At 35.1% G+C, this 72089-nt stretch overlaps 1 protein-coding gene and 1 long non-coding RNA gene across 3 annotated transcripts; both read right to left on the reverse strand.

The window, feature by feature from the left end:
* Positions 1-26954: 26954 nt before the first annotated feature.
* LOC127128398 (protein FLX-like 2) lies at positions 26955-36808 on the reverse strand. 2 transcript variants are annotated; one of them, XM_051057650.1, is made up of 5 exons: positions 36641-36808; positions 35953-36523; positions 28761-28903; positions 28563-28660; positions 26955-27710 (listed from the first exon to the last, which is right to left on the reverse strand). In XM_051057650.1, exons 2-5 carry the CDS (start codon positions 36519-36521, stop codon positions 27225-27227), a joined length of 1296 nt encoding a protein of 431 aa, XP_050913607.1. In that variant the 5' UTR covers positions 36522-36523; positions 36641-36808; the 3' UTR covers positions 26955-27224. The 2 variants fall into 2 exon arrangements, with proteins under 2 accessions (XP_050913607.1, XP_050913606.1); XM_051057649.1 differs by having other exon boundaries at positions 35953-36529.
* A 1301-nt stretch (positions 36809-38109) lies between these two features.
* Positions 38110-40583, reverse strand: LOC127128399 (uncharacterized). Its single transcript, XR_007805888.1, has 5 exons — positions 40187-40583; positions 39883-40016; positions 39729-39804; positions 39286-39319; positions 38110-38413 (listed from the first exon to the last, which is right to left on the reverse strand). It is a non-coding gene; the product is annotated as an uncharacterized LOC127128399 (long non-coding RNA).
* Between the last annotated feature and the right edge of the window lie 31506 nt (positions 40584-72089).

Below are 72089 nucleotides of genomic sequence, written 5' to 3' on the forward strand. Positions count from 1 at the left end.
ATGTAAAGGTTCTGCATTATGAGGTGGCTCTGGTTCAGGTAAAGGAACATGTGATTGTTCAGGTAAAGCAGACAGTTGTGTAGTAGTGGGTACAGCATGGGAAACAAGGGATTCTCCATTAGATAATGGTAAAGGTGTTAAAGAGGTTCTGATAGGGATAGTTTGAGTAGCAGACCTATGTGCACCCAACAAGGGACTAGAGTTGGACATTTGTGTAGAGTCATTCATGACAGGTTGTAAAGTGGGACTGATAACAGGTTGTAAAGTTGGACTGAAATGAGAAGGGTCATTAATGATCAACTGCTGAGGTGTACAAACAGCAGGATGAATAGGAGAACAAGGTGCAAGCCTGTCATGAGTTGTAGAAGAGGGAATAAGCCGAATAGGTGGATCATCATATGTGGGAAAGGACACGAGATTGGGGTTTTCCATTTCAGGTACAGATGTGTTATAAGCTTTAAATGGAAAGTAAGTTTCATAAAAAATTACATGCCTAGACATAAAGATATTATGATGTTGTAAGTCATAGAGAATATATCCCTTAGCCCCTTCCTTAAAACCAAGACAAATAGATTTTCGAGCTCTAGGTGCAAACTTAGTTTTGTGAGCTTGTAATGAGGTAGCATAACTCAAACATCCAAAGGTTTTTAAATGGATGAGAATAGGAGTATGTTGATGTAGCAATTCATAAGGACTTTTGAGTTTCGGTAGGGGAGTAAGGAGTCGACTTATGAGGTTTATGGCATGTTGGATACAGAAATTCCACATATTTAAAGGAATTGAGGAATGAAATAAAAGGGTTCTAGCTACATTCAATATATGTTGATGTTTCCTCTCTACTACCCCATTCTTTTAGGGTGTTTCAACGCAAGTCTTTTGGTGAATGATACCTTTAGATAAGAGAAAAACACTAAGGGCAACAAACTCACTTCCATTATCAGATCTAACGCATTTCAAAGAAGTTTTGAATTGAGTCTCAATGTATGCTACAAACTGTATTAAACTATTCTTTGTTTGATCTTGGGATTTGAGGAATATAGTCCATGTATACCTAGTATATGTTAGACGGTGTGGCTAGTGATCGAGAGGGGGGTGAATAGATCACCTCTTTGAAAATTAATGGATTTAAAATTTTATCAGAGTTATCGAAAGTTGGCGGAAAATTTCAGTCCCGAATCGACTTCCGTCTATTCTGAACCGTTGCTAGAAAGTCGGCCACGCGAGTTTATTGCTGGATTTGAATTAGAATGACAGAAATTATTAACACCAGAATCTTAGCTAATTGAATGCACTTATCATTAAAGTCCATTTCCAATGAATAAAACCTAGCTAACAATTTTGTCAAACAGTTGGTGTGTATGTGATTAACGATGAACAATGGTGGACTTTAGTTAGGAAGTTTTCTTGCCACTATTGTATCGCAAAAGGTACAACCACAACACACTAACTGATATTGCAAAACTGATGAAAACGTAAAGAGAAATAAGGAAAGAATACGATACGCAGAGATTTGGTAAGGAAGTTCCCCACGTCGTCCTCGCGTGTGGGTACGTCTCCCTCTCAATTTCAAATGAAATTGAGAACTGTAATTATCAATAATGCCGAATTCGTTGATACAAGGTTTTAATACACAGACAGAATTCTAACATCCAAGAACTTCTTCTTGTATGAAACCTCCACTTGATCTGAGCTCGATCAAGAATTTCCTGCAAGAAATTGCAAACAATTCACCGGTTCCACGACCTGTTTGCAATATCCCCCGATTTCCAGACGCAACGCTGCGGCTGAATCTGTTCTTCAAACGTGACTAACAAACCCGCAAGAACACTCCAGTTCTTGAAGGACAAACCAGTAGGTTTTTCCTCGAAACCCCCTTCAATCTTCAACTCAGCTAGATCCTTGATCGTTCCACTGAAAACCTCAGCTAGATCCTTGATCGTACCACTGAATGTTATCTCGTTGATCCTTTAATCCAAAGAACAAGAATGATTATGTGTTGATGTTCTTGAAGAAAAGTGATTGAGAAGATGAAGAAGATGAAGTCTCTTTCAGGTTTCTAACTGCTCAAAAACAATTACTGCTACACTCCTTTGATCTTGTGTTCAACTGTTTTTCTCTCTCAGAATTTGTTTTCTTTTCACTGCTGTTACAATACTTCTTATATATGGCAAAACATAAGCTGTTTGTAGATAAAACAGACTTATGTATTGATACATGAAGTTATGCATCGATACATACTATAAGGTTGGCGAATTTTTGAGGATTTATGTAAGCATGGATCGATACAAAATTCGCATGTATTGATACATATGACATTTCAACTAACATGGATCGATGCAAGGCTCGTATGGATCGATCCATAGAGCATTTTTCCTGTCCATGTATCGATACATGACTTGTATGGATCGATACATGCTGAACAAAAGAATTTTGTGGTTTACAACATGGTTTATGGATCGATGCATAGGATTATGTGTTGATACATACTGACACAAAACAGATTTTATGAGTTCTTTTAAGAGATGTATCAATGTGGGTCTTTATGTACAGTCATGCAACAATAGTATGGGATAAAAACACAAATGAATCATGTAAAATAATGCACAGCTAACATTTGGATGATGATCACACAATTTGCTATCATTCAAAATTTATTCAAGTAAAGAATTTGCTCACAAACTCCCCCTTTTTGATGATGGTAAATTTTTGTTGGCAAGATGTGTGATACTCCCTTTGAGTTTGTGCATATCTGTCAACATATCTGCATTTCTCCCCCTTTGTCAACATCAAAAAGAGGAAGAAACAGGTTTATCAAGACAACATGGTGTAGCAGGACATGGCAAAGAATTGATAAAGAAGCTAACAATCACACAGAAGGAAGCTTAAAAGTAAAGAATCACTCACAAAGAATGACAAATAAGGGCAATAACAACAGAAGTAAATAGAAAGTGATAAGCATTTAAGTAGTAGAACGAGTTTAAGAGTTACATAAGCTAAGCCATATATTGTGCAACAATTAAAAAAAACTTAAGCAGTATGAAATGAAATGCAGTGAAATGAAATGATGATGGGTTAATGTGGATTGTAGCCATCACAGGACTCCTCAAACTCTGTAGCAATTGCAGGATGAAGCAAGTCTAAGGCATTTGGAGGAATGTCTGGTGGCTGCTGAGAAGTACCAACTGGTTCCTTTCCTTTTCCTTTTCCCTTTGCTCTAGCTGGAATGGTTCGTGGAGGCATGGTGATGAAAGGTTGAGGGAAAGTGGAATGAATTTAGGGTTTCAGCGTGAGTGATGATGAGGAAGATTAGGGTTAGCCGCTGGTTTTGGGGGTTATGGATACTGTTGATATGAAGTCTTGAGATAGGATGTGATAAGAGTGGCTGATGTGTCGATGCATGAGAGAGAAAAAGATGCATTTAATTCAAATAGCAGTCAGTATGTGTCGATGCATATGGCCATGGATCGATCCATAGCATGCAATTTTGTTTTTAAAGGGTTTATGTATCGATACAAACGACGGATGGATCGATACATCCTGAACCATTTTTGACAAATTTAAAATGCAGAAGATATGAATCGATGCATACATGTTTGGATCGATACATACTGATGCCAAACCAGATTTTAATGAATTTTTGTGCAGTATGGATTTGCATTATGAAGTATGTCATGATAGTTATGCCCAAGTATGATTCACAAATCAGATTTTTAATGTTCAAACAATATAAGCAAAGACAAAAAAAAACTTTTGCTCTAACATACACAAACATATAATTCTACATGAGATATAGAAAGGAGTGATATTACCTCTGTTGGTGTAACCTTGTGAGGAATAAGTGAAATCTAGAACAAATCTCATCAACTAAGGTGAGGCATAATATTAATAAGAGCAAACATGCTTAAGACATCAATTGAGAGAGATCTAAGATTCCTAATTCACGACGAATGTTGAAGAACGGTTCTGTTGCCAAAGGTTTAGTGAATATATCAGCAAGCTGATTTTTTGAATCAACATGCTCAAATACAACGTCTTCTTTTTCAACATGGTCGCGAAGAAAGTGATGTCTAATCTCTATGTGTTTAGTGCGTGAGTGTAAGACAGGGTTTTTAGTAAGGTTTATGGCACTAGTGTTGTCACATTTTATTGGAATACGTTTGAGTTGAATGTTAAAGTCTTGTAGTTGCTGCTTTAGCCAAAAAATCTGAGCGCAACAACTACCGGCTGCAATGTATTTTGCTTCTGCAGTTGACAAAGCCACAGATACCTGCTTTTTGCTATGCCAACTTACCAAGGAGTTTGAAAACAGGTGACATGTACCACTTGTGCTTTTCCTATCTGATTTGCAGCCAGCAAAATCAGAATCGGAGTAACCTACTAAACTACAATCACTTCCTTTGGAATACCAAAGCCCATATTTATGTGTTCCATGAAGATATCTAAATATGCGCTTAACAGCTTTTAGTTGTGATTCCTTAGGATTTGATTGATATCGTGCACACATACAAACACTAAACATGATGTCAGGTCTAGAAGCAGAAAGATACAAAAGAGATCAAATCATACCTCTGAACTTTTTGACATCTACACACTTACCATGCTCATCCTTATCTAGATTTCCGTTGGTAGGCATAGGGGTGTCAATTGATTTTGAGTCATTCATTCCAAAGCGCTTGAGTAGTTCTCTGCAGTATTTTGTTTGACATACTGTTGTACCCTCATCAAGTTGCTTTATTTGCAGTCCTAGGAAGTAATTCAGATCCTCCATGAGACTCATCTCAAATTCACCCTACATAACCTTAGAAAATTCTTCGACCAAGTGTATGTTAGTTGAACCAAAAATTATATCGTCTACATAAACTTGAACTAAGAGGATGTGTTTTCCCTTGTGTTTAATAAAGAGAGTATTATCCACTTTACCTCTTGAATATCCATGATCAATTAGAAATTTGCTAAGCCTTTCATACCAAACCCGAGGGGCTTGTTTAAGACCATACAAAGCTCGTTTTAATTTGTAAACATAATCTGGATTTTCAGCATTCTCAAAACCAGGAGGTTGTGAGACATATACTTCTTCATTTATAACACCATTAAGAAAAGCACTCTTTACGTCCATTTGGTAAAGCTTAAAATCGTTAGAACACGCATAGGCAAGCAAGAGACGTATAGCTTCAAGGCGAGCAACTGGAGCATAAGTTTCCTCATAGTCTATGCCCTCCTCTTGGTTATACCCTTGTGCTACTAAACGTGCCTTGTTCCTAGTTATCACTCCATTTTCATCAAGCTTATTTCTAAAAACCCATTTAGTACCTATGATATGATGATCTCGCGGACGAGGGACAAGTTCCCAAACGTCATTTCTTTTTAATTGATTAAGCTCTTCTTGCATGGCCATTAGCCAAAATTCATCAATCAAGGCCTCTTTGGCATTTTTAGGTTCTACTTGTGAAACAAAAGCGAAGTGAGAACAAAAATTACTTATCTTAGAACGAGTCATTACTCCCTTTGAAATGTCTCCCAAGATGTTGTCAATAGGATGGTCTTTTGAGGATTTCCAAGCTGTTGGAAGATCATTCACTTCAGCTGTCTTTTCTTCCTCATTTTCTTCATGACTAGTATCTTCCTCCTTCTCATGGGCAGCTGTTTTGGACTGATCAGTTTCCTCAACAGCTTCCTTGAGTATGTCTTCTGTAGATACACCTGCGTCATCAAAAGAAATACCTTTTTCGATATTTTTCGGATAAGACTCATCAAAAGAAACATGAACAGATTCTTCAATAGTAAGTAAACGCTTATTATACACTCTATATGCTTTACTTGATAGAGAGTATCCAAGAAAGATACCTTCATCTGCTTTTGCATCAAACTTCCCAATATTTTCCTTACCATTATTCAAAACAAAACATTTACAACCGAACACGTGAAGATGTGACAAGTTTGGCTTTCTTCCTTTTAAAAGCTCATAAGGGGTTTTATTTAAAATAGGACGGATTAAGATCCTGTTTAAAACATAACAAGTTGTGCTAACTGCATCAGCCCAAAAGTATTTTGGTAATCCACCCTCATTTAGCATTGTTCTTGCCAACTCCTCTAAAACACGATTTTTACGCTCCACAACGCCATTTTATTGTGGAGTTCGAGGAGCTGAAAAGTTATGCTCAATACCATACTTGTCACAGTACTTATCAAAGTGATAGTTTTGAAACTCACCACCATGATCGCTACGAATTGTAACTATTTTGGAATTCATTTTGTTTTGGGACAGATTTGCGAAATTTTTAAAAGCAGAAAAAGTTTCATCTTTGCTATGAAGGAATATAGTCCAAGTAAATCTAGAATAGTCGTCAACAATTACAAAACCATAATAATTTCCACCTAAGCTCTTTGTCCTAGAAGGTCCAAAGAGATCCATATGGAGAAGCTCAAGGGGTCGTGAAGTTGAAATTATATTCTTAGATTTAAACGAGACCCTCGTTTGCTTTCCCATTTGGCACGCGTCACATAGGTGGTCTTTTGAAAATTTTATTTTTGGAAGACCGACTACTAGATCCTTAGATACAACCTTATTAAGCAAATCGAAATTAACATGCGCTAAACGTCTATGCCAAAGCCAAGAATCATCATTCAAGGTAACTAGACATTTAGTACTTGTTAAAGATACATCAAAAAGGTCAAGCATATAGATATTGTTTACTCTTACACCCTTAAACACAACGTTCTGTTCAGCATGTTCAATTATGCAACAAGTTTTTGTGAAAGAAACTTTATAGCCCTTGTCACACAATTGACTTATGCTTAACAAATTGTGTTTAAGTCCCTCTACTAGATGGACATTAGAAATAGTAGTGGTGGAGGGATTACCTACACTACCTTTGTCGAGTATAGCTCCTTTGTTATTGTCTCCATAAGTAACATATCCCTTCTTCTTTGCTTTGAAGTCTATGAAAAGTGATATGTCACCGGTCATGTGCCTTGAGCAACCGCTGTCAAGAAACCATCTTCTATCTACGGAAGCAAGGCACTCATCCTACAATATCAAAAGAGAGAGGTTGGTACCCAATTTTCATTGGGTCCAAGTGGGTAAGTGCTAACATGGTTGCCTTTTGGCTTCCATTGATAAATACCTTTAGGAACAAGAAATCTCCTAAACTTGCATTTCTCAATGGTATGGCCAGCATGACAACAATAATGACATAAACCATGATGATGTGTTTGTTTATTCTTGTTCATTAAATCCTTTGGAATAAAAGAGTATTTTGCATATGGTGGATTTAATGACTTCTTAAACAACCTAGAGTCAACGACATAAGTAACTTTAGGTTGTAAAGCTTTTTCCAATTTGACCTTGAGAGTGTTTACCTCTTTTTGCCAAATGTGACAAGCTTCACAATACCTAACTTTACTACATCCATCAATGTCAATAACTTTTGAATTTTTTGCAATACTAGCTTTTAACCTTTCTAAATCTGTTTCAGCTTTGTATACTTTTCCTTCCAAAAATGAAAAAATTTGTTTATCGGAAGATAATCTTTTAAAAGCATCTACAGCTTCGTTATGCAGTTTTTCAAAAGCTATTTTCAATTCAGAAAAAGACATAGAAGAGAAATTATTATAATAGGCTTGTTTTACCTTTTTGTCATTGATTTTCTTCTTGTGGTAGGACAGATTTTTTTTGTGAGCCATAAGGCACAGATTTGCGGTTTCATCACCATCACTTAAGCTTTGTGTGCTTGATGAATCACTATCATTTTCCCATGCAATGTAAGCTCTTCTTTGTTTGTTGTATCCTTTTGGTGAAGCTTTTCTTTGATCCTTATACTTCATAGGGCAGTCCGTTTTATAATGTCCAGATTTACCACAGTTAAAACAAGATCCTCTTCCTCTATTCTTCTTATTCTCTTCCTGTTTCAAATCTGTAGATTGTCTTCGAAACTTCATGAGGTTTTTGTCGGAATGCTTGACTCCATTCTTTCGAATGAATCTATTATATCTCCTTATAAACAGTTCCATTTCCTCATCATCCGAATCTTTGTCACTACTTGAATCATTGTCGCTTTGCTCTTTTCGTGAGGACTTAGAGCTAGAGGCCACAAGAGCTATTGGCTTCTTCTCTCCCTCTTTGTCTCTTTTCTTCTCCTTTTCCTTCTTACTTTTGTTCTCAAAAATTTCAAGACTTTCTAATGCTTGCTGATGTTCTTCCAGCTTTCCAAACAGAGTTGTAATTGTAAGTCTCGTTAGATCGTTGGTTTCCTTAATTGTTGTTACTTTAGGTTGCCACTCCCTGCTAAGACACCTCAGAATTTTATTAGTAGCAATTTCATTGGAAACAGGTTTTCCAAGAGCATTCAACCTATTAGTGAGATGAGTGAATCTCTTTTGCATGTTGGAGATAGATTCTCCTTGTTTCATGCGAAAGAGCTCAAACTCTTGATTGAGTGTGTTAATGCGGGACTGTTTTACTTCAGTAGTACCCTCATGGGAAACTTCTAAGGCATCCCACATTTCTTTAGATGTCGTGCAATGGGATACCCGATAATACTCATCAACACCAAGTGCTGAAATTAGCATGTTTCGAGCTCTCTAATCACACGACCACTTTTTCTCATCTTTCTCATTCCAATCAGCTTCTGGTTTAGGAACTATGGCGCCAACCGCATTTGTCATAGTAATTTGAAAAGGACCATTTTCAATGGCAGCCCATACTAACCTATCCACAGAATTTATATGAACTCGCATGCAGTCTTTCCAGTAGCCGTAATTTTCACCGTTGAAAATAGGCGCTCTATTATACGCCCTCTTTGGTTCAGAATCCATACTGTTACAGGCAGCCACAGAGCACCAGCGAACCGGCGCTCTAATACCACTTGTTAGACGGTGTGGCTAGTGATCGAGAGGGGGGTGAATAGATCACCTCTTTGAAAATTAATGGATTTAAAATTTTATCAGAGTTATCGAAAGTTGGCGGAAAATTTCAGTCCCGAATCGACTTCCGTCTATTCTGAACCGCTGTTAGAAAGCCGGACACGCGAGTTTATTGCTGGATTTGAATTAGAATGACAGAAATTATTAACACCAGAATCTTAGCTAATTGAATGCACTTATCATTAAAGTCCATTTCCAATGAATAAAACCTAGCTAACAATTTTGTCAAACAGTTGGTGTGTATGTGATTAATGATGAACAATGGTGGACTTTAGTTAGGAAGTTTTCTTGCCACTATTGTATCGCAAAAGGTACAGCCACAACACACTAACTGATATTGAAAAACTGATGAAAACGTAAAGAGAAATAAGGAAAGAATACGATACGCAGAGATTTGGTAAGGAAGTTCCCCACGTCGTCCTCGCGCGTGGGTACGTCTCCCTCTCAATTTCAAATGAAATTGAGAACTGTAATTATCAATAATGCCGAATCCGTTGATACAAGGTTTTAATACACAGACAGAATTCTAACATCCAAGAACTTCTTCTTGTATGAAACCTCCACTTGATCTGAGCTCGATCAAGAATTTCCTGTAAGAAATTGCAAACAATTCACCGGTTCCACGACCTGTTTGCGAAATCCCCCGATTTCCAAACGCAACACTGCGGCTGAATCTGTTCTACAAACGTGACTAACAAACCCGCAAGAACACTCCAGTTCTTGAAGGACAAACCAGTAGGTTTTTCCTCGAAACCCCCTTCAATCTTCAACTCAGCTAGATCCTTGATCGTTCCACTGAAAACCTCAGTTAGATCCTTGATCGTACCACTGAACGTTATCTCGTTGATCCTTTAATCCAAAGAACAAGAATGATTATGTATTGATGTTCTTGAAGAAAAGTGATTGAGAAGATGAAGAAGATGAAGTCTCTTTCAGGTTTCTAACTGCTCAAAAGCAATTGCTGCTACACTCCTTTGATCTTGTGTTCAACTGTTTTTCTCTCTCAGAATTCGTTTTCTTTTCACTGCTGTTACAATACTTCTTATATATGGCAAAACATAAGTTGTTAGTAGATAAAACAGACTTATGTATTGATACATGAAGTTATGCATCGATACATACTGTAAGGTTGGAGAATTTTTGAGGATTTATGTAAGCATGGATCGATACAAAATCCGCATGTATTGATACATAGGACATTTCAACTAACATGGATCGATGCAAGGCTCGTATGGATCGATCTATAGAGCATTTTGCATGTCCATGTATCGATACATGACTCGTATGGATCGATACATGTTGAACAAAAGAATTTTGTGGTTTACAACATGGTTTATGGATCGATGCATTGGATTATGTGTTGATACATACTGACACAAAACAGATTTTATGAGTTCTTTTAAGAGATGTATCAATGTGGGTCTTTATGTACAGTCATGCAACAATAGTATGGGATAAAAACACAAATGAATCATGTAAAATAATGCACAGCTAACATTTGGATGATGATCACATAATTTGCTATCATTCAAAATTTATTCAAGTAAAGAATTTGCTCACAGTATAATCATCTACCAAAGTCAAAAAGTATTTATGGCCCAATATAGAAGTGGTCGCAAACGGCCCCCACAAGTCAGCATGTGATATTTCAAAAGGAAAAGAGGAAACAGTAGTACTGTTAGGAAATGATAGTTTCTTTTGTTTTCCAAAATAACAAGAATCACAGGGAATATTATTGTGTACATAAGGAATAAATGTGAAAGCTTTGAAAATGTATTTCAAACCATCATTAGAGATGTTGTCTAATCTTATATGCCAAAGATTACAAGAGGAAGCAGAATTGGAATGAAGGGCTTGTGATTGAGGAGTGGAATCAAGAATATATAATCCTCTTTGTATGATAGCTATACCAATCACTGCCTTGGAATGGTTCTACAGAATGGTACAAGAATAAGTAGTGAAGTTAGCATGACAGTCATTGTTATTAACAAGTTTAGCAATATAGAGTAAGTTAACATGGAAAGTGGGAATGTATAGTACATTATGAAGAGTTAGGGTGGGAGATAAAACTATGCTTCCAGACATAGAAGCAACTATTTGAGAACCATCTGGTAAACTAACATGGACAGGAATTATGTCTTTATATGATTCAGGGGAGGCTAATTCATATGAAATATGATCTGTTGCACCAGTATCAAATATCCATATGTTAGGGTTCTTACCATGATCATTGTAAGCATGAGAATTTAGGCCAAAAGGGGATGAGGATATGGAATTGGCTTGAGGTGTGAGCTGGGACTATTGAATTAAGGCCAAAATGTTGTTGTATTGTTCTTGTGTAAAACCAAAACTTGGTTGAGATTCATCTGACCCTGCATGAACAGATGCAACAACAGTCTGATTTGAAGATTGAAAGATTGGGTTTTATCTTTACCTTTGAAGCCAGGTGGATAGCCATGCTTGAGGAAACAAGTCTCAACTGTATGATTAGTTCTCCCACAATGAGTGCATACATGGTTGTGTCCTTGAGCTCCACCTTGTGGCTTGCCTCTGAAAGTCTGACCATTCTTGCCATTAGCATGTCCTGAATAAGAACTGTGAAGCTGAAATGCAGTCACTTCTTCGTTGGCTGAAGCAGTAGGAATGACCATAGATGACCCTGCATAGTTCATCTCTCTTTCTTGTTGAATCACCAATGAAAATTCCTTGTCAATGGTGGGAAGGGGCTGCATCATCATTATTTGAGATTTGGAATGTGTAAACTTTTCATTCAACCCTTTAAGAAACCTAATAACATAGTCTTGCTCTCTGTATTTACGAATTGAACCAATGGCACCGCAAGAACACGGTATAGCGCAAGAGCAAGCAGGTATGGGTCGATAATTCTCGTGTTCATCCCAAATTACCTTTAGTTGAGTGAAATAGTTCGAAACATCAAGAGAGACTTGACGAAACTTGTATAAATCTTCTTGAATATCTGAAATGCCGAAAATATCATCTTGCGAGAAATGGAGCTGCAAATTCCTCCATACGCCAGTTGCGCTTTCGATCCATAACACAGACTTAGCAATAGATTCAGATATTGAATGATGAATCCATGCCAGAACCATTGTGTTATATCGAATCCATGTGGCGTATAAGGGATCAGAAACAGGAGGATTTGTGAGTGTACCGTCGACGAACTTGTCCTTGTTCTTAGAGATCAGCGCAATATGCGTCGATCTCGCCCAAGTATGGTAATTTTTATCATCAAGTAGAGGTGAAACGAGGATGATTGAAGGATTTTCATTTGGATGTAGGTAATACGGATTCGAAGAATTTGTGGAAAAATCGGTGAAGCTTTTGTTAGCCATGAAAACAGAAATGAAGAAATAGCAAGAATATGCAAATTGGAACAGTAACGCAATCGATTGGAGAGGGGAACGGAAGAACAATGGCTACCAGAGCTAGTGAAGCTCTGATACCATGTCAATGTTCAGATGAAGAAATGCAGTAAGAACAGAAGATGCAGCAATGACAGAAATATTGAAGATGGAATCAAGATCCATTAAAGAAGAAGAAGAAGCAATAACATAATATTGTTATGAAATTGTTATGAAAGAAGCAAAAAGATTGGTGTATTTTGTATTCACCTTTTCCACATATAAAAGGAAAAATGAATAATGTTATCAGTACGGTATACAGGCTATATATATATGTGTGCTAATAATTGATATCTTCTTCTTGAGTAAGACAAAAGACATATAATTTGTCATGGGGGTTGTGAATGATTCCTACTTTGCTTAATTGCATCCTAGTCGGTCATCTGTCCTGAACCAACCTCCAACCAAATAACTTCAGTTTAGATAGAACATTAGCATTCCATCACCTTCAGAGCCAGCTTTACTTCCGGGTTTATAACATCACCCTCATGAACCTACAAGAGTCTATCATAACATGAACTAACATAAAACATGTTATTACTTTCATAAGGTCGAAGCATTAAATATGGTTGATCAAAATAAGACCTGAAATCTTGTAGCACATTTAACATGTCTTCAGTTTCTAAACTAATCTCAGACCCCTCCACTACAGAGTTCCATTCTAATTTCCAGGACCAGACACCATCTACCCAATCCCCCATATTACACACACTTGCTTGTTTGTTTTCACAAGCCTTATAACATAGTGGGAATTGGACAATTAAACTAACATTACCCGACCACATACATGTCCAAAAAGGAATCTACATTCCATCACCAACTTGAAGGAAAAATATTGCCAAATCCCTATTGGTTCATCACATATCTTCATAAGGTCTCTCCTCTATAAAGTCTCTTTTGAATTATTGCCTAATGCTTCCTTGAACCATAATCTTCTTGATAATTCACCATACCTCTCTTTCAGAATACCTTCCCAAATTGTATCCTCTTCCTTTTGGAACCTCCATAACCATTTGCTAAGGAGATTTTTATTAAATGTAGCTACATATTTGATTCCCAACCCACCTTATCTTTAGGTTTGAAAATCGACTCCTAACTAATCCAAGTTATGCCCCTCTTCTCATCAGAGTCTTGCCACAGAAAATTTCTTTGAGTTCATCTAATTTCCTTAATTATCTTAACTAGTGCTTTGAAGAATGACAGATGATAGACAAGTAGATTAGAGATTATTGCATTAATCGTTGTAACTTTGCCCTCAATTGATTTCCCTTCCAAGATAATCGTTTGGCCTTCAAGCTTTTAATCACCGGGTTCCAAAACTTCAGCCTTTTAGGATTTCCACCAATTGTTAGTCCAATAAATTTTAAAGGTGTCGTACCTCGAAAAAAAGAAACGATCCTTCGTGAAACGCATTCGCACGCTCGTGAAATGACTAAAAGAGTCGCCGCCGAACTTTATTTATTCTCGAAAAGGGAAAGGGAAAATATATATAAAACTTATAAAAGAACGACTAAGATTATGGTCGTCGCAACAAAATTAGGGTTTGGGAGTCCATTACGCAAGGGGAAGGTATTAATACCCCTTACGTTTGTTGTACTCAATAGGAACCGTTTAGTTAGTTATGTGTAATAGTGTTATCTTTTGAAATGTTTGCTTATCGAGATATTAAAAGGGAAATAATAATAGAACCAAAAGGTTTATTTTTTTATTAGGGTTCCTGACGAGATTTTGAATCTCTCTCATGTGTATCTCCAGGTGAGATTGAGAACTCAAGGCTACGTAGTTCTGGGTAGAATTTTTTTATTTGTTGGTCGATTTTTAGCAAAAGGTACTTAGTCACATTCGAACAGAAAACAGTACTTGCTACCCAAAACATGGAGAAGTGAACATTGGCATCACATCAGAATGGATAACACATTCCAGATTCTCACAGATTTGTGTTCTCATCACATTCGATCGGAAAGCGTTCTAACTTCTTGCATATGGTAGGAATAAAATGTGTTTGCATCGTCTCGGAATGGACGAAGCATCTTTCGTTAATGAAAAGACTTTGGTCACGCAGTGGTGAGAAAAGAGTTTGAATGAGTTTGGTTGTTTTTAGGCGGATGACGAAAGATCAAGCAATATGTCGTGGGTCAATCATTCGATCATTTGAGGATAAGGCAAGTTAAACCATGCATTCCCTTTCCGTCCAAGTTATTCGAGAAAATTAATATTGAACTTATGTATTTTATTCGGATGACGAAAAGATCGAGCAATATGATGCGGGTCAGTCATTCGATCATTCGAGGACCAGGCAAGTGTAAACCACACATTCCCTTTTCAACTAATTTTTTATTAAGAAAAAAAGTTTCACACACTTCGGATAAGCAGAAAATAAAAGCTTGATGTTGATCGAGGGTTCGTCGTGTTGGTGAAAGAATGATTTGTGAGATGATTTGACTTTGTTTTGCAATTAGATAAAAATGGTTGATGGTTTGATTTGACAAAATGGTTCGACGTTGGATCGAGTTTTTATTATTTGTTCTTTTGAAAAGTGATTGATTTTAATCCTCAGTTAGTAAATAACTAAGATAACCAAACAATCAAAAGGAAAGTGATAAAGTTAAGCAATCAATACAACCCGAGGTGAGGGATACATTTTGTTGAATGGGGATAGCAATGAAGATAATCAATTAAAACAAGGTCAATACAAAGCAATACAAAAATGCAAGCAATAGGAGCGTACGCGGCATATTTACAGCACACATTCAATATAATTGAATTGAAAGAAGTAAAGCACAAAATGAAACGGGCACGGATCAAGATCATGATGTGAGGACGCAAATCAATGTCGCGTAACGTAGAGACGTGCAAAACCAAAAAATATAATTTAAGTTTGATTTAAGCGTAACGATGTTGGATTGTCATGTGATATCATGAATTGAATGAATTGCTAATGTGAAGCGTATCATCGAAAAGTGAATTGAAATGATAATGAACTCAAATCGCACAAAAATGAAATCATAATAAAGTGAGGTTTCACGTACTCAATGGTAAAGCAAAACAGTATCAAACTGAAATGATGTAAATCTCGCAATCGAAAATAAAGTAAGCGTATTACAATGATATGCACGTAAAACCAAACATAATATTCTCAAATTCGGATTGTGTGTATTGACAACAAAAGCAGAATGTTGTACGCATGCATTATAACCCAAAAAAATTATATCAATTTCTTTGAACCAGAATAATTTTATAAATTGACTTCATTTATTTAGTCCAAACGGTTTTGAATTATTAAATCTAATTTTTATGCTGACCGCACAAAATTCAATATTAATTTATGATTCAATTTGTCGAATAAGTCGATTGAATCCAATTTTTAAAACATTGGTTTTATCCTAGATTTATGGAAAGTAAATTTTAATAATCTGAAATTTTATCAAACAATAATTATTTTAGGTAAATTTTAAATTTGAGTTATTTTAGCCATTGTGTTTAACTAAAATTGATTCACTATTTAGAGACCGTTTGTTTTAGTTTTTCAAAATAAATTATTTTTATAGTATTATATATTTTTGTTTAAAAGAATTATATAAAAACATTTAAAAAATATATGGTTTGAATCGTTATTCTTAAAATTTTATTTTAAATATTTTATCATTTTATTATAATTTTTTAGATATTAAAATTTTAAAAAAATTGAAGTTATTTTAAATAGTTTTTCATAAAAATTATTTTTGAGATATAATTTTATGTTTTAATCTTTAATAATATATATTTATGTTATAAAATATTAAATTAATTTTTAAATTTATAATAAATAAATCTTTAAAAAAAATAATATCTTAACAAATACTTTTATAAAAAATAGTAAAACATACAGAGTCATATTCTCTCGGTTGAAATGAAACAAACAAAAATGTTTTTTTTTCAAACATAAAAATAATGTTTTTGTATTTATTAGTGAATGAGAAGTGTGACATATTATCTGCATGTATATAGACTTCTTAAATTTAATGGCCGAGAATTTTCTAAGTCTCATCAGTTTTGGTAGTGGTTAATGGGTTAGAGATAGAATTAATGATCTATCAAAGAAAAAATGCATGATAATCAATGTAGAATAGAATATCCTATAAGGATTGGTAGATGATTTTATTGCTTTCTTAGTCATTAATCTTTATTTTCATAATAAAGATATTAAAAATAAAAAATATATTAAACTAATTTATAAATTAGTAAACTAAAATCACCGGAGTTTCAATTAATTATTATTTTATATATTTTAAAAAATAAAATAATAAAATTCACACACAAAATATAGTAATTAAAATTATTACGAGTTTGAAATTGCATTCTTATCTTTAAAAATATCTACGATCAATTTATGTTAAGTCATGCTAGTTGTAGAGAAGTGTAAGAAATGTATTGTTATTACTTGATAATTACATATTTTGATTTTTTAATCATTATTTTTTACATAAAAAAAACTAATTTATTAAAAAAAACTAAATAGAAACTAACAATAATGTTTTTGCTTTCAGAATCTCGTGGAAACAGAATTCCACAATTTATTGATCCTTTCAGTTATCTCAGGATTCTTCTTGCAACCTTCATGTGTGACACTCTTGGTTCACACATGTATATGCTTACTAATCCGACTGAGAAACCTACATCAGGTCAACTGTTTCATACATACCTCAGAGATCCGACTATTTGTTTGAACAAAGTCGCTACGACTCTGTCTTCTTTTCGATATTTTTACAGTTTCAAGTTTGTTTCGACAGGCGAGGATGTAGGATTCGACTCATCCATCCTGAATCTCTTGAGTATTTCTTTGACATAATTTGTTTGATGCAACATCATCCCTTGCTTGGTATTTTGAAATCCCATGCCTAGGAAATATGACAAATTTCTCAGATCCGACATTTTAAATTCCCTCTTCATCGGCTCTTTGAACTTCGACAAGTTCTACATGTTATTTCCTGTTACAAACAAGTCATCGACATACAAAAAAATGATCGTTATATTTTATGCCTCGACCTGTACGTAGACATCATACTCTGACCTGCATTTAACAAATTCCACTTCGACTAAGTAATAGTCGATCTTCTTGTTCCATGCCCTAGGTGCCTGTTTAAGACCATATAGCACTTTGTACAGCTTGTATACTTTTATTGCTTCCTCCTGAATCACAAGCCCGGGAGGTTGTGTGACATATATAACCTCTTCTAAGGGACCATTCAAAAATGTTGATTTCACATCTAAGTGAAATATCGACCAACCTTGCTTGCATGACAAGGTTACCACCAATCTGACAGTTTCCAATCTTGCTACTAGGGCATATACTTCAGAATAGTCGAGTCCTTCTCTCTGAAGAAATCCTTGAGATATCAATCTTGTTTTATGTCTTGCTATCGACCCATCAACATTTTGCTTCAACTTGAACAACCACTTCACTTTGATAGCATGTTATCAATCCTTCAATTCATCAAAAATCATGTCCCTACTGATTACGATTATTTTGTTGATAGTGTTATAGAGTTTGTAGCCACTCGTAGAGTGATACCCAACAAGTATCATTTGTTATCCATTATCATCTAGCTTCTTTCTAAGCTGGTCTGGAACATTTTATGTGCAATCGAACTAAATACTTTCGAGTGACTCATATTTGGCTTGAATTCAGACTAAGATTCTTTGGGTGTAATATTTTCAAGATTCTTTGTAGGACACCTATTCAACAAATATACGGTTGTGGACACCGTTTCTCCCCATAATTATTTTGGCAAGTTCTTTCTTTTCAACATGCTTCTCACCATGTTCATGATCGATTCTTCCTCTTGGAAAATCCATTTCCTGAGGTGCATAGGGTGGCACTACCACATGTACAATGCCATTTTGATCACAAAACTTCTTAAAATCATTTGAGACATATTCGCCTTCACCATTAATTTTTAGAGTTTTGACTTTGTGATCACTTTGTCCTTTCCACCATGGATTTGAACTTCTTGAATACTTCTAACACCTCATATTTTCTTTTAATCAAGTAAGTCCACAACTTTCTACTAAAATCATCAATGAAATTGACAAATTATTATTACCTCCAATTGAGTCAACTTGCATCACGTCTGAATACACCACCTCAAGATGAAACTTGTTTATGCATCCTGCATCTTTGTTAAAGTTGCCTCGGTGTTGCTTGGCCTGCACACACTCTTCATATACTTTGGTTGGCATATCAATCAATGGTAGTCATTCAACCATGTTATTTTTCTGGGGTCCTTGAAATTGAAATGTCCAAACCTATTGTGGCACATTCATTCTTCTCTACTAGAAGTCGTTGTAAGACATCTATCCCTCCACTACAAGGAAAATATTAATTTGGGATGGAATTTTATGTGAAAATGTACAAATTTCTATCACAAATGAAATCTATGAAGGAATTTGTGACAAATTTTTTTTGTCGCAATTCACTCGTCGCAAATAAATTGGGACGAAATATTATTTTTATCGTATTTTTGAGACGGATTTAGGGATAGAATGTATATTTATTTGAAAACAAAAATTTATCTCCTCAATATTGTGACCGATTTGTTACATTCGGTCTCATTCCGTCCAAATTTAAGAACGGATTTGACACTTTTTTGATAAAATTTCTTTTCATTCTATTTTTTAAAATATTTTATTAAAACAGACTATAAAACATTAGCGGGTATAAACTCATTTATTAGAATAGATTTATAAATAAACTTTTAACTTTTACCTACTTTGCAGGGGAAAATATAATAAAACAATGGAAAATATTTGCCATTCTATTATACATTCTAATAAATATGTATTTAAAATGCTAATATTAAAATTGATGCACAAGTATTAGACTATTCAATTTGTTGATCAAAGTATATTAGAAACAACTTATTTAATAAGCAATATACTATTACTATCTCTATGTAACGAAGATATATACATTATTTCATAAATAACATTCTACTTCTATTTCTTGTTGCAGTGGAGATGTATACATTATTTAATGAACAATATGCTTGCTTCTATTTCTATGTAGTATAGTCTTTGATTGACTGTATAGCTTTAATATTTGCAAAAGATCCCATAAATTTTATCTATTATGTTTCCCGTAAAAAAAAAAAGTTAATGCTGCAATTCAACTTTGAAAGTTCTCTTTTGAGTCATATGAATCTTTAGAATTAAAATCTCATTTGCATCCATGACTTTCAACATTTTGTTTTTCATTTTCTTTCCTTGCAAATTTTGATTTAGCTTCTTGTAGATCATTCTTATTGGCATGACATTCACGAGCAAAATATTCATGCTTTTGGAAGTTATAACATTGGACGTTACTCTTTTCATTTGTCCATCTTCATCCTCTTCCTCTATTGTTGTCATCTTTGTAATTACTTGATCCACCATCTTGTCGTTCCTTTTATCCTTGTAAAATATTGAATTGTTTGAATTGTGGGAGTCTCTCCTACCATTGTTATGGCAGTTTCCTCTACCTCTACTCATGGATCATTTTCCTTCATTTTCTTGTCCTTTCCAATGTAATGAGCTTGAAAAGTAACTTCAGCATTTGCTTTGTCAATATTCCTATCCTCTATTATCTGATCATGATCGACAACATGTCTATTATCAACCTGGCAAAGAATCCGATAGCACATGGAAGAAGTAAATACATAAAAATGAGATTCCATTATGTAAGAGAACAAGTAGCAAATGGAAGGTTGAGCCTAGAACATTGCAGATTAGATAATCAGATTGCAGACATAATGGTGAAGGTTGTGTAGGTTGAATGATTCAAAAAATTAAGAATAATGATGAATGTAGATTTAGACACAATAAATTAGGTTGTGTGTTAAATATGTAAATCTTTGTGTTAAGTAAGATTGTATTCGACAGCTTCGACGTCTATATGAAGTTGTCAAAAAAGTTTACTTTGACAGAGTCTAAAAAAGTGTATATTCAACAGAGTCGAATCAGCTAGAGTTCGACATAGTTGAACTTAGTGTTTTTCGTGTAACGGTTGAGTTAGTTAGTTTGAGATTACTTGGAGTGAAAGTTATCTCATTATAAATAGAAGGAGACTCAATGTAGTTAAAAAAACTCATCATCCTGAAAACACTTTTGTAGTACAATTTAGTGCAGTTGCGCAGTGCAATAAATTTGTCTTCTTCCTCCAAAATTATGTATTCTTTCAAACCTGAATTTACATTTTCTTCTCATTTCTTCAAATTTGTGTGTAAATAAGAATCATCTTGCAACCAAGGTGTGGTTAATTACTCAAGTAAAGGGTGAAGAACAAGTGGTGTGATCAATCAGAAATATTGATTCTTATTCATCAAGATTGATTTGGATTATCTCCAAGATTAGGGTTTAACTCCAACATCTGGTATCTAGAGCACTAGTTGCAATTCTTGGGAAGCATAGAACAATGACTTCTCATCCGAACGGGTATTTTCCAACAAATCTTCCCATATTTAATTATAAGAATTATAATAACTGGTGTAAGCAGATGAAGATTGTCTTTTTCTATCAAGACGTTTGGGATCTTATGAAGAATGGAGTAACACCAATTGGAGAGAATGTCACGGATGAACAAAAGGCTGCACATAAATATTAGAAGAAGAAAGACTATAAATATCTCTTTATAATTCATCAATGTGTTGATCCAGACATCTTTAAAATGGTTGGGGATGTAGACTCGTTAAAGGAAGCATGGGATATCCTAGAAAAGTATTTTAGGGGTACTGAGAAGGTGAAAGAGGTGGGGTTACAAACTCTCAAAAGAATGTATGAATTGCTTCAAATGGAAGAAAATAAAGTGTTATTGATTTCTTCACCAGAGTAACAAAACGGATGAATCAAATGAAGATGTATGGAGAAGTGTTGACATCAAGATCAATAGTTGCAAAGATATTAAGGTTATTGCTTCCATAATTCGATCATGTGGTAATAGCCATAGAATAATCAAAGGATTTGTCAAGCATGACAAAAGAAGAGATTCAAGGGACGCTTGAATCTCATGAGCAAAGAATGGCTGAAAGATCTGCAAGCAAGACAAAGAGTGATGTGTCTCTGCATGCATAATCAGCTAAATATAAGAGAGATGAAGGAAAATGGAATGGAAACAAAGGTAGATGAGGGTACAAGAATTCGACTGGTAGAGGAAACCAACAAGAAGATAGATCATCAAATCATAAACAATCTTCAAACCAAAGTAATCACAGAGGTGGTGCTGCAAGTAGATGGAGAGGTGATGGAAGAAAACCTGACAAAAGTCATATTTAGTGTTATAACTGTCAAAAGTATAGACATTATGCAAGTCAGTGTCGAGGAGGCAAGAAAGAAGATCAAGTAAGTGATACTAGACTTGAAAAACAAGAATAGGATAATGTTTTACTGATGGTTAAAACAAAAGAAGAAGAAAGATTCAAATATCGATGGTATATATACTCAAGGTGCCCATGACACATGACTGGAAGAAGAGATTGGTTTATTAACATTTGTCCCTCGATGAAGAATAATGTGAAATTTTCTAATGACAATACCCTAAGTGTAGAAGGTATTGGTCATATTCGGATCATGAGGAAGGATGGAAAACAATCGTTAATTTCCAATGTGTTGTACATGCTTAGCATGAAAAGTAATCTGCTAAGTATAGACCAGCTGATCGAGAAGAACTACAAGGTGGTGATCAAAGACAATATGATGGGAGTACTAGACTCGAGTGTCAAGTTAATCTTGAAGGCTCCCATGTCTTAGAATAGAACCTTTGGTATTGAACTTGATGTGCTTGAACACCGGTATTTGGAAATTACAGCTATGAGGGATGAATGGCTTGGAATTACAGACTTGGTCATCTAAATTTCAATGACATTAGCAACCTGAAGAGAAAGAACATGGTTTCAGGATTACCAAAAATCCATATTCCAAGTGAAGTGTGGGAAGAATGTGTTCAAGCAAAGCAACACAAGATTATATTTATCAAGGATGCAATAAGCAAGTCAAAATCCACTCTTGAATTAATTTACTCATATGTGTGTGGTCCTCTTTAGATAGATTCGATTGGAGGTAAAGAGTACTTTGTTACATGATTACAACAAAAAGTTGTGGACCTACTTGACCAATAAGAAAAGTAATATGATTGATGTCTTCACCAAGTTCAAAGACATGGTGGAAAGACAACGTGGTCACAAGATCAAGAATATGAGGACAGATGGTGGTGTAGAATACGTGTTGAAACATTTCAACAAACTATATGAAAAAGAAGAAATTATGCATGAGGTGGTGCCACCATACACTCCTCAACAAAATGGTACTGCTGAAAGGAAGAAAATAACCATTATGAATATGGTAATAAGTATGTTAAAGGGAAAAGAAATTACCAACTGAGTTATGGGGCGAGGTTGTGTCCACTGCAACTTACATACTGAATAAATGTCTAACAAAGAGGCTAGAAGGATTTACACCAGGAGAAAGTTTGTGTGGTGTCAAACCTAGCCTAAGCCACTTAAAGGTGTTTGGACTCATATCACATAGACATGTGTCTGATCAGTTGAGAAGAAAACTTGATGACAAGTCAAGTCAAATGATCCTAATAGGATATCACTCAACTGGTGGATACAAATTGTTTGATCCAATAAACAAGCAAGTTATGATTAGTAGGGATATGATCATATATGAGGTTAACGAATGGGACTATACTTAGAATATCAATAAGGATTCAATGAGAATCTTATATGACGAACCAGCTAGTGAAGATGACAGAGAATCTCGACAAGAAGAAATCAGAGGTCAAGCATGCACAAGCAGACTTCAAATAACAAGAAACGTGCCTGCAAGGATGCATGAATGTGTGATCACATCAAATGATATGGTGGATGATAAAGGTGAGCTAGTGAATTATGTCTTTTATGCAGATATTGAGCCACTCAATGTATTTGAGGCATTGAAAGACTCAAAGTGGATGCAAGCCATGATGGAGGAACTGAAATCCATAGAAGTAAAAAAACTGGTCATTAGTGGAAATGCCACAAGGTAAGAAGGAAATTGATGTGAAGTGGGTGTACAAGGTGAAGCTAGATCCAAGGGGAGAAGTAATTAGACACAAGGAAAGACTTGTAGCAAAATGATTTCTTCAGGGAGAAGGAATCGACTTTGATGAAGTTTTTGCACCAATTGCTAAGAGCAAAACAATCAAGTTGGTTGTTGGTTTAGCAAACATGAATAATTGGCCCTTGCATTAGATGTATGTGAAATGTGCATTCCTGAATGGACCTCTAGATGAAGAGGTTTATGTAGCACAACAAGTTGGTTTGTGAAGCAATGCCAAGAAGGAAAAGTATATAGGTTGCATAAAGCCTTGTATGGACTCAAGTAAGATCCAAGAGCTTGGAACAAGAAGATAGATAGCTTCCTAAAAGAGAAAGAGTTTACAAAGTTTATAACAGAGCATGGTGTGTATGTTAGAAGATGAAGGATTGAGTTTCCTATACTTTGTCTCTATGTAGATGGCCTGTTGATAACAAGCATTTACAAGAATGAGATTGAAGACTTCAAACACGAATTAAGCAAGGAGTGTGAAATATGTGACTTGGTAAATATCCCATACTTTCTTGGTATCGAATTCTATAAGAGTAGTATAGGCTTTATAACGCACCAAAAAAGATATACAGGTGAAATACTCAAGAGATTTGAGAAGGATGATTGCAATGCAACTTCGACACCAACTGAACCAAGATTGTAACTGATGAAAGATTTGACCGAAGATGACGTCGATCCAACACAGTACAAAATACTTATTTGATCATTAATATATATTTATCACACAAGGCCTGATTTAGCCTATAATATAGACATGGTGAATAGATTCATGCAGAAGCCAGAGACATCTCATCTTGCAGTCACCAAGAGGATACTAAGGTACCTCAAAGGAACACTAGATTGTGGCATTTTATTTCATGAAATATATGAAGGAAAAGAATGTAAACTTGTGGCATACAGTGACTCTAGTTAGTGTGGTGATGTTGAGGGTGGAAAATTCATAGCAGCATACGTGTTCATGTTAGTTTGTGCACTAGTTGTTTGGAGTTCAAGAAAGTAACATGATGTAACATTATCTTCGTATGAGGCTGAATACATAGTTGTTTCTCTATGTGCATGCCAAGCAACATGGATGGTGAATTTGATCGAAGAAATTACATGAAAAAATCATGGAGTAATGATCATGAAGATTGATAACATGTCTACTATCAACCTGGAAAAGAATCTGATAGCACATAGAATAAGTAAGTACATCGAAATGAGATTCCATTATCTAAGAGAATAAGTAGCGAATGGAAGGTTGAGCCTAGAACACTGCAAATCAGAGAATTAGATTGCAAACATAATGATGAAGGTTATGCATGTCAAATTGTTCAAAAGATTAAGAATAATGATGAATGTAGATAGCTTAGACACATGAATTAGGTGATGTGTTAAATATTTAATTCTTTGTGTTAATTAAGATTGTATTCAACAAAATCGAAGTTTGTATGAAGTTGTCGTAGAAGTTTACTTCGACAGAGTCTAAGAATGTGTATATTCAATAGAGTCGAATCAGCTAGAATTCAACATAGTTGAACTTATTATTTTCCATGTAACAATTAAGTTAGTTAGTTTGAAATTACTTGGAGTGCAAGTAATCTCATTATAAATAGAAGGAGACTCAATGTAGTTTAAAAAAAACTCATTATCCTAAAAACACTTTTGTAGTACAATTCACTGCAGTTGTACAGTGCAATAAATTATTTTTCTTTCTCCAAAGTTATGTATTCTTTCAAATCTGAAAATATCTTTATCCTCTTTCAAACTCAAAAAACTAGCATTAAAATGTAAATGATTAAATTAAATTTCAAAGATACGACTTGTTCAAAATATACTAACAGGTTAGAAAAATGTAATCACGCATATATCAATTAAAATTTCATTAACCTTTAACTACATAAATATTTAGCTCATAATGAGTTTATATAACAAAATAAAAACTAAAATAAAACATAAGCAACACCATGACAAAAGTTTTTAAGAGATGAAATAAAATATAGGAAAGAGTAACTCTAATAAGTAGAACATAAGGTGGTTTTTGTAATTAAGTTATAATTTATAGTAATAATCAACCTTTGGATATGTCAACACCACCAAGTGCACAACTGAAAAAGGTATTATAAACAACAAGAGAATATTATATAATGATAATTTAGAAAATAAATGAATGTAATAGTTAATTAAGGAAATTTCTTAGTGTAAAATACCGTTATTAGCCGTTAGTGTAGTGGGTAGCCACTAAAGTTGAAAATGTCTGATGTGGAAATTGGCTGCATGTGAACCATATGAGATGTGGGGATGACAATGAAGTAGGACAAGAGATACCAAATTGTTTCTCATTTTTCTATTCTTTCTCTACAATGCATAAAGACACTTTCTAGAGGAAAATGACTTGAGAGAGTTGTTTTCTCCAAAAATAACATAAAGTCCAAAATATTAATATCATCATCACATTTTCTCTTTAAAAAATTATTGGTACTATTTTTCCAATATTGTGATGTGATACTAAATACATGTCAATCCAATAACATTTGAATTAGATGATAAAATATCTCTTTCAATTTTAATCAAAAAATTTGATTCGAACTCAATTTTGGATACGACGCAATTACAAATGGAATGATACTCGATTTTAAAAAATAATAATAATAATATCATTCTACCGTTTCAATAATAGAATCATTATCTTCCAATAAAACTCAAACGTGACTGAGTTCAATTATTACATAACGATTACGATGTTAAATGAACTTTTTAAAAAATGTAAAAAGTGAGAAAAACTACTCACTTTGCAAAAATGAAATTAAACAAACCTGTTACCTAATTCAAAACAAACAACAAAAGGACAGAGAAACAACATATGAAGAACCAGCAGAAAGGAAACTACAGACTGAAAGGAAACACATTTTGGTTGTGAATGTTCTCTTAATATAGGACAGTGGGGTCATGTGATTCAAACAACATGTTCTCTTAGTTGGAATTTGGATCATAATTCAAAACAACAACACATGAAACAATACTTGGAACAGAATGGAATTTACACTGCCTCCAATTTCAATTCATTATAGTGACATGCTGCATGCACACTGCACATAGTAATGAGGAGTCATACTCAACCCATCAACAAAACTATACACTACCACAAATTGAAAGATTCTTACAATGAACAACTTGTTATAGCTACACTACCTTTTTGTCCCTATACTTTAAAGAAGCAATACAAGAAGACAAATGGAGACATGGGAGGGTCACATGGGGTGATTAAATTTAAACCATGCACTATCTTAGTATTGAAGTAAAGCAAGTTGAAACCATAAGATTTATTTCTCAAGAATTTTATTGAAGAAAAGCTTTAAATAATTACAAGCTCCTTCATACACCAACTGATTAAGTAACAATAGTATCAAAATCTTATAGGAGTCTAGTTGGAAGGTAAAATTACTTGACTTGCATAAGATCAATCATTTTCTTTAATATAGGAGATGGATATAGCTTATGAAGTTAAAAAATTAAAAGCTAAAAGGAAGATTAAGCAATAGATAGGTGTTGCTTGCTTCACACAGATAAAAAGATAGATGTTCATTGATACTTTGATACACATTAATTCTAAAGCAAATATATGCTGTAAGAATGCATTTCTCAATGACTATACTAATACATTTTTCTCGGTGGCATAAGGTAAAGACGGTCAGACTTTCGTGAGATTCACTTTCAGGTAGGGATTAATCAAAAGCTCTACCCATTCAGATTCTATCCACCAACTTCAATCCGCCATATATATATGATTGGGATGGAAGCTCATCTCCTGGCAGGGTTTACACCTCGGGTGGCATCGTATCCACCACCACCCACATTACGAGCAGGCGGTGTTGCAGACCCGTAAGGCATGTTGTTCACAGTTGCAACTTGTCCCTGTGGACCAGCACCACCTCTTGATTGTGCATCATAGCCAGCTGCTCTTGATGGATCATAAGCAGGTCCTCTCTGTATTTCATAACCAGAACCTCTCTGTGGATCATAACCAGTTCTCTGAGCATCAAACACTTGTCCTCTCGTTGCATCGTAAGCAGATCCTCTAAATGCATCGTAACCAGTCAACCTTTGCGGGTCGTAAGTAGAACCATTCTGTGTGCCGTAAGTAGGCCCTGCAGATGCAATGTAACCAGGCCCTCCTCTGGTGACCTCATAACCAGTCCCTGCAGAAGCTGGACCAGGTTGAGCTCCAGCAGGAGTAGTTGTAGCATTGCCGCCACCACTACTGGCAGTAGGGAGAGAACCACGTCCCTGTCAAAAAAATAAAAAAGACGCAAGACGAGCATTAATATTCAAAATTCACATGGAAGATAAAGCATATAGCCCTCCTAAATGGTAGTTCTGGCAGCACAATAAAAGCTCTGCTACATTATACTTCTATCACTGGATTTTTTAGCAAACAATAACAAAGCAGTTGAACATACAACTTCTATTATGCACATCTAAATTTCCTCCAAATCAGGTTTATTTTTCTCTGCACATGCAAGAAATAGATCCTGTATTGTCATCAAGCAAACCAACACAGCAGATGTTAACAATGGACATAACTCTATAGATACCTCTGATATAACTACAGATTTTTAAATTCTTTATCTAGGTAACCAACACAACTCTTATATGTTAAATTTGCACGTTCAGAATGGTGAAAAGTAAATACTAGTAAGTGCCTATACTACACAAATCAGATAAATGTTAAATCTTGTGTTATAAATCAGATCAAAGTCTGTTGAACACAGGTATTCTCCAGATTCTAGGAGACATAAACAAAACTACTGCTAAGCACTTGGATATTTAAGAAAAATTCATCAGGTTGTATTTAAAGTATTATAATCCTAGCAACATATCATTACTAGTTGACAGAAGACCAGAGACATGTAGTTCTTATTATCAACTTGTAATGAATGTACAGATATGCTACATTTCATTGGATAGATTTTATAAAAATAACTAAATAAGTCAACACAAGCAAAAACTAATCCAGACATTAATCGTTATCAAAGAAACTTCAGGAATTAATAAGTTAATAAATATAGATAACGGACTATAATGATGCACTCCCGCAAGGAAACTTAAAACAACATAACACATGGGGTCATCACACACCTGTGCAACGGCATAACCATCTTCATATGCATTTTGTCCCACAGGAAGACCAGAAGCCTCTTTATTATTAGTTCCAGAGGTGCCACCATATGGCCCACCTAAATTTTATTGCACGCCATGATCAATCCACAAAACATGAAAAACTGAAGACTAAGGACTCTTAACGTAGAAAACACAGATAACATAGGAGATACATACTACTTCGATCAACGTTAGCCGTGTTTGTAAGCTCTGCTCGAAGCTTCTCCACTTCCCTACTCATAGAAACATAGTTCTTTTCCATCACCTGAAGTGACTCAAGGTGGTCATTGTATAATTTCTTTTCATAGTCATAAGTGGCCCTGCATGACCAGAACAACAGAATATCAGGGGCACTAAACATGGTATTCTGATGCTACACTAGCAAGATGTAACGAAAGAGAGAATAGAAGTAATGGGCTGGTTCAGGGTTAACTTGGGTGAATCCCAGGTGGAAATTGGTGGATTGATAGTTCACTAGGTGAATGTGATGTACGGATCAATTGGAAATCATGGATTGGATTGAAGGGTCAGATTGGTGGCCTTTTGGATGCTAGATAGAATGGGCATATGGACATGAAGAATGGAAGATTGGCCAATAAACCAAAATACAGACTCATAGCTGCTAGACCTGTTTTTGACTTTTAAGCCTAACATTTCCAACCACCTAAACTGAACCAATCAGGCCTGCATAAAAAATAGAAGAATAGGATGATGCCCTGGTATTACAGGCCGAGTCTTATTCCCCCCTGGCTATCGAATCGCTAAGAAAATCTGTAGATTTTGGATTGAAGAGACTCCCATGAGTTTGAATGACTAAGAAAATGAAATAGCTCAGAATACAAACTGCACGAGGAGGAATCTTTCAAAAACTTGGTATAGTTCAAACAAAATGACCATGGGTCTTGACTCATAATACAGAGATTCCAACTTCAGAAGTCAAGAGAGCAGATTCTATACCCATGAAATTAGGATTTCGAGGTCAACAGTTTCTAGGATATAATCAAGCTGAAGAAAGCTACCAGGTTTAAGTGGAATGTTAATGACAGCAGATATAATCATTTCTGAGCAACTTAAAAGAAAGATATAATCAGTTCTGAGAAATTGATGCATTTTGGAGGAAAGAAAAATTATATATGGAAATTACAATTACGGGGATTTCTGGAAAATATTGGTTAACCAGTTAAGCAGACAGAACAGGATAATTAAACATTGTAGCTCAGAGCACAGGTCTACACCACTGTAGGACAAAGGTAAAGACAACACTGTCGAAAAAAGGCAACTAGGCATCAAATGAGGGTTTGATTGCAACAGACCAAAAATGGTTTCTATTGATAAATCTGAACATCTAGGGGGAGAGAGGAAATTACTACAACTATTGCTATAAACCTTATAACTCAACTTACTAGAATGAAGAACAACTCCTATTCGTATAAGAGTTCAGTGATGTAGAGGAGAACCCGTGTGTAAAAGCTAAGCTAATAAAAAGGGAAAGCCCCTACTTTAAATTTAAAAAAAAAAAAAAAAAATTAGTGCCCCAATGATATGGGATCCATACACATGAATAGAGTTAGTAAGGCTGGAAAGAACATTCATACTAAATAAAATAAAATAAAAACCTGGCTCTAAGAACACTTAATGTGGATATTCCATTCCTAAAATCTAAACTGAAGACTTCAACAGATATAGTCTAAACTTTGGAAGCATGAACAAAGGGACCCTGTACAGATATCACATTCTCAGTCCCACGTCACAGATTCTCTCAAGTCTACTAACTACATAGCAGTTAGCAGTCCGAACTCAAAGGAAAAGTGGACATTGAAATAAGACATGATTACACTTAACTAGTGTTGTTGATGGCGGATGGCGGTCCATGGCGGAGAGCCAAAATCCAGCCATATAGCTGATTATGGCGGAAAGCCCCACAATATCGACCGATATTTACCATTGCGGCGAGTCCAAAAACCGCCATGTATATCAGTCATAGTGACCATGGCTCCGCAATTTGGTAACACTGCACTTAACTACCATAAACTATAATCCTGGATGTCTATTATGAATGTCCCATCTAAGCAAGTTTCGGTAGTAGAACTAGACAATAAAACCTTTCTTTGGAAAGGAGGAGGATGCTTGAGAACAAAATAACAGTAATAATAATAATAATAATAATAATAATAATAATAATGTCTCAGCATAAAAGAAATGGACGGGAATATATTGGGGGGCCAAAGCCCCCTCTCATCATGATTAATGAGGTGCCACATGCAAGTGATGGCCTCCTCAATTTTCTCCCGCTCCATCCAAAAAATAAATCCTTCATAAGTTTGTAGAACCCCCTAGTAATTCTACCATGTAAAAGTGAGCACAGCAGGATTTTAAAGTAAGGGGGCATTCATAATATTTCTTATTTGTGATGTGACAATAGCTTCTGATATCAGTCAGTGATTTCAAATTAGTTTTTGTTGGAATTTCCGCCTTCATTGCGGTCCGCCCCGCCCCTAGTTGCCTAAATTGCAGCATTTGGCTTGCCTTCATTGCAGTCTCCAACACCTTCATTATTGTGTTTGGTTTGAAGGGGTGGATTTAGTCTCACATTGCTTAGAGAAATGGTTTGTGTTATGTTTATAAGCGGAGGCAATTCTCATTCCTCACCTTACAAGCCTAACACACGCATTTTAAGATGGTATCAGAGTCTATCCTAGATCACTTGTTGGGCTTCCCGCTTCCTCCACGCTTCGGCCTCATTGAGGCTCGGGCATGAGGGGGGTCTTGATATTTCCGCTTTCATTGCGGTCCGTCCCTAATCGCCTAAATTGCGGCATTTGGCTTGCCTTCATTGCAGCCTCCAACACCTTCATTGTGTTTGGTTTGAAGGGTGGATTTAGTCCCACATTGCTTAGAGATATGGTATGTATTAGGTTTATAAGTAGGGGCAATTCTCACCTTACAAGCCAGTTTTGTAAGGTTGAGTTACGCCTAACCACAATTTTAAGAGTTTTGGATATATTCAGTGTCTCGAATAATCCAGATGCTTACAGAACAAATCCTTCACAATATTTTTCCCGTACATAGAATGCATACAAGTAATTTCAAAGTCAATTCTTTTCTTCATTACCCAATATGAGCAAGTAAAAGAAAATAAGAAATAATATATCAATGTTGCCCTTACACTCACATCCCAACATTTAACTCATCTAGTTATTATTCCCTGTATCCCTCAAAGAAAGATAAAGATAAATGCTACAGAATGCATTCAACTACAGCTAAACTTGCTACATCTTCATACATTACCAACAAAAAATTGCCTTCAACTAAACAGGTGGACATATCACACAGAAATTGCATCTCAAAATACAAATTTCAGATACTGGAAGATAGGAAGCAATGCTTCTACAATGACATTTAATCATAGTTAGCTTGAACACATCATACATAGAAATATGGGTATGCATTGGGCCGCAACAGGCATTATGGTCCCCACACAATATTTTTCAATATTCCCCTTCAGAACAAGGAACTCTAAAGGTTTGGAGATACAAGGATGATAGAGTTGGTAATGAGGAAGAGGTACATTTAAGAGGCGAAGCCGGTGACAAGAGATGCAAGAGTTTCAAGATAAGCCATAAAGAATAAAACCTAAACATAAAATAAATCCACATTGTTACAACCACAACAGCCGCAATGCCTGTAATCAAAGCGGACGCAACCGCAACTGTGATCATATTCACAACTGCAACCGCAATTTGAAACCGTGCAATCTCGCACGTTTGACATTAATATAACAATATTTTCTTTAAGGCGAAACTAGTATGCAACACACAGGATAGGATATTCAGAACAATGTATGTCTATTGAGAGAATCTGATAACCATGCATTGCAGCACATGTAATAACAATAAGAAATATGAAAACTAATCATAGATGATAACCTAAAATATACTAAGGTTGAAAACTAATCATAGGTTGAAAACTAATCATAGGGGAAAAACAATATATTGTAACATATGAGGAGAAAAATCAGAGAGCTAGGCTAGTGAGTCATAACCAATAAAAATCATTGCCAGAATGACCATCAATGGAAAAAGAAGTCGTCCCTAATATGACTCATGTGGAAAAAGAGTTGCCACAGAAATGATTGCCGGTGGGAATAAAAGCCTTTGATATGATCAGTTAGTAAGAAAAGAATTGCATGACAAACACCAAAAAAGAAGCAAGACTATAACAATAGCAAGTCATGTTTCGGAGTTGCAATATAACCAATTCATGACAAATCTTGCTAGAGGAGACAGAAATTGAGCTTAAAAATGGTTGTTTGCAAAAGAAATTGTGTCAGCATGTTCCAGAACACAGAAAAGGGTTGGATCTAGAACCAGATTGCACGGCAACCTTCGTGTGTAAAACAGTGCTGAAAAGTTCGCCAGACGCACCACCACGAGCAGCATAGGCGGTGACTGAATTTTGAAATTGTGTCATTATGGAGGCATGTGTGATCGTCTCTCAGAACAGAAGGAAGTTTTGGGACGACGTAGATCGGTACACGGTGTTTCAAATGTCGGTGGACCCAAGAAAACCACACCATAAAGTGCTCTAGCACCGCTGCGGACGGTGGCTGGCCACTACGATGGTTCCTGGAGATGACAGTGATAGTGGTTGTTGAAGGTGATTGCAGCTAAGGAGCCGGAAAACATTCTGAAACTTATAACTGACAGCGGAATAGTAACAGGTCAGAGGATCGAGCCACTTAACATGTTGAAGTTATGGGATTTTAGATAAAAGGAGAAGAGAAATAATAAGAAATACATTTATAGTGAAACATGTTTCATATTGACTTGATAGTTGGTACTAAAGACCAAACACTAATCCATATTTATAGAAATACATAGACTCAATCTTAAATAAATTGGGGAAATCATGAACGAAAACTAAGAAAAAATATCAAAATTAATCCTAGGAGATAACCCAAGATATTTTAACAAAATATCAAGATATTATGAGATATCATTTTATATTCTAACAACGGGTAAGGTATATTTATACAGCTGATCCATTTTTCCCTTTATTACATGATAACAAGATTTTCTCTAAGGTGAATCTAGTACGATGATTGAGTATACAATGGGGGCATCCATACGATTTAGGTAACGTTGTCAAGAAAATCTAGTGACTATGCATTTTACCCACTAAACCAAGCTTAAATAAAATGCAAAGCAAAAAAGTACCTGCAATGCTGATACTCTCGTCAGAGACAGTCAGACTGAGAATTTCTGATGACTAGTCAAGTAAGATAAAACATTATATAAAAAAAATTAAAATAAAATAAAAAATTTGCAGCCAAGTGCAAACGGCTCACTCAACCCAACATGAGGAAAAATGTAAATATGGAATGAAGTTTGAAAAAAATAATACTAGACACCACCCTACTAGTACTAGTATTTGACTAAAGAACACACCAAAGATGGTTCATGGTTGCCATTGAATAATATGAAGATCTACAACAACAACAACAACAACCAAGCCTTATCCCACTAAGTGGGGAAATAATATGAAGATCTAAATGGAAGAAATAGTAAAGCCATTTTTAAAAAACTAAACCTTCTATAATTATCCTAAATGAAGAATTAATCCTAACCCTATCAGAACTGAGTGATGTAGAGACTAACCCTCTTCTAAAAGCTAGCAAAGAAAATGGAGAGCCTCGGCTTTAGGTGAGAACTATAACAAATAATGCACAATAGATACAGGATTCAGGCCCGTGCATCAAGCTAGTCAAATTGGAAAGAACTTTCACACCAACATTAAACATATCAGACTCTAACACATTGATGTCAAAGATTCTACTCCTAAGTCATACAAGCCATATTAATAGCAGTTACCCCACTGTTATAACACCCTTGCTTCTGCATCACATAGACATCCTAGTATTAACTACTGCTAAGCAGTGTACCCACAGAAAAACTGTACATTGAAAAAATACATGATAACACTTAACCGACAACAATCCAAGCACAGAACCATAAAATTCTAGATCAAGAAATACCAAGTATTAAATGACTCTAGTATTGACAACCAGTAAATCACAGACCGACTTATTCAATATCTAGTACCATCTCTGGAATCTTTTTGCTTAGGTTATGCTTGATATTTGTGAGGAATTGAAGGATGGTAACAGATTGGCAAAAGAAAAGTTCCAGATAATCATACCCATCATAACAGTCAGAAGGATAAAAAAGCATCATGAAAATAAAAGCACTTCATGCTAACTAAAATCATAAATAAGAGAACTGCAATAACAGACAACGCATTAGAGGTTTTTCCCTCCTATTTAATGGAAAAACAAATTTAATTAGACTGCTATTTAATGGAAAAACAAATTTAATATTAAGGGTCTGTTTGTTTGTGCCTCTTTAAAAGGGAAGTACAACCTGTGGCATTGGTAAGAATTCCTCTAAAACAGATGATATTAAGGGCCTGTTTGTTTGTGCCTCTTTAAAAGAAAAAACAACCTGTGGCATGGTAAGAATTCCTCTAAAACAGATAATACTAAGGGCCTATTTGTTTGAACTTCTTTAAAAGAAAAAGTGCTTCTTAATATTTAATTAAAAGTAGGGAGGTCTATGAACCTTCAGCATATTATTAGTGTTAATCATATATATGGTAGTCAGGATTGTGCTTTAGATCAATCATCAATCATATATTAAAACCTCATAAGCCTGAAAAAAATTAAAACTCCCTAGATTTCAGTCCCTATAAATTCTACCCTGCAAAAGTGGGCAGAGCAGGAGGATCATTGCTTGTCGTTCAAATTGGTTTAGTGATATTCATCTTCTCCAGCAACCCTGATTTGTCCAATCTCAACTCTTCTAAGAATCAAAGAATTCACAATGTTTCCACTAAATTTAATAAATTGTATGCAACGCAAGTAATTCCTAAGTTTAATTCTTTTCTTGAATCAACATTCAACATGTTAAGCTTGATGATATTAAGCCCCCTATCCCATACCCATATGCAACATAGATGAAAGGCCAAAAATTTGAAAGATGTGTACCATAAGAGATAGAGAAGGGCCAAAATGGGGAGAGGATGGGAGGATTTGCTGGGTTGAGAGGTTAGATAAGCTAAAAGAGATAGCTTATAAGTTGAAACCAGTTTCTGTTCTTCAAATTTGTCAGAAACTATCTAATTTAACTTCTCCTTAAACACCTATATAAGCTTCTAAGAACGAAAACCTATAAACTTATTTCAATTGAAAAATTCCTAGAAATTAGAAATCAACCCAATCTAGGCTTTAGTTGGTGAATCTACTAAAAGAACTGTGTAACTATGCACATAACCTGTTAAGATAAAAATCAAAACAAAAGGTGCAAAAGATTACCTGCAATGCTGATAATCTTGTCTGAGACGCTCAAGCTCTGATATGAGAGCGGGAATCTGCTGCACATCAACATGAACCCTCTGAATCTCCTGATTCAAATGTTGAGCTTTTGCCATAAGCTCCTCCCTGGCAACCACCAAACTCTGAGCCTCCCCACGCGCCTTCTGCAACTCAATCTTCAACGGCTCCACCGCCTTTAACTCCGCCTCCATCTTCGCAATCTTATCAACCACAGACCGCATCTGCTGCTCCCTCTCCGCCTTAAGAGACCCAACATGCGCGTGCAACATCTGCAGCTCATGCTGCGCCCCAGCAAGCTCCTGTCTCAGAACCCCATGCGTAGCAGCCAGCCTCTGATTCTCAGTGGCCAGCCTCTGCATTTCGCCGTGCTGCGACGCGAGTTTCTGCTCCATCATCTGAGGCGGCGGCATGAGATCGAATGGAGGTGGCAGGGCGTGGTGGTGCATTGCGGGACCCAGTTGGTCGTGGTGGAGCATGGCGGGACCTGGTGGAAGTGGATGCGGCCGCCGTAAATGCTGTGGCGGTGGCATGCGGCCTTTGCTTCCCATACCTGAAACTAAAGACGATGCGAGAGTTGTGAAATTAGGGCAAAAAAGGGGGAAGAATAGGAAATTTTGAAATCGTGAAATGGAAGTGATGAAGGAAGAGAAAGAGGATTGATTGATACCGTGGGAGTGTGGATCGATTGGAAGAATTGAAAACCCTAATTTGAAGTGAAAGTTGAAGAATGAAGAGGACGTAGATTGTTTTTGTTGTTACACTCCAACAAGTCACGCAGGTTGACAGCGTTTGGATCCTTTCACTGCTCGTCGTACCTCAACCTTATATTATGCATCAAATAAAAACTTAATTTTGATTTATTTTTTTTAATTATTCTTTTTTTTATATAATAACTACGTATAGAAAATATTTTTTTATATAAACGCATATTTGTTTATAGAAAATTATATTAGAAAAATCAATATGTTGATTTTTTTATAAATAATTCAATTATTTTATAAGAGAGAATAGAATTTTAAAATATCTATTCAATCTTCTTTAATAAGTTTTTTTAATTTTTTTTACATATTTAAAAATAAATTATCGATAAATTTTTATTATTCAATATTTGGATCATCAGGAAAGTTGTTTTCGTTTATAATAATAATATTTTTTTTCTATATATAAAAATATTTTAATCAATAATATATTTTTTCTCGTATATAAACATTATTTTTATTTTGATATTATTTATCAAAATATTTGAATTAATAGTAAAGTTGTTCCCGTATATAAAAATATTTGAACTAATAGTAAAGTTGTTCCCGTATATAAAAATATTTGAATCAATAAAATATTTTTTTTGTATATATATATTATTTTTGTTTTGACAGTATTTAATAAAAATATTTGAACCAATAGTAAAGTTGTTCCCGTTTATAACTATAATAATGTTTATAAAAATATTTTGACCAATAATAAATATATTTATCATCGTTTATGTAATTATACGTCATATTGATATAAATAATAAAAATCAAACATTTCATTTAAAATTCTTTTTTTTAAGGTCTAATCAATTTTTTAAAAAAAAATCAAATACATTAAAATCAAGATTACACATTTAAAATTTATTTTGATTATTTTATATAAAAAGTAAAGATGCACTTAACATGATAACAATGGTAGAAGCAATTAATAACAATTGTAGAAGTCGTTTAATCGAAAAAGCAGTAGCAAACTTTCAAATAAAATTATCATCTGAAAGTGAAGTATCAACCTAGTATTCTTGAGTACATGTTGTATTAATTATCATATACATATTCATGTTATTCAATTAACCAACAATAATAAAATACAATTACTATAAAAAATCAACCATCCAAAACTACAACTTAGGCATCTAATCACATGTTTAATCTAATATAATATATCTTATTGGGTAACATTCAATATTCTTGATGCAGCTGAGATAATATCAGGAGCCAGTTTCAAATTCTCAAAAGCATTTGTAGAAACAATTACATCAGTGTTAGTGAAATTACTGTATAATTTTAACAAACACTTGGTGGACATACTTGAAACTTGACTAAATCAACAATAAACTCAAAAAGAAAGGAAAAGAAAAACATCGTAAGCTCTTTTCAGCAAATTCAATAGGTGTAGTAATACCAATGAATTAGTGAAATAAATATGGTTACAATTATATCCCATAATTCAGACTTGTTATACACAATAGAATCCCTACATCCAACCTCTGATTAAGTCTTTTTCAGAAATTTGAATATGTAGTATGGAGAGAGAGCTTGTTAAACATGCAAATTCCAGTAGATAATGTAGAATTGATACATATCAGCCACATCAACATAACAAGTGCGAAAAGAAATCAAATCCAATGAGTATCAATGTTTTAGCGCAAATAAAAACATCAGTATTATACAAACAATCAGACCCTCCACATCTGCATAACCAAATTACATCAGTGTTAGTAGTGGAAACAAAAGTAAATGTACAACTTACTTAAGCACTTATTTACAACATCTAATTTTCTTCATAATTTTCTATTATTTACCGTACTTTATTTTAACCATTTTTCTAACTATTTTAACCAAGCTTTGAGACTGTAGTCTTTAAAGAAAAATGAAAAGTTTTAAAAAATGCTAAATTTGAATTTCAAATTGGTGGATAGAAAGAGAATGAAAGGGAAGTGAAAAAATAAATGAATAAATGTAATGAGTACCAATGCATATCATAAGTATTAACATGAAATACTTTTAAATATGAAAGAAAAGAAATCAAAATATGGGGAAAAGATCTTTGAATCAGATAGGAAGAAAAAAAATTGTGGGATTTTGGCATGTATAGCAGGAAGAGGATTTGCTTGCAGGATGAATCAAAGTATGGTGTTTGCAGGATGTCTTTACCCCCGTTTTCCATATTTTTTCAGAAAAACAATTGTATTACTATATTTCTCAAATTCCTATCAATTTCAAAAGGAATCGTTAGCTCAAAAACAGAAATCAATATATGATCAAATACATAGCCAATAATTAAATTGTAAAACAGAATTGATATCTACAAAATTGGAACAATCAACACAACCTATTTTCTACAAAGAAGAACACAAATATTGAAAGTTATTTACATTTCAAGAAGGAAAATAAAGGTAATTACAACTTTTGTTTCAATGGAGGAAACATCAAACATTTTATACATCCCAATGCATGATATTCAAAGGAATCACCTCCGGTACAAAGTCATCACCTTTACAACAAATAACAAAAATAAAATTGACAAAGGAAAAAAAACAAAAGAGAGAGAATGGAGATTTACCAATTTTCGGTGGTAAATTTGTATTATCACATACCTAAAAAAAAGACAAATAGAATTTAGATTAATTACACCAAGTAAGAAAGAAAAATCATTGGTTTTTCAAGCATTAACCAATGTTTCTTGATGCATATGTTATAGCACATGATTCAATCACTAAAAATAGTCAATAACTCAATATTAACATTATCTTCTTCAAAGCGTATGTTAGAATCAATATCTGAGATACCATCATCCAATAATTTCTAAGTATATTACTATCTCCTGCCAACATGTCCAAATAAACTCCTACAAAAGTTATCTTTTTCACATCCATATAACCTGCTTTTTCAATTGATATTTAGACTGTGAAAAAGTCAGGTTTTAAGAGATGATAGACAAAAGAAGTTTTTCATCATGCATATTTAAAAATTTCCCTAAATACTTGTCTTTTTAACACAGCTTACCTGGTCAATTATCCCAGAGAAAAATACATACTCAATCTAAGTTCTCTATTCCATTAAATCTTGTCGTGAAATGAATCTACAGTTGACATATCTTCCATTTAGTACAACGTAATTTGATTTAGAAGTGCAAAAGAGTGATGGAATACAAATTGACCTATCAAGAAAAACTTTATATCTTATTTATCATCAGATCCACAACCATTAGAACTATTCTTCCATGATAATTTGTTGTCGACCATACTGGCTTGTCCTAAGACTTTTATTGTGGACCATACCGACATTCAAAACCTAAACAGATCAAATAATACATAAATATGATTATTAAAATCGTTTTCTTATATAAAAAAATCATTTAAAAAACCTAAACATAGGGTTTAAGGTTGAATAAGTTAATAATAAAACCTAAACTGAGAAAGCCACACATAAATCATTTCGAATCGGACCATCACCACACTCACCGCATGAAACATGTTGCCGCCACCATAGATCTACCATCGAAAAACTTTGAATCATAGATCTTTATAAATCCTCCCAAAACCCTATAGTCTTGGTTCAAGAAAAGGAAAAGAGAAGAAAGAAGAAGCGAAAGAGACAAGCAACGGAAGAGAGAAGAAAAAAGAAGAGGAAGAGAGAGGAAACAAGAGAGAATATAGCAGAAGAGGAAGAAATGAGAGAGAAGGATGAGAGATTGAAAGGCATAAGGATTTCTGTTGCATAGAGATAGCAGATAAGAAGGAGAGAGAAATGAAAAAAAGTTTTGGAAAGTGACTTATTGAGAGTGAAATGTAGTACAAAAAGTTGAATAAATTTTGTTGGTTTTCAACCAAATGAGAGCAAAACTGGTTACTAAACCAAAATAATAGGCATAAAATTGTATAACCAAATTAAAAACCAGTTTCAAGGGCTACTTTGGTTGGAAAAAGTAAATTTTGGACCTAAATTGTCCCTAGTTTGGGGATGTGGCAAAATTATAAGTAAGGGTAAAGATGAGTTTTCCATAATGTCAAAATTTACTATATTATAGATAAAGATTGATGGCTATTAGGCATTGCAACCTGGTAGGGAGGGGACAAATTTTATCTTTTTTGTATTCAAACTTCAATCCCTAATAAATATTCATTCATTACCTCAAATCTAAATAAAGATAATTACTTTACCCTAAAATTTGTCTCGAATAGGTTTAGGTATCTCTGTCTCGTCTCATCCTAGCATATGGATCAATTTTTTTAATTTAAAATAGTTTATTTGCTCAAACTCGTAATATATTCAAAAATATAACAAATATTAAAAATAATAATTAACAAAATCTTTTAAAAAAATAATCAAAAGGGTTTGGCCTAAAAGAGAAACCAGTTACATAAAAACAACACGGAGGTGGTAGTCCCAACAACATCATTCGAAAGAAATGCAATAGATCATAAGAATAATCTTCATAAATCTTTAATCTTAATTCATGTTGAAGACTTTTGTTCGCCATTGCATATGCATTGTGGTTGGCCTCTTTATGCACATGAGAGATTCTGAACTCCCATTCCTCATTCAAGCAGTTATTTATCTATTGGAGCAAACCACCACCTTCCTTTATTCTTGGGTACCTCTTGTTAATGGCCTCAACGATATTTTTTTTATCAATTTGTAACTCAACCTTCTCGTAGCCTTTTCCAAGAGCAAATTTTAGGCCTTCGAGCACCCCCTACATGTTTGTTGAGAATACACTACAAACACCAATATTCTTGGAGAAACTTCAAAGTCACTTGCCAAGTGAATCTCAATGTAAACCACCACAACTAGGTTTCCCATTTTTCTTCACAACTCCATCCATATTGGTCGTGATTCATTTCTCATGTGATGGTTTCCACATGATGCAGACCAAAGTCTGGGTCGAAATGTTCAACCTTCACTGTAGATCAAAACTCCTGATGTAGTCTTGAAACTTGATATTGATATCATCATTAAACACAGTATGCATAATATAGTTTTTATCGTGGATCTTCTTATTACGACAATAACACAAGGAATAACAAGTTATCGTCCATAATGTTTTCCAAACCTCCAAGTTTCCTTCCCATAGTTGTTCTGCAAACTCATACACATCTAATCCTACAAACATGCATTAAAGAAAATATTCCAGCATGAAGCTCTAACAAGTGAGAGCCATACTGGTTTAGCAGCAACACAATCTTTCAGAGCATGTATCACAGTTTTGATTTCCTTCGTATAATCCCGATAATAGGGATCTCTTGTGATAAGGCTGTCATGAGCCAAATATATGCTATGATCCTTTCGGGGTTTTCAAGTTCCAGATAAGCTCCCATTCTGAATCTTGATGGTTGTCATTACTATTCGAGCTTAATATATAATAAGCACTGCGAAATTGCCGATTTGAGAATTGGTTAAGTTTGCACTTCTTTCATTATTCAATATAACTTCCGAAGGGATCCAAGCATAGGTCCAGGAATTGGTTGTTTCCCTATTCCCAATATCCTAATGAATGAGGGACTGTAGTGTATGCCAATCCTTACCAATATTCTTCCAAAAACTAGAGTCAGTTGGCTTAATAGTTACATTAGGAAAGTTCTCACCACCTCGACCATACTTTCCTCTGAGAACTTGGCACCATAAACTGTTATCTCCATTCAGAATCTCTCATCCAAACTTCAACAAGCATGCTTTATTGGTCATAATAAAATTCCTTAATCCCAAGTCCGATATCACCTTAGGGCTAGTGATAATGATTCAATTTATTGCATGAGTATGCTTCTCACTCTCAGTGTCACCCCAAATAAAATTCCTCTGTAAAGCATGAATTTCTTTTAGGCTTTCTTTAGGTAGTGCACATGACATCATTGTGTATGTAGGCATAGCCTAAAAGATTTATTTGGCTAGGGTTACCCTACCTGCAAAGCACATGTGCTTGGATTTCCAACTTGTTAGCTTGGTCTTCGACATTCTCCAAAAGATAAGTGAAATCTTTGTGATTATGTGTTTTACATGTTAAAGGCACACCCGGGTATTTTCCCAAGTCATTTTGTCTCCTTAAAATATGACATATTCAAAACCTTTATCTTAACCAGATGTGAAGTATTTTTAGAGAGCAACACTCTAGTTTTAGCAATGCTAACTCTTTGCCCTGACTGCTGGCAAAATTATTAAGGACAATTTCCACACAATGCATCTGACTCCTAATTGCTTTACCAAAAATGAGTAAATCATCAACAAAATTTAAATGAGAGATGATTGAGCCTCCTCTATCTGCCTTAATGCCAATCCAGTCCCCTTTCTCCACAACTTCACTAATCATGTATGAAAGTTTTGTTGGTGTAAGCCCTAGAGGCCAATGCTTTTGATACTTGTATCGAATTATTTATTAATAATAAAAGGTTTTTTTATTTATTATGTTTGTTTAATAAAGTCTCTAGAATAGATAGTCCGTTTAATGTATCAAGTGTGACTTAATCATGAGATTTCATTAAACATAAGGACATTATTCTTAAAGTATCCATAGTCGAGCTTTGTTGTGAAGTGGGATAACATTAAAGCATTGAGACTATTATGTATATAGATTGATGATCACATCTCATGGATCATGGATAAGGAGTTATCAAGTCTTAAACATATGTATGAATATTAGGAGTAATATTTATACTGGATTAACCCGCTATGAGAATACCATATAGAATGTTATGCAAAGTGTCATAAGTTATTCTCATGGTGATAATGGTGTATACCACCCTTCGACCTGAAACCACTATGGACCCTAGATGTAGAGTCGAGTGTTTTATTGTTGATCAAACATTGTCCGTAACTGGATGACCATAAAGACAGTTGATGGGTACTCCACGAACCATGCTGAGGGACATGAGTGACCTAGATGGAATTTGCCCATCCTGCGTAACAGGATAAATGTCTACGGGCCCAATATTGAACTAGACAAGGATGACACGGTCTATGCCTTGTGTTCAATATAAACATAGGGGCAAAAGGGTAACTATACACATAAGTATTATCACAAAAGGATTTGTCAGATCACATGACATTTTCGTGTCTTGGGTAGCAGTGATGTGTTGCTAGATACCGCCCACTGTTTATTATGTTAAATACGCGATTTAATATAATTGCTAATGTCGCAAAAACCTATAGGGTCACACACAAAAGGACAGATTGATGAGATAGAGTAAATAAGGAACACCGTAAGGTACGATGCACTTAAGTGAATTGTAGAACATCATAAGGTACGGTGTACTTAAGTAGAATACGAAATATGGTAAGGTACCACACGCTTAAGTGATTTTGGCATATCATAAGATATGGGCCACATACACTTAAGTGGTTTTTTAGCTTGCAGCCCATACAAGTCATTTTATAAATAGAACCCTTGTGCAGAAGCATTTGTGCAGTTGAAATTTCCTTCTCTCTCTCTCTCTCTCTCTCTCTCTCTCTCTCTCTCTCTCTCTCTCTCTCTCTCTCTCATTCAAAGCCTTCATTTGTAGCAGCTAGCACTGAGATTGAAGGAATTCGTTCATGTGAACTGAGTAGAGGCGTTGTTACCATTCAACGTTCGTGATCACTCCTTAGATCTGCATCAAAGGTTTCAATCGTCACAAGCGGTAACGATTCTATCACTAATCATGCTCATTCGTAAGGATCACTAAAGGAGAAATTTTTTAATTTCCGCTGCGTTTTGGATTGCTATTCTCCTTCAAGTTTATCAATGCAGAGCACAAAAAAGTAAGGTGAAATTGGATCACTTTACCTTAATCTTTTTTCCGACTGAAAGTAACCAGTATCGTTAATATTTTAAATAATAAGGTATAAATTAAATATCAATGTATTAATCAAACAAATCATATTTTAAATTATCAAAATCAAACCATCCAAATTAACAACGATGCAGGTTTAGGGTGGGTGTTAGTGTCTCAATTATTTTCCCATACCCATATTTTAAAATTGGGGAAAACCTAAGCTCAAATTCGAATTCAGTCAAAGTGGGTTTTGCCTTTCAACCTCGGTTGCGTAATTGCATATATGTTGTCATGTCTAGTGGCTATGTTAGGATTGATGAGAGAGAATGGAGCGGAACCGAATGGAATTGAACTGAATATAGATTTTACTTTATTGTTTAAGTATTTTATTAATAATATTTTATTTTATTACATAATTTAAAATTGAATGGAATATATAAATTAAAGATGGGATGGAATATGATGGAATTAGGGTTGGAAATAAGTCATGTCGTCTCCTAGGAGCCTATGGTCCGGCGTACTTAAACCTCGACTCGGCCTAACTTATTTGATAAAAAGGTCACGATCAAATATTTTAAAAACCTATTAATTTAAATAGGATGGGCAAAGAATTTTAGAAAAGTCTATTAGACCGACCTATTTATGTGTAATCTTATATCTTATACTAATTTATAAACTAAGTGTCCATAACTAATTTAACTAATTTTTGCAAAATCTTGAAAGATGTATGAAAATTATAAATAAATAAAAAACATGATGATTTAAAAATAATAATATTTAAAAGAAAAATAAAAACATCAATCGCTAATTGGTCAAATGGTGAAAACTAGAAAAAAATGAATTTTTAAAATTTAATATAATTAATTTTTGTAAAGCAAAAATATGAAAATCATAAACAATTATGTTTGATGATTTAAAAACAATAGAATTCAAAAGAAGAGAAAAAAGATGAAAATTTTAAAGTAAATATTTCTATAAATATATATAAATTTTAAAATGGATAGTTGATTTATTTATATAAGTTAAATTTGAAAAATAATACTAAAAATAAATAGTTTCCTTTTTATAAAAAAAAAGTAGTAATTTTAGCTTTAGAAAATAAATAAAAAATCTAAAAATATTTAATTAATTAAATTTTTATAAAGTTTCACTTATTAAGAAAAAAATCTATAACTCTTATTCTAAAAGTTAAAAAGTAATAACAAAAATTAGTTTACGTTTATTCAAAGATTATATATTATAATGTTTTTTTAATCAGGTTGATTATATTTTATAATTAGTCATTTTCCCTTGCAATTCACGGATAAGTTTTGTTGAATTATTTACAAGTATTATAATTTTTTAAAAATAATTTAAAGTATAATATTTAAATTATATAAATAGTTTTTTTATATAATTGGTGTGTTTTTTATATAAAAATAGCAATAATTTAATACTTTGCATCTTATAAAATATAAAAATATATATATTTTAAAATAATTAATAAATTGAGAAAAGAAAAAAAAATTAATAAAATTTAGGTATAATTAGTCACCAGGTCCCTTAAGTAAATTTAAAATTTCGCTTTAGTCCCTTAACAAAAAAAGATTATAGTTCGGTCCCTTAAAATTAGTTTTGTTAGTATTATTTGTCTCTTCCGTTAATTTTGCTGGGAAAACATTAAGACTCGCCAACGTGGTGTGGCAACTAGGCAATGCACACAAAATGACTCGGCAAAATGATTTAAAAAATCATTATTTAAGGTTTTCACTTGTATCAAACATGCTTGCTCTTTAATTTATCATATCAAAATGTGTTTTTAGAAAGTTTTGTTGTGTCTTTGTTTCAAGTTGATTCTAGTCTCAATCTCATCTTTTTTTTTTCTGGGATTTTTCTTTCCTGTGTTTGCATATGCATTATAATCAAGCTTGTTTTCATGTTCCATTTAATCTCTTTGGATCTTAAAGTTGTGTTTCTAGGGTTTTAATCTTCTCCAATGTCAAAGTTGTTAAGCAGTGCTTCCATTGGAACAAGTGAATCTATTATTCGTAGAAATAAGATGAGGGAGTGTTATTGTCAAGATGATTATGTTCTTCGTATCGTGGGTGACATGAATAGTGTAAATTTTGGGAAGAGATTTTTGGGTTGTAGAAATTACAAAAATCATATGAATAAGGATTGTAATTTCTTCAAGTGATTAGATGGCGAAATTGTTGATGAAAGAGATTTGAAAATTCAAAGGCAAAAAAATTGAAGAATCAGGTTATCCACACTAGAGGATGGTTGAAAATGTCCATTGTGGTTGGGATTTTGAGTTTAGTGTTGAATGTTGTTTTTGTAGCAGTGTATTTTTAGGTTGGGATTTTATCTGTCATGAGTGTATTGTATTTGTCATGAGTGAAATATATTTGTCATGAAATGTATCTATTAATATTGTTATGTATTTTGCGTGTCTTCGGTTATAAGTGTGAGTTTATGAGTGAAATGTATCTGTCAAGATGTTATTAGTGCAATCAACATTGTTATGAGCGAAATGTATATGTCATCATGTTATTAGTGAAATGTTATTTGTAATTGCAATTTGTATCCCATAAACATATTAGAACAGAACTACATATAATTTGGAATTGTGTAACATAACCATAACATTCCATATCATTTCAATAATAAGTCATAACCATAACAAAAGTGGCATTATAAGCCATAAGTCATAAACTACAAAGAGGCATTATAAGCCATATGTCACAGAATAGTGGCATTATAAGCCGTAAGTTATAGAAATTGTCAATATAAGTCATAAACTACAAAATAAGCATTATAAACAACTCTGCCCCATCTACTACTGCCTCATTCACCTGCCTTGCTGATAGAAACAAACTCTTTCCTTCCTCAATCTCAGGAAAGATCACAGTCTTATCAAAACAGTTGATATAAACTCGGTTAAACACCAACCAGTTCATACCCAAGATAACATCAATCTGCACTAGTGGAAGACACACGAGGTCCATCCCAAAGTCTCTACCAAAAATACTCAAAGGGCAATTTAAACAAACTGAAGTAGTAGTCACTGAACCCTTCGCAGGAGTATCAATCACCATACTCCCATGCATCTCAGATATCTCTAATTTAAGTTTCACAGCACAATCCAAAGATATAAAGGAATGAGTCGCACCTGTGTCAATAATAGCTACAAGAGGAAAGCCATTAATATAACACGTACCTCGGATCAAACGATCATCTGCAGAAGTCTCAGAACCCGATAAAGCAAAGACCTTGCCTCCCGACTGGTTCTCTTTCTTCGGCTTAGGACACTGTGGGCTAATATGACCCACCTCTCCATAGTTGAAACAAGTCATAGTCTTCAACCGGCACTCTGCAGCCAAGTGACCACCTTTTCCACACTTGAAACACTTCTTCTCAGTACTGGTACACTCATGGATACGATGTCCAGCCTGACCACATCTGTAACACTTAGCAGGGGCACTGGAGTCTCCCCCACTAGGTCTCTTCATCCCACTCTGTCTCTGGAAACCTTTGCCAGCTGCATACGGTTTCCCACGATCATTCTGATTCTTGCCTTTCCTATCAACCCTCTGCTGATAGCTCTCCGCTCTGGCCTTGGTATCCTGTTCAAAAATCCTACAACAGTCAACCAAGTCAGAAAACACTCTAATCCGCTGATACCCAATAGCCTGCTTGATCTCGGGACGTAACCCGTTCTCAAACTTCACACATTTTGAAAATTCCCCAGTAGCCTCATCATAGGGAGTGTAATACTTCGACAGCTCTGAGAACTTAGCAGCATACTCAGTAACAGACTGATTGCCCTGCTTCAATTCTAAGAACTCTATTTCTTTCTTTCCTCTGACATCCTCTGGGAAGTACTTCCTCAGGAATCTCTCTCTGAACACCGCCCAAGTGATCTCAGCACTCCCAGCAGCTTCCAACTCAGTGCGGACAACAACCCACCAATCATCTGCTTCCTCTGACAGCATATGCGTACCGAACCTGACCTTCTGGTTATCGGCACACTCAGTCACTCGGAAGATCCTCTCGATCTCCTTCAACCACTTCTGAGCACCATCTGGATCGTATGCTCCCTTGAACATTGGAGGATTGTTCTTCTGGAACTCACTCAGTTGACGAGCAGCTCCCAATCCCACAACATTCGGATTCCCTCCAAGTACTCCAGCTAGCATACCCAGAGCCTCAGCAATCGCAGCATCGTCTCTACCTCTTCCAGCCATCTCTATTCTGAGAATCCAACAAGCTAAAACAATAAGTACTGATAGGATTATACAACACCTATCACATACAGGGAAACAGAATAATTACGACTCGACTCGACCGACTATGCTATGATACCACTAATGTAACACCCTTCTAAAATACCCCAATAATTAATTAAAACAACATAATATAAATCAGAGTAGATATGCAATTTCAGGGTGTCACACTTGACACTTCACACCATTCACCAAAATAACTTGTCATGCTCATTTATTAATCAAAATAAAACATTGCACAATTCGCAGCGGATAGAAATCCAACAACATGCAAACCATGTAACACATTACATGTAAAGTTTTTCAACAACCACAAATGAAAACAAAGTAAACATCCCGTCCCGATGTTACATATACCAGAGCATGACCCACTAAGGAACTACACTAGACTCCAAGCACTAGCTTCTACTCAATCACTGCTCGTTTCCTGAAACATAGTTGTAAGGGTGAGTTCCTCAATCGATATAATAAGCATTATAAAATATCATGTAATGCTAAGTAAATTACCATATTCATCACCCTAATCATATCACACATTCAGCAACGGCAACATCAACTCATAATCATACTCAACACAAACACAAAACACACGTATAATATTGGAATACATCCATTCATATTATACGTCATACATACATTATGTAATGAGACTCCATGCATGCGGTACCGACTATTCGTGAACACATAGTTCAACCTCACCGATCAAACCCAGATACGGCTACCAAGCTCACTAGTCCCACTCATTTGAGACCTAGTGACTCACTCACTAATTCCTCACCATGGGAATTAGCTACCACCATAAAGGCTATGCTATGCACGCTAAATCACCTAGCATGCAAACATCAACGACAATCCACAATGGACATATGCTCAAACTCTAAGCCATAAACAACTCACTAATTCCTCACCATGGGAATTAGCTACCACCATAAAGGCCATGCTATACACGCTAAATCACCTGGCATGCAAACATCAGCAACAATCCACAATTTCATACATATTCACAGCATTATGCATACCATCACACCTCATCAGCATATTTATCACCTAATCATATCATGTCATGCCACAATAATAAATCACAGTATTAGCACACTCTACTAATACCTATACTTCTCAAAACAACGGGAAATGATCCCTACTATATCATACATGCAATATATCACTCGCCAATATAGGCCAATCACCAAATATGTACACATGATTCCATTCCAAAACGTGCACAATATTTAAATACCAATTTTTCACTTTTCAAACAGTGTTAACCGGTTAACGCCCTGGGTTAATCGGTTAACGCAAAACAGAATGCGCTCCTGGCAATTTTTAACAGTGTTAACCGGTTAACGCCCTGGGTTAACCGGTTAACGCAAGACATACATCAATTCTTTTAATTATCATAACAGTGTTAACCGGTTAATGTAACACCCTTCTAAAATACCCCAAATATTTAATTAAAATAACAACATATATAAATCAGAGAAATTATGCATCCAAGGGTGTCACACAACATTTCACACTATTCATCAAGGTAGCTTGTCATGCTCATTTATTTATCAAATAAAACAGTTGCATAATACGCAGCGGATAGAGATCAAGTTATCATTCAAAACATGTAACATATTACATGTAAAATGGTTCACAACCAATCAATAAAATATTCAAAACATCCCATCCCGATGTTACATCTATCAGAGCATGACCCACTAAGGAGACTACACTAGACTCCAAGTATTAGCTTCTACTCAACTCATTGCTCGTTACCTGAAAAATAGTTGTAAGGGTGAGTTCCTCAATCGATATAATAAGCATTATAAATTATCATGTCATGTTAAGTAACTAACACATTTCATCACCCAAATCAGATTACACATTCAGCAACGGCAATATCAACTCAATCATACTCATACTCAATGTCAACACATCCACAAGTATAATATTGGAATACATCCATTCATATTATACGTCATACATACATTATGCAATGAGACTCCACACATGCGGTACCGACTATTCTTGAACATATAGTTCAAGCTCACCGATCAATCCAGATACGGCTACTAAGCTCACTAGTCCCACTCAATTGAGATCTAATGACTCACTCACTAATTCCTCACCATGGGAATTAGCTACAGCCCCAAAGGCTATGCTATGCACACTAATCACCTAGTATGCCAACATCAACAACAATTCCACAATGATTCACTCACTAATTCCTCACCATGGGAATTAGCTACAGCCCCACAGGCTATGCTATGCACGCTAATCATCTAGCAATGCAACATCAACAACAATCCACAATGGACATATGCTCACACTCTAAGCCATACAACAGTCCATTCACAAATACATGCATAATATATATATTCACAGCATTATGCATATCATCATACATCATTAACACATCATATCATGTCAAATAATTAAACACAGTATTAGCACACTCTACTAATACATATACTGCTCAAAACAGCGGGAAATAATCCCTACTATATCACACACCGATATAGGCAACCACCAATTAGGCACACAACATTTTAATTAACACTTTTTCCACTCTGCAACAGCGTTAACCGGTTAACGCCCCGGGTTAACCGGTTAACGCAGGCAAAACACGCTTACTGCCCAAAACTTAACAGTGTTAACCGGTTAACGCCCTGGGTTAACCGGTTAACGCAGGCAAAACAACACAAATTCTCAATTCGTAACAGTGTTAACCGGTTAACACCCTGGGTTAACCGGTTAACGCAGACAAAACAGCAGTTCCTGCGCTAACACAAAGCAGAATGCAGAATTCTCCGCATTTTTCCGCCGTTGGAGGACTTCCGGACCTCCGATTCCAATTCCGTAAAAAGCTATACGTCCAGTAAATTACGACACACACCATTATCGATTCAATTACAGTTTTTAACACAGTTTATCCAACATCATTTTCAGCATTCACAATCCCAATTAGGGTCAATTCAACGGTTTATCACTACCCATTACATGCTAACCCATAATACCCATTAAACGACGATAAACCCCCCTTACCTGATTAATCCGGCAAAATCTTTGAGCTCCAAGCTCTTCTCTTTTCCAACCTTTGCTCTCTGGTTCTTCCTCTTGCTCTGCCTCTTTCAGCCGCTTCTCTGAGTTTCACGTGAAAACCTTATTTTCCAAAATGAACTCTTTTTCCTTATTCCAACTTATATATTTTCCAAATTATATTATTATTCCAATAATAATAATAATTCAATAATTCCAAAATAATAATAATAATAATAATCCAATTATCTAATTAAATTAATAAATATATTATTAACTTAATTTAAATAATTATCATATTATTATCGGGGTGTTACAGTTAACACCCTGGGTTAACCGGTTAACGCAAGACAGAAAGCTGTTCCTGCGCTAACACGAACAAAATGCAGAATTACCCGCATTTTTCGCCGTTGGAGGCCTTCCGGACCTCCGATTTCGATTCCGTAAAAAGCTACACGTCCAGAAAATCACAACTCATCCAAATATAGGTTCATTCACAGTTTTAACTTAACTTATTCATCCCAATTCAAAGGTATTTCTCAAAACCTAATTAGAGTCAATCAATGGCTTATTACTACCCATCACATGTTAATCCATAATACCCATTAAACGACGATAAACCCCCCTTACCTGAGTTAATCCGGCAAATCCTTCTTTGACCTTCAACAATCGTGAATTCTCCTCTTGAGCCCTAGCCTCTTCTTCTCCCTTTCTCAGTTTCTTCTCTTTTCTCCCAATTCTTACGTGTTCTCTGTTTTCACGTACCGATAGAAAAACTCTCTCTAACCTTTCCACTTCCTTCTTATAATAACAAAATTCTTAAATTGGATTTCTCTCTTCTACCCTCGATTATTCATAAAATTTCCAACTTTATTATTCCAATAATAATAATCCAATAATATTCCAATTATTTAATTAAATTTAGGGGTGTTCAGATCCAATCCAATCCAAAAAAAAAACCAAAAACCGAACCGAAAAAACCGAAATCCAAAAAAACCGATTTTTTTTGGATGTATTTGGATCACCATGTTGCATAACCGATCGGTTCGGTTCGGTTTACGGTTGGCTTCATGAAAACCGAACCGGTCCAAACCGAACCGGTATTACTTCCATTTACTCATCCTATTAAATTAATTATAGACTCTGATTAGCTTTTGATATCTGAAAGAATTGGGTAGATTGTGAAGCTGGAGCAATTGCAGGATAATTATTGTGAAGCTGGAGCAATTTCAGGATAATTAGAAAATTTTAGATTTGTCTATCAATGTTGCAGGCTGTGATTTTGAAACTATCAATTATGCTGTCATTGATATTTTTCTTGAAGTTTTATTATTATATTCACTTTAATGCAGCTTTGGTATGTTACTGTCATATATATTTGTCATATATTTAATTTATATTACAAGTCTCCCTATAAGCACTAAGTAAGCAGGTCTCCATATAAAATATTTATTACAGCAATGTCTATTTCGTTGGGATAGATATTGTCCATATATTATAATGAATCTTTGCAACAATGACATCAAATAGCCATATAATATGAAAATTAGATATTGTCTTAGTAGACGTTGGAGGCATAATTGTAACTGGTATTGAAATATATTCGTTTTAAATTTCACAGTGTTGATTTAAAAACCGAATAAAACCGATTCAACCGAACCGAAGTAAACCGTATAAATTGGATTGGATTGGATTGGATTTTTCTTGTTGTCATCCAAAAACCGAACCAAACCGTATGCTTTATATATTTTGGATCGGATGATATTTTGTCTCAAAACCGATCCAAACCGGACCGTGAACACCCCTAATTAAATTAATAAATATACTATTAAACTTAAATTAAATAATTATCATATTTTATCGGGGTGTTACATAGGCAACTTGCATGTGGCCTTTTTGTGACAATCCTTATGGCACCGACTGTATTTGATACCAAATTTTGCTCGTTTAAGTTGTGACTCATTTCTCACTTGTTCTCCATCCTCATTGTTCCTTTTATTCTTAGGTCTACCAGGTTGCCTTTTTATGGGTGGTGGTTGTAGATCAACAACATCTGTTTTTGTCCATAGAGATTCCCCATTAACTAGAAATAACATTGGTGCATAACAAGCCACATGGCAATCCGTTTTGTAACAATCAGGCACAAAATCATCAACTTATAATTGTTAATCTTTTATGCATGAAATTGCATGACAACATGGCATTCTTGTCAACATCCACTTTCTACATGAACATCCATGTTTTGAAATATTAACAACAAAATTTTCTCTATTAAATGATATATGTCTAACCTCGTAGTCAAATTCACATGCTCGCTTGTTACAAATGCAGAAAACACAAATATGAACCAGTGTTATATCAAGTCATATGTTAATGTCTCAAATAAGTCATAAGTTACAAATGCAAAAAACACTAGTATGAACCAGTGCTATATCAAGTCATATGTTAATGTCTTAAATAAGTCATAAGTTACAAATGCAGAAAACACAAGTATGAAGCATTACCTAACAATCCAATTGTTTGTTCTTCATCTTATAATTTTCCACAGTACGACTCCCATGGACAGTCTTTCTTACATATCACTTTCATCTTCTTATTATCATTTTTCTTAAATTTCATGTTTCTACCAGAATGAATGAATATATTCTAATTTCCTCTTTGAAGTCTTCCTTAGTAGCAAAATAAGCCTCTAATTCCCACTTGTAACCCTCCAATCTTTTTGGGAGATTGAATGTTTCAAAATCGTCTTTTAAAACCTCTTCATCTTCATTATCATACTCTTGAGGTAACTCATCACTACCATATTCCTCAATGTCACTCAAACCTCTAAATCTTTCCTTTGGAACCTCACCTTCATTCACATCATCAATTAAACCAATACCTTCAATTGATTCTTCCATCTCCCTTTGTTTCCTTGGCCTCCCAACCTTGGCTTTCCCCTTCCTTTTACCTTTGCACATCCCCCTTTCCTTTACCTTTACCCATCCTCTTTCCTCTACCTTTTCCTTTGCCCTTCCCCTTTCCTTTGCCATACTCATTATCAACTGAAATATCTTCACCAATTTTTATAGCGTCCTCGTCTGAATCTTCAAAGTTCACATTCAAAGCACCGTCATCTTCACTACCACCACTATCTTTTCTGTTAAATCCAGTCCATTATCTTCTTCTTGGTTACAAATTAGTCCATCAGCTATTGAATCCTTTTGAACACGTACCAAATAAGGTGTGTCATCCAATACATCAGTTTCTTAATAACATGCCATATAATTAGTGCTCCCCTCCAAAGTTATATCCACTATTGCATCCTCAGACACAATGGTCCCATCCAAATTAACATCCTCACATGAATCTTTTTTGTCAATACCCTCAGTGGTCTTCATCCAAATTAACATTCTCACATGAATATTCTTGGTGAACTACATTTTTATCTTCTACATCAGTGACCCTCCTTCATCAAACTTGTCACTTAGATTATTCAAATCTTCAAAAGTACCCAAATCATCAAAAATACCTTTTAAACCATTATTCAAATCATCCAAATTGTCGTCTTCTAAACTATTCAGATCCTCCAAAATCGTCCTTATCTCTTACCTCACATTCTTCACCATTTCCATTGGGTCCTACATTATTTTCTAGATAAAGTATTGGCTCTTCCCCATAAACTGGATGCATGACATATAAATCCATATTCATATACATTGTTTTTTATGATTTCCATTATATTTGTTCTTGGATCATCTATCAACAAAACTAGCTCATTAATATTCATTGCACCATAATACCACAAACTCTTCACTTTTGGGTACCCTAAGTCTTTTAAACCACTCATAACCTCAAAATAACTCATAAAATCAGAGTCTACTTCCCAAACCTCCTTTAACCCCTTGTAACCTAATTTGTTAAACTCAACAAATACACCCCGTGATGGGTAACACAGTGAAACCTACCTGGCATGACCTATTCAAACCAAATAATGAAGAAATGATCTTTGAAGAAGTAGAAAATGATAAATGTTTGCTTTTTAATATAGTAAACATGTCAGATAATCATACCTTAGAAGAAAACTAGAAATGAACAATGGTGAAAACGTTTATGTAATGTATTCTTTGTTGCTCCAAGTATCGTCTTCTTCGTCCCTCCAAGTCTTCTTACTCGCAGATAGGATTTTAGAGTATGAGAGAGTAGAACAGTTAACTAGGATTCGAAATTGAAGAGTTTAGAGAGACAAATGTGTTTTTGTTGGTAGATGGAGAGTTGAGAAATGATCTTTCTAAAGTTGGAAAAGACTTTCATAATTTAAATTAAAATAACTATATTAATAATTAAAAAAACAAAAATAATATGCCATGTCATATTTTATATATACTGCACAACTATCACATAAGTGTTTCTTTTAACGTTTTTCCTATAGAATTTAATAAAAGACTTATTAGGCTAACAAAAATGTTTTAAGGGGCTAGAGTGTAACGTTTTTTAATTAAGAGATTAAATAAAAACAATAAATTAAATTAATGGAGTAAAAGATGAATTAAAATAAAAAATTTGAAGTGTATAAAATAGTGAAAATAGTGTTCTTATGAATTTTTATACACTATTCAGCTATAATAAATTATCTCATGACAACCAGTTCTCTATGAACAGTCATTCTATTTGTATGAAGTTTTTTTACATAAAACTAAATTAAAAATAATAATACTCGTCAAATTGTATTAACTTGACATGAATCAATTAGACAACTTACAAAATATATAATATAAACTCATATATAAATTGACAACCAAAACAATACTAACCAAATAAATATTTTTTCAAAGACTTAGGGCATGTTTGATTAACTTTTTGAAAACTATTTTTTCTTCTCAAAAACTTAAAAACTAAAAAATTTGTTTGGATTGTTGTAATACCCCAAAATTTATCCTTCATTTTTCCTGGAAGCATACGCTTTACACCTCATGCATGCATTCATTTTTAGGTCATTTAGCATTTGCATTTCATCATGGCAATCGGAATCGGATCCAAGAAGCTTGAACATCATCCAGGACACTTTGTGGGCTCTATTTAGATGATCAGTCAACACAAGGGAAAGACTTGAGTTACTTCCAACAGGGGTCTATTCGTCAGTCAAAACGTTAATCTTGAAGGAGCAAAGGTTTGTTCATGAGCTGTCATGCTCGCTAGGCGAAGCCCACGTGTTTTGAAAAAAAAAATAAAAAAATAAAAAAAAAATAAAAAAAATAAAATAAATAAATAAATAAATAAATAAATAAAAGAAAAAATCTTGGACTTGGACCTCTCTCATTTGAGCCCACAGATCCACAAAAATCAGGTTATAAATTCAGAGTTTCAGTGAAACAAAATGCCATTCTATTCCTATTACCCTGTCTGGGAAAAAGATAGTGAGAGAAGAACCCTGGGGAAAAAGATAGTGAGAGAAGAGCTAACAGAGTTCAGAGCAACCTCCAGGAAACTCTGAAAGGTTCATTCTGACTCACACACTTTCAGCTCAAGCAAACCCTAACATTGGTTTGCAAATCCAGCCGTGCCATTTGATTTCAACCGATCTCTCCAATCAGGTTTGCCCTTATTCCTATTACCTTTGTGCTTTGAAATTGAATACTCTGAATGTTTGAGGTTTGATGGATGAATTTCATTAGGTTTTTGCCCACGGGTTCATAATTATGTATGAATGTATAAATAATGCCTTGAATGCTTAATCGTTTAATTTCTTAAGTGTATGCCACAGGGTTTGAGGTTTCTGAAACCATACTATTATCCATGAAAAACCATACTGTTTTGCTCTAATCTGACTTACGTATGTCATAGCATGTTTTCTCCTAATCCTTATCTTGTTTCACTAACCCTTTTGTTGAGTTTTTGTGAAGGCTCACATGACTTTTGCAGGGATAGCTCGCTGGATATTCCACTTTGCTTGTGGGATACCATTTGGGAGATTTATTCTGGTTGCCTTGTTGGCACATTTACTTTATACATGTTTGTTTTGTATGTGTTCGTATCCCCGCAGGTAGCGCGGTTCCTTCGTCAAGGACTGCCTTTTTGCATGAGCATCCCAAACCCTAACCCTTCATTGATTTTTCTTCTCCTAAACACATGTTTACTCCTTCTACTACAGGTGAGTAAGTCTCCAAAGGTCGAGCATCCGGTAGATTGTGTAGTAACGTCGTCCGCCCCTAAAACATAATCCTTAACCCCGTAGTTAGCCGAACTACGGCTTGCTCTGATTCTCATTCCAAATGAGATACGTAGGCATAAGACGCGATGTCTTAGCGAGCACACATCCCCCCAACCCATAGGTCAGCCGAGCTACGAAGACTCTGATTCTCATATTCAGATGAGATACGTATGCAGTGGATGCGACATCCGCGCGAGTCATTTTCATTTAACCCCTTTTTTAGTAAACAACACAAGATAAACTCACACCCTTTAGACAAGAACTACAAAAGTGGATCCCGTAGAGTACTATGGATGCGTAGGGGTGCTAATACCTTCCCTTCGCATAACCGACTCTCGAACCCAAGATTTGGTTGCGAGACCTTGTCTTTTCCTTTCCTTTTTCAGGTTTACTTTGAGCGTTTCCTTTCCCTCCTTTGGGATAAATAACGCACGGTGGCGACTCTTCTGTCATTTTCTTTCACCGGTTGTTTTTTCGCACACTGTATTTTTCAGGTTGCGACAGTTGTGTCTTTTAAGAAATAGTTTTTCAAAACTGTTTCAAGTTTTGTTGTTTTTAAATTTAAAAAATCAAAACAACTAAAATATGTTTTGCTTTCCACTTTTCAATATTTTACCTATTTCTAAATCTTAAAAAAACACCGAGAAAACAATAAGGGCCCGTTTGAAATGCATCTTAAAAACGCTTTTTTAGTTTTTAGAAATTTAAAATTTAAAAACTTGTTTGAATATAACGTTTTGCAAAAGTATTTTTAAAAACCCTTTTCTATTTTTCAGTTTTAAAAAGTAAAAAAGTGAAACAACTTAGTTGTGTTTTGCTTCTTACTTTTCAGTTTTTAATATTATAAAATTTGAAGAAAAAACATAAAAAAAAATTATAATTTTTATTAATGGCATTAATATAATTTTAATAATTTTTATATTTTTAAAATAAAAAAAAATGTATTTGAAAGAGTATGATATTTCTGATTTTTTTTTAAAATAACCATGTTTTTCAAAATAAATACGAAAATAACCAACTTTTCAAATTTTTTTCCAAAATAACCATGTTTGGGAGAGGATGCGCCAGGGGTGTTGGCGCACCCCCTAAAAAATTAGAGGAGGCGTCAGATGTATTGGCGCCAATGCATTGGGCTCCTAAAGGAGGAGCCAATACATGTGGCGCCTGCTTGGCCCTCCTAAAGGAGGCGCCAAGGGCAATGGCGCCTTAGTGTGTGTGTGTGTGTGGTGGGTGCCATTTTTTGTGGCGCCTATGTGTGCGTGTCATGTGGTTTTGTCCAATTCATCTTCCACCTCTATAAATACCATTACCTTGCATACAATTATTTCCACTCAAATTCATCTCCTAGTCTAGTTCAACCATCAATTTTAATTTTCTTTGTTTTAATAATGTTTGCATACATTCAGAAACGAAATGTTGATGTAATATTTTCTGCCGTTGCGGCTCCGATACAGGTTCGACTTTGGAACACAGATACGTTTGAACGTCTTAATCGGACGTTGTATAGTTGGTTAGAGGGAGAAATTGGAGAGGGTGAACGGATTAGAAGAATACAATGGCTTGTGTCCACGTTCAACCAAAACGGAGAAGTGCGTGAATGGGTGGATATTAAGACCGACCAAGACGCTCGTAGGATGATGCAGTATATGTTCAAAATTGTTTTGATGGTTGTAATCGCATAGTTTTTGTATTCTAGTTGTTTTAATTGTTTGTGTTATTTTTTTATGAACAACTGTCTTTTCGTCACAGACGTCTACTATGAAGTAAAATTAATTTTCCATATATTGCAACAGAGGTACTTTGAAATAAATTTAAGTTTCCATGTATAGCAACAGAGGTACATATCTGAATTTATCTGGTTGTGCTCGTTCCAACACTAGGACAGTTATTACGATTGTGACCTGGTTGACGGCATGAACTACATAGTCTAACCATTTTGTTCGCCGTATCCATTTCGGTTCGAATCCGGATGCTGTTAGGGCGACCCTTTTTCTTCCTTCGCATAACTTCATTGTGCCAGACGATGTCCCCTTGATATTCTGGCCAATAATCCTCTTTTGCCACTACTGAAAAACTAATTTTATAAACATTTGAAAGGCTGGTGACTTTGTAAACTTCATATAGCAAGTAGGATGGATCCCTTCGAACCTTTGAGCACGCCGCTATGACATGGGAGCAGGGGGTACGAAAGGCTTGAAACCTTCCGCAGTCGCACCAACCTCTATCTAATTCGACTCTGTACTGTCCCATTGGCATGCCCTCATTGTGATCCATGGACTCGACAACACTAAACCAACCTTTTGTTCGGTCAAATACCGTAACCACGTGTGTGTTTGCTTTGGCAGCTTCATGTTTGATGAATTTCATTGAAGCATCACTGAACAACTGTCCAGATTGCAACACGAAACTCCATTTTGAGCGTCTGGTTTCAAACAACGCCCCTAGCCTGAAATATGTAGCTTGCACCAAAGCGGTTATTGGTAGGTTACGAATTCCTTTGAAGACAGAGTTCATTGATTCCACAAGATTTGTTGTCATGTGGCCCTAACGTTGTCCACCGTCGTATGCCCTAGTCCACTTCTCCAACGGAATACTATCGATCCACCGAACCGCATCTTCGTTCGACAATCTTATTTCCTCGCGGTAGTGTTTGAAAGAAGGTTCTGTTAATGCGTAACTTGCATTGACAACCTTCTTATGCAACGTCTTATCTTTGATTTCTCGCATGAAATTTTGAGCAATATGTCTAATACAAAACACATGCGTCGAATGAGAATTTTGCCAACCATTGTCAATGTTATTATATGCACTGATGATTGAGGGGTGTCTATCAGAGATCAAACACAAGTTAGGTTGAGGTGCAACGTGCAATCAGAGATTTCTTAGGAAAAAACTCCATCCCTTAGCAGTCTCCCCTTCAACTAAGGCAAAGGCGATCGGAAAAATATTGTTGTTCCCATCTTGTGCCACTGCCATCAGTAACGTTCCTTTGTATTTTCCATACAACCATGTACCATCAATTTGTATAATTGGTTTACAGAAAGAAAAACCTATGATACACGGTTGATACGCCCAAAATAGACGGTGAAATATTCTATTTCCAACAGCACACGTACCATCTGATGTATATGCGGGCAATGTTTCCATCTTGAAAATTGTACCGGGAGCATAGTGTTTTAGAGCGAACATGTATTTCGGAAGTTGTTTGTAAGATTCCTCCCAATTGCCAAACACTTTTTCAACAGCTTTTGTTCTAGCTATCCATGCCTTTCTATATGATGGTGTGTAGTTGTACTCTGCCCTAATATGCGAGATTATTGTACTCACCTTTAAAGACGGATTATCGCCAATGACAGACAATATTTCATCACATATTAGCCGAGAGCTTAATTTACGATGATCCTGCATTGGGTTTGTCAGCATGCATGTGTGATCTGGACCCATTGATCCAATCTCCCAAGACTCCTTCCTCTTCCTGTACGAAGCTAACAACTTAAAAAGGCAGTGCTCATTCGGACAATAAACTTTATACCTCAATGCGTCAGTTCTGTCAACTCTGAAATCTGTCGATAGTTCCATGTGGAATTTTTTGATGGCTTTTACACATTCCTCAGGTTCCTCTTCTTCATCGTCTGGAACATTCACCTCAGCTTGTTCGTCATCAGTCTCACAAAACACTTGTGACTGATCAATGTACTGAGACTCCTGTTGTTGACGTGGTAATATATACAACTCTATATCGTTGTAACCGGATTTTTCGTGACTGCCAAACATATGTTGAACATCATCATCATCTCGAATCTTCTTCTGATAAAATTTTACCTGGTTTTCTGCAAAACAAACTGGATTTTTATAGATGATCTGACCCACATCATTGCACTGCAATTTCTTTTCTATTCTTTGTAATAGGTGTGAAAAATTTGATCGCCAATTTATTGTAAACCGAGTCACCTGTGTGTCTCGAAAACAAAAACCGAACAACTGATGATCAAATATTTCACCTTCAACATGTGCACTGTGTTGGTGTAAGCCCTAGAGGCCAATACTTTTGGTACTTATATCGAATTATTTATTAATAATAAAAAGGCTTTTTCTTTATTATGGTTGTTTAATAAAGTCCCTGGAATAGATAGTCCGTTTAATGTATCAAGTGTGACTTGATCATGAGAGCACATTAAACATAGGGACACTATTCTTAAAGTATCCGTAGTCGAGATTTATTGTGAAGTGGGATAACATTAAAGCATTAAGACTATTATGTTTGTAGATTGATGATCACATCTCATGGATCATGGATAAAGAGTTATCAAGTCTTAAACATAGGTATGAATATTAAGAGTAATATTTATTCTGGATTGACCCGCTATGAGAATATTATATAGAAAGTTATGCAAAGTGTCATAAGTTATTCTCATGGTGATAATAGTGTATACCACTCTTCGACCTGAAACTACTATGGATCCTAGATGTGGAGTCGAGTGCTTTATTGCTGATCTAACGTTGTCCGTAACTGGATAACCATAAAGACAGTTGATGGGTACTCCACGAAGCATGCTGAGGGACATGAGTGACCTAGATGGAATTTGGCCATCCTGCATAAAAGGATAAATGTCTATGGGCCCAATATTGAATTGGACAAGGATGACACGGTCTATGCCTTGTGTTCAATATAGACATAAGGGCAAAAGGGTAATTATACACATAAGTATTATCACAGAAGGTTTTGTCAGATCACATGACATTTTCGTGTCTTGGGTAGCAGTGATGTGTTGCTAGATACCGCTCACTGTTTATTATGTTAAATGCGTGATTTAATATAATTGCCAACGTCACGAAAACCTACAGGGTCACACACAAAGGACGGATTGATGAGAGATAAAGTAACTAAGGAATACCGTAAGGTACGGTGCCCTTAAGTGAATTATAGAACATCGTAAGGTACGGTGTACTTGAGTAGAATACGAAATATGGTAAGGTACCATGGGCTTAAGTGATTTTGGGCATATTATAAGATATGGGCCAAAATACACTTAAATGGGCTTTTTAGCTTGAAGCCCACACAAGTGGTTCTATAAATAGAACCCTTGTGCAGAAGCATTCATTGCGGTTGCATTATTTTCGTTTTCTCTCTCTCTCTCTCTCTCTCTCACTCAAAGCTTTCATTCGTACCAGCTAGCACTGAGATTGAAGGGATCCGTTCGTGTGGACTGAGTAGAGACGTTGTCATCATTCAACGTTCGTGATCGCTCCGTGGATCTGCATCAAAGGTTTTGATCGTCACAAGAGATCTGCACCAAAGGTTTCAATCGTCACAAGAGGTAAATATTCTATCACTGATCATGACCATTCATAAGGATCTCTAAAGGAGAAAATTTTAATTTCCGCTGCGTTTTGGATCGCAATTCTCCTTCACACTGATCATATAATGTTGTGTGGAAGACATTGTGTTGAATGGAATTGAAACTGGATGCATTGCTAAGTTGTTCAACTGCACAATATAAATAGTTGGCCAATGCATTGATAAATTGATAATTGTCTGTACAGACTTGACCATACATGCAGTTGAAGGAATCCAACACGCAGAGAAAAGAGTGAAAAGAATACATGCAGTTGAAGGAATCTAGCACACAGAGGAAAGAGTGAAAAGAATACTCAATATCCAGGGAATTAAAGAATCTGAGTTTTGTGCCCTAATGTGCCCTAAGATTCCAATCCTAGGCGCCCATTCCCTAGGTGCCATAAAGTAACTGAGGCGCCAAAGGGTTGGGCGCCTCTTCACAAATCAAAACATAGGCGCCACTAGGATGGGCGCCCCTTCCAATTTCCCTACACTTAGGCGCCAAGAGATGCAAGACCGACTCAACAATATATGGCATGGTTTAGGTCTGTAACAACTCAGCAATTTGTATCTGAGCCGCGGTATTTGATGGATCCACGCCAACTTGCTTCGTCATCGTATGCCCCACCTCAATTCACCATCCAACACCAATGTGAACCTGTAAGACCCCAATTTTGTCCCTAAGATCCCTCATGGCATCATATCATATCATATCATTGCCTCAAGGATCCTTGTGCACCTTGCCTCCTTCCCTATGGGTGGGTTATCTTTTGAGAGTGAATTCTTGATCACCAAGCATGTTTTGCATTTGTATATCATTGCTTTTCTTTTTAACCACTAACCAAAAGTACAAAAATATGTCATCTAACCTTTGTCTTGCAGATGAAGCAATCACAGGTCAAAGCAGTCAAAGGCATTCATTGAGCAATAAGTGGTGGCCATTCTTGAGAATTTGGACCCCACAATCATTCACAAGAGCTTACATGAGCTATGTTATCATTTTGAAGCAAAACCCCAAGTGGTAGAGGCTTGAATTTCATCTGAACATTGCCAGGTCATCTGAAGACCTAGAAAGTCAACTGCCAAGTCAACAGTTGGATTTGGAGGTGGGAAGTGATTAGAAATACCTCATTCATGTTCAAACAAGCCTCAGTTGACATTTCAAACATCAACATTGAAGAATTTAAAGTCAGGTCAAAACTTTCCAAAAATAGAAAGTGACCTATAATTCAAACTTGCCAAAAATGGAAAGATTTGAACCTAACTTCAACTTCAAATTACATCATCAAGAAAGCTTCAAACTAAATTTTGTTGAACATGAAAGTTGTAGATCTTTCTCTCCCATTTCCAAAAAGTCCAAGATCATCAATTTCTCATGTGTGGTTAAGGAGATATGATCCAAACATGACAAAGTGTACTTGAACTTCAAATGTGCATAACTTCTCAACCAAAACTCCAAATTGGATGGTTCTTTTTGCATTGTTCTTATTTTGACCTCTAAATTCCAAATCATGCATTGTATTTCATCAATTATCATCATATGAACATTTGCCATTTCACTTGATTTTTGGAGGGAAAATGTGAAGTTTAAAATTGGTGCATTATTTGAACATTCCACCATTGCCTTTAGCTCCAAAATGATTTTTTTTTGAGTGAAAACAAACACAATCCTGTGCACTGTTCACCATGCATTTTCATGCATAGGGTGAAAAAGCTAAATTGCACAAACACCTCATTTTGCTAATTCCACTTACCATTGGCTAAACATGATTAGAAGGGTGATTAGCATAGCATATATAAATGAAACCCTAACTGTTTTCAGCATTGACAGCAATCACAATTTCAGATCTAGATCAAAACACCAAAAAAATTCTCTCAAAAATTTCTTGCAATTTCTTCACATTCAATCCATTCCTCTTGCTTGATCCTTGTTTCTGAGTTGTTCTTGAGCAGGTTTACACGTGGAATTGAAGAAAACAGTGCAGCATTGAAGCATTTTTTGAGATTGAAGCAACAATGGTGAATCCAAATTCTGGAGGATTCGTGCACAATTGAACCTCAAGCTCTCATCCAATCAACTTCACAAACATTATAGAAGAAGTTTGGAGCATTGCAAGGCTTGAATCAACACAAATCCAGATCTGCTCTTCAAGAGGTCATTGAATCGAATCTCTCATTTCTCAAAATTATTATGATGTTGTTATAGATCTTGATTTGCTGGTTAATTTGAGCTTTGAACCACAAGTTTTCATGCACAATTGAGTTAGATATGTTAGATTAAAGATCCATGTGTGAAACTTGATTTGCTCGATTCCATGTGTACATGATGATCCATGCTTAGTTTGTGTTAGATTCGTGATCTATGATGAATACGCCGCATGTTGATATGATTAATTGTGAAATCTGGGAAAAATGTTCTTGATCATTGATGAACACTCACTGTTCATAAGCTGCGATGAAGAAGATGAAATGCAGGTCTTTGGCAACGCTTTCAATCCATTTTCTGCCACGCAAAACCGTTCTAGAACGTTTATATTAGGGCTTGATTGTGATTGGTCCATGCAGATCCCATGCAGCGCTCCCATTGGTCCATGCGTGTTGACCGGTGTTGACCAAAGCCAGCGTTTAAATGAAACGCGGCGTTTCATGCTTGGCGCCTAATTCATTTCAAATTCGCCCAAGGATCGATTCCTGGCGAAGGCTTTTATTTCAAATGCTTCATATTATTTTCCTTTTCCCTCCATATTTCCATACTATGCTTCACATGCATTTTTTTAATTCTTCATCATCTTACAAAATTCATATATAATTGAAAAATGATCCAAAAATTATGAGGTTTTTTGCATTGCATTCCTTATCTTGTCTATTATTCTTTGATCATTTTTCCATAAATTGTGCTTGGCTGGATTATTTTTTGTGTTAGGGTTTGTGAACATGTATGCATTTTGTACCTTACCTTGCTATATCATTTGTGAAATGCTGGTTGTTAATCCAATGAATCTGAAAATTTGTATGATGAAACTAGACACTTTGCTTGACATTTTGGTGTTGATTTGGTATTTTTAACATTTGTAATTTCTGTTTTATGATCATGTTAAGTTGGTGTGACAATTTATGTCACACCTTTGCTTGTTCAACTTATGTGATATGTTTGCCTTGCCTATTGATCTCCAATTGTCCTGATTTTTTGTGTGATGCATATTATAGATGTTGTGAATGAGCATGAATTTTCTTGGAATTATTTGATTTATTTCTGATTTAATTGAGATTTTTCATTCTGGTTGGTCACATTTGGGCTTTAAAATTGTCTTGAACTTCAATTGATCATGAAATGCTTTTGGTATATGATATTGATGTGAGACCTTTTGGATTGTTTTAAGATGTGTTTGAAGTTGATTCATGTTAATTTTCAGCTTCTGTTTTGAATTTTTTATCCATCTTTGACCCTAGGCTTTGACCTAGTGGTTTGCCTCTCATGTTTGAAGCTTTGAAAAGTCCTCTTATGAGGCAATTGGCAGATAAAAGAGATGTGTAATCCATCTCCTGCTATTCAGTGTGTCATCCCCTTGCTCACATAACATGTTGATGCATTGTGGATATTAACCCAAGATCTTATAGAGTCATTCATTTGTGGAGAAGAGTTCCTACTTTCTGAACTCCCACACTTTCTATTATTCAAAGCTCTCCCAGGCCAGGGATAAGAGCTATGAGGCACACCCCTCATCTCCATTTCATCTGCTTCACCTTAACTCTCAATGTTAAGGTTAAGAGCTCACATTACCCAATTCCAGTTGACTGTAAAGTCTAACCTTGTTTGAGCCTAATTGCTTGTGTATAGTGTGTGCTAGTTGACTTGGTTGTTGATTACTTGATTCATCTGTACCTATCTGCTTATGTATGCCTCTGTGCATTTATCATCATTAATTGTACATCATTGCATGATCATTGTTCACATCTTTGTGACATATTTGTTTGTCCATTGAGGATTCAATTGCAAGTCCATGTATTGGCCATTGTTTCCTATGATGTGGAAGGAGTCGAGTGTAAGACCATTTATTGGCAACTTGTTTCCTCTTGCTTAGTGCATTTGTTTTGTCTGTTGTATCTGAGGAGTCAATTGTAAGTCCATTTATTGGCAGTTGTTTCCTATGATCATCCTGTGGAAATTGGTATAAGTCCATATATTGGCATCTGGTATCCTTGTCTTGTTTTGTTCCAGGAGATTGGTATAAGTCCATATATTGGCATCTGGTATCCATGTTTGTTTTAGGAGATTGGTGTAAATCCATTGATTGGTATTCGGTATCCACCTTTGTTTGTGAGATTGGTGTAAGTCCATTGATTGGCATCCGATATCCATTTGCTTTGTTTACTTATTATTGCTCATTGCCTATTCCAAAGGAATCACTTGGATCATCTACATATGATCTCAAGAGGTGAACATCTAAGAAGTTTTACACTCCCTCACCCATCCCACCTTTTGTTCCTTTAAACCTCCATTTGCATGTTAACCCAAACCTGAAAACTATTGTGCAAACATTCTCATCTCTTTTCAAATTAGAAACCTAGGCCTTAAGCCTTTGATTTTCAAACTTCATTTTCATAATACTTCTTTGAATTGAATTCTAATCATACCTTGACCATCTTTTGTGAATAAATCCTAATTGGTTAATCCAACTCATTCAATTGTTTTGTGGCTTTGTCCATCCTTGATAAGTTTTCATACATTAGCCATAGGTTTGATTTATCCTAGTTGGTTGATGTTAATCTCACCTTTTGTCCTTAGTGATTGAATTGTAAGACTTCCTTGCTTATTATAGGGTTAACCCCTCACTAGCAAGTTGAAGCTTTTCTCACATGGTGGACTTGTTGTTTGTATAAGGTTGAGTTTTCTCCCGTGGATAACGAAAGACCTTAGGGCTTTTGTTTTAAAATAAACCCACTCATATTTTGGAAATATTTTAGCCGAACTACGGCGTTTTGATCCTTACCTTCCATGGAAAGGTACGTAGGCAACGGGTTCATCCGTTCAAACACAAAAATAATAACTGGTATATTCTTTTCTCATCCCTTTATTCATGTTTGCACAATAAATATTTTCATAAACAAATAACATTCCATTCAACAAGTGTGAAAAGGGCTCCCTAGGAGTACCTAGGACGTTTTGGGTGCCTAACACCTTCCCATTGCGTAATTTACCCCTTACCCCGATCTCTGATCTTTCATTAGTTTTCTATGTGTAAAACTTCTTAGGCTTTTGTTCGCTTTTTAGCCATTCCTTCGGATAAATAAAAGTGCGGTGGCGACTCGATTCTTTGTATGCTTTGCTTTAATCAATAAATCATAAAGTGACGAATACACCGCTACAGAACCCACCCAAACTCAACAACCAACCACACAACATCAAGCCGCCACATACACACAACAAAAGCACACCCAACATCGCAACCCGTTCATGCCAACCACCCAACGTCGCAATCCATTCATACCACCCACCCAAACACAACACCAAGAACCAAACCCCGCAACCACAACCGTTTATAGCCCAAATGATTCATATGGGTCACGTCATCGTAGCCCCCCACCAATTAACATCCAACCACTGTTTAACTATAGTACGCCCCAAGAACCATTGCTTCATTTTCAAAACGACTCAATGGCTCAGTTTGGGCAACTATACCGTCCCCAATTCACCCAACCCCAGCGCCCTAACTACGATGACATGGGCACCGAACTCCATTACGGAAGCGCCGTTGGCCAGAGCCCCTCCGGATATTGGGAGCAAATGATGACACATCTGTCAAATACCACCGGAACTTCTGTCGGACCTTCCAACCAGCCATCGCTCGATCAGGTCAGCACCCAAAGACCACAAACACCTCAAGAAAATCGTGGGAGACCTCAGAGACAACCTAACGCACCGGGATATGGAACCGGGGGACGTTATAATCGGGCGGGTCATTAGGTTTTTGGTCTTTCTAATGTAATCAATTATTATATATTTAATGAAGTTGTTTTATTTTTATTTTTATTTATTATGTATTAAATAATAAATTTTAAATATTAAAAACAAAAAATATAATTAAAAAAATATAATTAAAAAATATTAAAATAAAAAAAAATAAAAAATAAATAACAGAGGGTGTATGCGCCAGATGTGGTGGCGCATACACCCACCACACACACACACTAAGGCGCCATTGCCCTTGGCGCCTCCTTTAGGAGGGCAAAGCAGGCGCCACATGCATTGACTCCTCCTTTAGGAGCCCAACGCATTGGCGCCAATACATCTGGCGCCTCCTCTAATTTTTTAGGGGGTGCGCCAACACCCCTGACGCATCCTCTCCCAAATATGATTATTTTGGAATTTTTTTTGAAAAGTTGGTTATTTTCGTATTTATTTTGAAAAACATGGTTATTTTAAAAAAAAAATCGATATTGAATTTTTTTATAAATAACCATGTTTTTCAAAATAAATACGAAAATAACCAACTTTTCAAAAAAATATTTAAGTTGAATTATAATTTTGGTCTCTCTATTTTAATGGATTACAAAACTCGTTATCAAAATTCTAATTTAAATAAGTTTGACGTCTCTTAAATTTTTCAAGTAATGATATATTTATTTTTAAATATGTATCATTATTTGTGAAATTTTAAGAATAAAAAATTTAAGTTACACATCTTTAAAAAATAGACATGTCATTAATTTCAAAAGAGATCAAAATTCTTTAAATTTGAAATATGAGAATTATTTTCGTGAATAAGATAAAATAGAGACATAATTGTAATTAAAGTTAACACTACAATAAATAATAGATTTTTAATAAAGATTTCATCTCGATCAGTAACCAACTTAAGTGTAATTCATAGACACGCCAAATCTTACCATTTCTGCAAGTAACCTCCAATTTCTTGTTTTCTCTTGATCAAATGCATCCATCAACCATATTTTTATGATGCTTGAGTTGAGAAGTTCTTAGTTGACCAAAAATATCAAAAGTCAAACTTTGACTTTGCCTCAGTTGACTTTGTATCAGATGAATCCAATTATTACAATCTTTAATGAATGGGATCTCTTGGGTACATTGAATGATGTGAATGGATCACTTATGATGTATTTGAAATCTTTGAACCATACTTTAAGTTTTGAGATCATGTCTTAACTAAAAAGTCAACCAGTTGACTTTGGGTCAAAACCCTAGTTGAGGGTATCAGATGAACTTTGACCTTGATGAATTTGAGATGGAATGATATTGAACTTGATTCTTGTTAATGAGAGTCACTTGATCACTTGAGAAGGGTGACGAGCTTGAAATGTTGAAACTCATGTCAAGTCTTGATTGATCAATCTTTGAAAGCTCTTGGTGCAAAACCCTAACTTAAGACAAACAAAGTAGAAAATCTTTTTGTATTTTCAATAGGTTAGTAATGAAAAGATGCTAGATGTCATGCAAATGATACAAATTATGGTGGCATCTTAGGTTGAAAATTAGGGTATGACATGTTTCTATTGTTGAGTTATTGTGATGATGCATACATTCGTTCATGAATCATGAGTTGTTGTTGTTGTGAAAGAGGTGATTACAGATTTCGATATTGGTGACCGATAATTATCCTAAGATTGATGTTGAGACTTGAAGCTTGGTGTGGGCCTCACAGATTCACATTTTATTGGAATTCGGTTCGTAATTGGAACTATTACTGAGATCGGTACCGTATGCATACGAGTCTATAATGTTGTTGAGAGTCACATTGCATATTGATTGTGTATTATTGTGAAGTGGGTGAAACTTGAATACATGTGTCGTGTTGTATAGTGGATTATGTTTGAACTGCATTATATTTAATCTACTTTGATTGTTTATGTGTCGTTTATTATTTGAATGTATTTCTCACCCTTATGTTTGAATGTTGTCTTTACATGGACATCATGCAGACACTCATGAGTAGTTGCTTTAGTAAGTGAAGTTATCTTAAGGAGTTACTTCTTTAGTTTCATTGTTTTAAAAGTCTTGCTTTGATCTTGTAACATCGGGGTCGAGAATGTTTATTTGATTATTCTGTTGAAATTTAATAGTTCATTGGCTTATGTTGAAGTGTTTTAGAGTTCAGTTTAATAACTATTGTTTTTTAAGAATGTTTTATTTAAATGAGTTTTAAAGACTAAAATATTGAGTTTATGTTTATTTATCCGATTAGGACCGATACTGCCGTAATGATACCCTAAGTGAAGGTGAGCGTGCGATGACAGGTGTTGTATGATGTTGGTATTTTCCGCTGCATGTTTATTAATATTTGAATGATTTTAGAGGTTTTGTCGTTGGTGACACCTTAGATTGTCCTGTAATTCTTAAAGTATAAGTTGCGGGGTTTACGGTGTTACAGCACACCCACGCGCACACACATCCTCACACATGCATGGACGCACGCGCACACACACATACACACATACGCGCACACACATATACACACACACACACATCTCAAGGACATAAATCAATTTCAAACACATAGATCAATAAATAAAAAAATTCAAAAACAAAAATTCACATATGCATGCTCTTAGCATTATATGATAGGGATATAATTAACCTGCCACTAAGGCACCACAAAAAATTTATCTCATACCAATGAAAAAAATAATATGTCACTAAGACACCACACAAAAATGCACATGCCATATCATAATGATAAAAGACAATCATGCCCCTAAGGCAAATTCCACCACTAAGAAAATTCACGTCACTAATGCAATCATATACAATCCAATTAATATACCATCATGCATATAAAAAAAATC

This window comes from Lathyrus oleraceus, chromosome 3 (genome assembly GCF_024323335.1).
Source record: "Lathyrus oleraceus cultivar Zhongwan6 chromosome 3, CAAS_Psat_ZW6_1.0, whole genome shotgun sequence".
NCBI classification, from domain to species: Eukaryota; Viridiplantae; Streptophyta; class Magnoliopsida; order Fabales; family Fabaceae; genus Lathyrus; species Lathyrus oleraceus.

Excerpts from the sequence above, each read along its gene's own strand:
- LOC127128398 (XM_051057650.1), bottom strand. The coding sequence starts at position 36,521 with ATGGGAAGCAAAGGCCGCATGCCACCGCCACAGCATTTACGGCGGCCG. Across the intron at positions 28,904-35,952 it reads CAAGATTATCAGCATTGCAG|GGCCACTTATGACTATGAAA; the intron begins GTAATCTTTTGC and ends CTGGTCATGCAG. Across the intron at positions 27,711-28,562 it reads ATGGTTATGCCGTTGCACAG|GGACGTGGTTCTCTCCCTAC; the intron begins GTGTGTGATGAC and ends TTTTTTTGACAG.